At 38.5% G+C, this 58,938-nt stretch overlaps 4 protein-coding genes and 1 non-coding gene across 11 annotated transcripts in view; 2 read left to right on the forward strand and 3 right to left on the reverse strand.

Moving 5' to 3' along the window:
• Positions 1-807, forward strand: part of LOC127423324 (aconitate hydratase, mitochondrial-like) — an 11,206-nt gene extending 10,399 nt beyond the window's left edge. For both annotated transcript variants that reach the window (XM_051667522.1, XM_051667521.1), the window contains exon 17: positions 1-807. This exon is cut by the window's left edge and continues 610 nt beyond it. The gene's annotated coding sequence lies outside the window, so the exon portion shown is untranslated.
• Positions 808-1,792: 985 nt separating this feature from the next.
• LOC127423154 (cold shock domain-containing protein C2-like) lies at positions 1,793-5,506 on the forward strand. 2 transcript variants are annotated; one of them, XM_051667266.1, is made up of 4 exons: positions 1,793-1,998; positions 2,551-2,754; positions 2,970-3,092; positions 4,752-5,506. In XM_051667266.1, exons 2-4 carry the CDS (start codon positions 2,579-2,581, stop codon positions 4,912-4,914), a joined length of 462 nt encoding a protein of 153 aa, XP_051523226.1. In that variant the 5' UTR covers positions 1,793-1,998; positions 2,551-2,578; the 3' UTR covers positions 4,915-5,506. The 2 variants fall into 2 exon arrangements, with proteins under 2 accessions (XP_051523226.1, XP_051523227.1); XM_051667267.1 differs by having other exon boundaries at positions 2,565-2,754.
• Positions 5,507-28,593: 23,087 nt separating this feature from the next.
• On the reverse strand, positions 28,594-45,706 carry LOC127423149 (BTB/POZ domain-containing protein KCTD5-like). Of its 5 annotated transcripts, none has more exons than XM_051667255.1 (7): positions 45,224-45,706; positions 34,718-34,826; positions 34,515-34,606; positions 34,122-34,217; positions 32,221-32,346; positions 31,753-31,883; positions 28,594-29,430 (listed from the first exon to the last, which is right to left on the reverse strand). In XM_051667255.1, the coding sequence occupies exons 1-6, from the start codon at positions 45,590-45,592 to the stop codon at positions 31,785-31,787; spliced, it is 891 nt and encodes a 296-aa protein (XP_051523215.1). In that variant the 5' UTR covers positions 45,593-45,706; the 3' UTR covers positions 28,594-29,430; positions 31,753-31,784. The 5 variants fall into 5 exon arrangements, with proteins under 5 accessions (XP_051523215.1, XP_051523214.1, XP_051523213.1 ...); XM_051667254.1 differs by having other exon boundaries at positions 34,122-34,220; XM_051667253.1 differs by having other exon boundaries at positions 34,074-34,220.
• Positions 45,707-48,437: 2,731 nt separating this feature from the next.
• LOC127423201 (phospholipase B-like 1) lies at positions 48,438-53,271 on the reverse strand. The gene is made up of 11 exons (XM_051667344.1): positions 53,205-53,271; positions 52,828-53,050; positions 52,534-52,617; positions 51,361-51,502; positions 51,004-51,144; positions 50,719-50,863; positions 50,416-50,616; positions 50,067-50,207; positions 49,065-49,250; positions 48,858-48,964; positions 48,438-48,738 (listed from the first exon to the last, which is right to left on the reverse strand). The coding sequence occupies exons 1-11, from the start codon at positions 53,269-53,271 to the stop codon at positions 48,529-48,531; spliced, it is 1,647 nt and encodes a 548-aa protein (XP_051523304.1). The 3' UTR covers positions 48,438-48,528.
• A 300-nt stretch (positions 53,272-53,571) lies between these two features.
• trnar-ccu (transfer RNA arginine (anticodon CCU)) lies at positions 53,572-53,644 on the reverse strand. Its single transcript has one exon. It is a non-coding gene; the product is annotated as a tRNA-Arg (tRNA).
• Between the last annotated feature and the right edge of the window lie 5,294 nt (positions 53,645-58,938).

Raw genomic sequence — 58,938 nt, forward strand, 5'->3', positions numbered from 1 at the left:
GCTTTTCGAGTATTCATAACAATTGGTTTTGTTGTTCATGCAAGCTTGAAACTTAACCTGTTATTGTTCATGTAGCTATTTTTACTGTAAGTCAGAATGACTTTTCAGTGCTCCGTAATATCCAAACTTGCAATGCACACCACCACCCAAAACCATCGAATGTGTCAAATGTGTACAGAGTGCGCCACAGGTCAAGTCTTTAAATGTTTTAAACTGAACGATTTTATATATATAATATATATATATCAAATAATCTCATCTGCAAAACTGAGTTTTGACACAGTTATCAAGCAATGAATCGGAACTCCAAGCTTGTGAGCACTTTTTCCTGTATATTTTAGTGCCCTTTTTTGTAGGGTTGTATTCTATTTTTTTCCTCACAGAGCTGTACCCGTGTCAAAGCAGTGACATCAGTCATCTAGTCAACAGACTAGAGCACTTGTTTTCAGAATACCAAGAAAAATACTAAATTTCAACATGTTCATGGTTATAAGATTAACTTTTAACTGTTGTATGAATGCTAGTCAATGCAGCTGTAACAAGGAATACTGTGTTGCAACACTGCATGCCTGGGTGTGTTTGCAGCTCTGTAAAATGAATAATGGGTCCTATGCTGCTTGTAACACCATAAACATACCTCTCTTAATAACTCCACTATTTTTCTTTTTTCTTGTGTTATCTTTTTTTCTTGTGGAAAAGAGTGCTGATCAGTTGCAGTGGGTTATAAAATAAAAGTCATTTCAAATAGTTATTTGCATGGTTGCCTTCGAGTGTGTATGAGAATTATAACAGGTCTTGATAACTGAATCCAAAGTGTCCTTTGCCTTTTTTCACCAAAAATAAATTGTATGTACTCGTATATCAAATTCTCATGAAACCTGTCAAGGAATTGTCCTAGTCATATTTCAAAGTGCACTCATTCATTTTTCCTACTTAAAGTTTTACTCCTAAAGAAATGAATTGTATATTTGAAACATGTAAAAAAAAAATAATAATAATAATAATCATAACATCTCACTTGAGATGAAGGCTCCAGTCATATCAGTAACCTGCTGTTTTTTTTTTTTTTTGGTCCTACATGGAGAGGGTCCCCTCATGGGAGCAGCCATGTTAGAATCACATGACCAGTCGAATACTGACTGCCCTATTGTCAACTTTAACTCTTGGATTAAATTAATTATGGCGGCCTTGGAATAGTGAATTTTTACAAATTGTAAAGGTGTCACTGTAAATCCAAGATAACAAACAAAAAAGCTGCTGTGTACACCTTAACCTCAAATCAAATGAAAATGAAGCCTACATATAGTGCCATTAAGATTTCTGTGCATTGTGAGATTATTTTCAGGACACTTAAGCACATTATACCGCCCAGTTATTTTAGATGTAACGCGTTTTACTTCTACTATTCCCATTGTTTATAATGATGATTGTCATTACTATAACACAGTATTTTTTATTTTTTTTACTGTATTACATTTAAAAAGATGCAGTTGTACAATGATTTTTAAGTCAGATACAATGGAATACTACTATGATGAAGTATCAATACTTTACAATTTAAATAATATATAATTTTTGACCATCTCAGCAGGTAGGCCTCACTGCTAGCGCCGCATCAAAATAAAAACGCTACCATTTTAATCAATAATGGCATATTATATTTTTCTACAACAATGCGCTCAAATGTATGATTATAAAGTGGGGTCTGTTTGGTTGCTGGATGCCGACGTCATGATTCTATCGTTTGCCCTGTCGACGATATGTTGATTATATCGGGGGCGTTTTTGTTACGTCGCGTCGCACACTGTCAGTGTGTCCTTGCCTTTCTTCCCGTAGCATCCTTCATTGTGTGCTTCGCAGGGGTGCCTTTAATCCAATAAAGCAACCACGAAATACAGTGTTTGGGCATATCATATTGAATTTTAAGCTATGTAGATATTTTTCCGCAGCGATTGCGATATCACCGACAGCTTGGTATCCAATATATCGTGCAGTACGGTAAGATCTTGTTTCGACCCTATTTCATTGTTATCCTATTATAATTGCCCTTTATCCTTTTATGTCCGCATATATTACATTTGATGGAATATGCCTTGGCATGTTACGATGTCACATATTGTGTAATATAAAAGCTGAGAACAATTCCTCGACGTTTGTCATATAGGTTTACATTGCATTATTCAATGCAGGACAAAACATAATAACTAATTATAGAAATACACACAATCACAGTTTAGTCAAAGTCAAAAGGCTGATATGTAGTCTGTACAGCACCCAGATGTGTGGCCTTTCATAGATTATAGGGCAGAACTCCATGGTGCATTGGAAAAAAAAAAAACAATGAAAAGGGAGAAAAACACAGTCGGCCCAGTAATGAAATATACAATGGTCCTGATGCAGCTGTTGCATCCAGATTTGAGAGTGCGAAGAAGACAATATGCATCAAAATGTGTAAAAGCAGTTCAAATCAGACAGGATGGGTATTTCAAATGAACTGCTTAATATTTAAAATGGTTAAACATAATACCCAATGCATTTTAAACCACATAGGCCCTCTTCTCCAGTGAACCTCACGCTAATGGCTGATTCAGACACCACCTCTACATCTCATCCCCAGCTGCACTGCCCACATCCACCTGTCTCACTTTCACTACCTTTCCTGAGGGAGGGTAGTAAAGTCTTGGAGAGGAAACCGCCCCATACAGGGGAGCCTCTCAGTCCACTGCCAACCAAGCGCACACGCACCTATTCAGCGTGAGTACCTGTATTAATGTGCAGTGTAAGAGCAAACCATTTTTAAACAACCTGTGTAAATGAAATGCAAATAATCCCATCTTGTTAAGAAACAGTGTTACAGATATTGGTGTGTTACATTAAATAAAAGATAAAGAGATGTTTTGCCTTTTTTAATTACTGAAGTGTATCATGCTAGTTGATTTGAACACTTCTTTATCCTGGTCTTTTGTCAGATCGGTGAGAGCCAAATCTGGACCTGTCTTTAAAGGCATTTGCAAAAACTTCTCAAGGTCACAAGGTCATGGATTCATTCGCCCCTCCCATGGAGGAGAAGACATATTTGTTCACATCTCAGAGTAAGTGAGGACATTCTTTGCATAATTATAACAAAGGAAAATCATTTTTATTATGTTATGGATGGCATTCTTTATCAGCATCAAATAAAGTTAACTAACATCTTGTGTTGTATTATTTTGTTAAAGGAATATTCCAGGTTCAATACAAGATAAGCTCAAATGATACACTCAAACAATGAAGTCATTACCCTTACTTAATTTAATTTGGACAGTTTTACAAGTAATTTAATTTCATTCATTCAGATTAAGTCATTTTCATTGAGCCAACATAATTTAGTTAATTTAAATCAATATACTATAGTAGTTTTAACTCCACTAAGTTAGGTTTATTAGTTTATTGTAACATCACTTGAACATGGAAGTTCCTAAGCACAAGTGCCAATCTTCACCACAACGGTAACCCCCCCCACTCCATCTTAACAGACACTCTTTTTAAATACCAATATAACAGAACATTAAACTTTAACAAATCTCCTCCTTTTCTCATTTAGCTAAAAAATGCATAAAATAACACTTTATTTCAACATTTGTTCACCCCATCCCAGTGGCGGGTCTAGCTTGTATGGTGCCCTGGGCGAAACCCGCTTCAACACACCCCCAGATTTGTTGACGGGGTGGGGGTTTTATGGTGCCTTGGGCAAAACCCGCTTCACCACACCCCCAAAGTTGTTGAGGGTGTATCTGTGTGGGTGCCTCATGCCCGCCCCCCCAGCAAGATGCCACCCTGGGCAATGGCACATGTCGCCCATGCCTAAATCCGCTACTGCCCCATCCAGTCCCATGCAAATGCCTGGAAATGGAAGTCCCCAGCCCAGTTTCATCAGTGCTACAAAAAGTATTTTTGTAGTCCCAACTCAAAAGGATTAAGAAGTAAACTTAAATTTTATGAATTTAATTAGAGAGAACGTGATGAAATCAGTTTGTGGCAGAATGTTCTAAAATTGTGTTGCTTTAGTTCAGTTTAATTAAGTAAACTGAACAACCTACAAAAATCCTTTTTTTGAGTGCAGCATTTGTCGCATAATGTTGATTACCACAAAAATTAATTGGGACAAATGAGTGCCGAATATTCAGCACCTCTGGTAAAACTGATCGGAAATAAATTAATAAACACAGGACAAACATATAAAAACAGCAAAAGAACTGGAGAGCTCCACACCAAGATTCTGATTCTGATTACCACAAAAATGTATTTTGACTTGTCACTTCCTTTTCCTTAAAGAGAAAAAAAAAAGCTGCGTTACAGTGAGGAACTTACAATAGAAGTGAATGGGGCCAGTTAGTGTGATAAAATCTTACTGACCTTTTCTGTGTAAAGTTATTTCCAATTTTACAACTTCGTTGCCGTGACGACATAACGCTGTAAACCCAAAAACGACAATTTAAACAACAGCTTAAATACTACACATGTTTTAACAGCAGAATTAAAGTGCTTTTATAAAATTATAAGCTTCACATTTCTGCAAAATTGTCCCCATTCACTTCCATTGTAAGTGCCTCACTGTAACCTCAATTTTAGCTTTTTTAAAGAAAAGGAGGGATGAGTCAAAAGGAATTTTTGTGTAATCAACAGTATGCCACAAGTGCTATCGATTGAGCTTAACTTGAATTGAACCTGTAATATTGCTTTATATTATGACCACAATTCTCTTTTCATAGTATTGAGGGTGAATATGTGCCAATGGAGGGGGATGAGGTGACCTACAAAGTGTGTCCTGTTCCTCCCAAGAACATAAAATTCCAAGCCGTTGAGGTGGTCATCACCAACCTTAGTTCTGGAAGGAAGCATGAGACCTGGTCTGGGCAAGTTATCAGCTCCTAGCTCAGACTTTCACAAACCCAGCAGAAGAAGAAAAAAGCCAGAGAGGGAAGGAGACATGAAGGAATGGGTTATACAAAGCAAATTTGAAAGTTGCTTATGAAGGTGGATGTAGAAGCTTAAAATGCTGTTTTGTGTATAGGATAGGGATGGTATAGCAATAAGGTTTATGCAACTGTTAGCGTTTCTAGCCTGGCAAAGTTATGAAGTTGAAACATGGTTTTGGATCTGAGTCAACTGAGCTTTCATGTAGCATTGGCAGAATATGACATTACTGTGACAGAATGAAAACAACAGTGTTACCTTTGTTTGAAATTTTGACAATTTAAATATTTATTTTCACCTTATATGTAAAGAGACATTTAAGTTAATCGAGAAGTGTACTTTCAAGCAATTAAGTTTAAACTGATTTCAGATAGGACTGGTATTATTTTTCTTTAGGAAAGCTACAAATCCCAAAATTATGGTAGTGAATTTTGTTGTCAAAAACTATAGTTATGATGATTCTAATAAAACTTTGATTAGTAATGCAGTGTTATTTTCAAAATCTCTTTTTAAGGTATGACTGAAATAAATACCATTCATATTATGCAAATGAGTCCCATTAATTGGTTGTATTTCTGTGTGTGCTAAGGTGGATGCAGAAGTCATGAAGTCATTTTCCTAAGGCTTGTGTGACTTCTGTGCACACATAGGACCATTAGAGGGAGATTAACCAACAATCTCATTAGTAATTGTTTCATTAAAACATATTTCTCTCGATCCCTGACACAACCACATGACAATAACATTGAAAGTAAAACACTCTATAGCCCTCTATAAAGGTTCTGAGTGCAGAAAACAATAAATGAAATGCAATAAGAACCTACAAGCTAAAAGGATAATTAAATTTATTGACAAGTACACTTTTTATGACACATTTTAAATTGATCACACCCTCAGCTCATAAACCAGCAGATAAAGTTTGTGATGGAAAAATTCTACAAAGAAAACTACTGCATTTCTTTATTCTTTAATGTTATCATCATAATATACAGTCAATTTTAGGTAAAGAGAAAACAGCTGGAATCTTACATTAGATATTATTAATTGTGTCTGCTGAAATCTTATAAGGTCAAGATTTAAATTGGATTTATTTTCCTCAGATTTTCAACAGAGGTCATAATTGAAACTGTATCATAAATGTATTAATTGCCGGAGGATCTTTTGTTATGATAAATCATACTAAGAGAAAGTGACCAGGCAGCAGGTACATAAAGGTTTATTTACATAAAGGCTTTGGACACCAAATGACAACAGGTAGGCCTGCCACATTAAATTAAGCAGATTAAAGATGTAATTCTCAGTAATTCTTTCTTCATTAAAAACAATATTATCCAAAAGTAATGAACTTTTAAAAACATGCTTTAAATTATTACCACTTTAAATTTCAGTAACCTTGTCCACAGTTCCCTTACGACTTAGTACACTTTACATTGCATTTATTAACGCATATGGGGAGTGCCTTCTTACACGACCTAGTTGAAACCTCTCCACAATAATGCCAATATTCTAATATTGGCTATGGTGTTTGAGCCCCGCCAGTTTTGGCGCAAAGCTGTCCGCTATAAAAGCAGGTGCGCAAACACCATTTCCTCAGAATTTTTTCCTTCAAGACAGCGATCATCTCTTGTCTAGAAGCCCTCTACCTTCGCCGTCGATATACACGAGTCAGCGGGCGGAATCTTCACGGGAAGACTTTCCGCTCCCCTGCAGTGCTCCGGCGAACATCACTCCGCCTCGCCGCTTGACGCTTCGCTGGTGAATGGGCCTCAGCATCCTGATTCCCTGCAGCGCTTACGCAGGTGTTATGTATCCTTACAAAGCAATTGCATATTGTGTATTGTATATTATGTGAAATATAAATATATATTTATTTAGATATTTATATATATCTAAAAGAGTCGCTTACGTGTTCGCGTCTTTTTAAAGTTCCGTAAATGTTCCTTGTGCGAGAGGCACAACCTGCCATCAGATCAGCATGAGAGCTGCATTTACTGTCTGGGTCGCGCCCACGCAGAGTCAGCTCACATGGAGACTGTCCTCACTGCGAGGGCACAAGTCTCAAAACGCTTCGCTCGTGAATCGCCCTCATTCTGAGGGACGATTCAGTCTCACACGCCCTCCCACCAGCCTCTTCTGTGATACCAGAGGATTCACACAAGGAGGCATGGTGGGGCCGCGAAGTTGAGCAGGATGAATTTGAGGTGGTCCTCGTGCCGGCACACCCCAGCAAGACCCTTAATCTCCACGAGGTGCATCTTTGCCGATGTGCTATGTGCGAGACAAGCTTCGGCCCTCATCTCATTCAGCGGTTCTGACGCTGGGGATGATAATGACAATGTCATGTCTCTCGCTGCATCAGGCGAATGGTCAGTGGATGATGCTACCACCCCTCCCCCCAGCGAGGGCAAAGAGTGTGCATGCGCCACTGACAGGGAGATGGTCTGCGTCCTTACAAGGGCGGTTGAAGAGCTTTACCTCGAGTGGTCTTCCCCAGAGGAACCTGAACATTCTCCCCTCGAATGGTTCCTGCAGTCCGGATGCCATCAAGCGGCAGCATTCCACAAATCTGCCCTATTCTTCCCCGAAGTTCATAATGAACTGTCTATGTCCTGGCATGCACCTTTCTCAGTATGCTCGCACAGTGATGCCATCCTCTCTAATGTGGATCACGGGGAAGAGAACTATTATGCCCAACTACCTCCTGTGGAGGAGGCGGTAGTGACAACCCTCTGCCCAGCAAGTAACAGGGCATGGAAATCACGCCCCATACATACTTCCAAGCCGTGTCGACACTGGGTGGAGAAGCTTACTCAGCAACGGGCCAAGCTGTCTCAGCCCTCAACGCGATGATGGCGCTCCAGGTATTTCAAGCCAAGCTCCTCAAGCAAATGGACGAGCAAGGCTTCGATCCAAGGACATTCAAAAAGCTCTGCACCACTACAGACTTAGCGCTGCATGCCACGAAAATCCCTGCACAGGTCATCGGCAAGTCCATGGGCAACCTGGTAGTTCTGGATCGACATGTTTTGCTGACCCTCATAGAAATGAGTGATAAGGAAAAGCCACTTTGTTGGATGCTCTAGTGTCTCAAGCCGGCCTCTTTGGCGACTCTGTGAATAAGTTGCTGAGCGTTACGTTGCGACTCACAGGCTATGAAACACTTTATGCCAGCACAGAGTACATCACAGCCAGTTCGCCCTCGCCCTGTTTTCAGCCAGTGCTTGACTAAAAGCCCCATATCTGCTGCGTCAGCGCCGGAACCTGCCACCGCCAAGCCACCGGTGAGGCCACGCAAGCCATGGCCCAAACGGAAGCATCCGTATCAGTGCCCACCTCACTCCGGCAGAACAAACCCTCCCCATGCAGCAAAAGCACTCATGACGGGCACAGCCCTTTGAAGCGGAAAGCAGAGCTCACGGTTAACTCAGAGTCTGCTCCAAAGATGGCTCAATTGGAGAAACAAAACACTGTTCCCCATCTCCCCACTGCTGTTTGTCGGGAAAGGAATATTGTTGTTTACAATATTGTTCAATATGTTGTTTCTGTGTCTTACACTCAAATAAATGCAATAAAAAATGCAATAAATGCAACAAAAATATACAGCACTCGTTGCAGATGCATGAGATGCTTACACATTCTCAATAAAGAGCCCTTTTCCTCTTCAAAGCCCACACATTATGTGCAACCGCTTGCCTATGGTGAGCGACGCATTATATCATATGGTGAGCAAACCAAATTGCCCTCTGTCCTGTTACGTGAACACATGGTGAGCCCTAACGGGTATTTCAGAATGGGTGCAAAAAATGATTGGACATGGTTATATGATCTAATTTGCACACCGACCACCCCGTTTCAATGGCGTTCTGTCTTCCATGGTTTCATCCGAAGACAGTGTTATGAGCCGAAATACACAGTCTCCTCATGAAAAGTGTGATAGAGGTTTTGCCAAATTGTCACACCCAAAAGGCTTTTACAACTGTTATTTTCTTGTCCCAAAGAAAGACGGCGGGCTTTGGCCGATCCTGGATCTAACACATTTAAATCGTCCACTCACAAAGCGCCCACTAAAAATGATTACGATTGGTTTGCGTCGATAGATCTGAAGGATTCGTACTTTCAGGATATTTTTGAGATTTGCATTAGAGGGAACAGTGGATCAATTCAAAGTCCTGCCCTTCGGACTGTCTCTGGCTCCTCGCACGTTCACAAAGTGCATCGATGCAGTTCTCGCCCCTCTAAAACTGAGCGGTGTGCACATCTTGAACTACCTCGACGATTGGCTGTTACTGGCACAATCAGAGGCCCTGTTATGCCAGCACAGAGACTTACTGCTTCAACATCTAAACAACTTGGGCCTCAATGTGAATTGGGTGAAAAGCACGCTCCCCCCCAGCCATCAAATCTCCTTTTTGGGAGTCTGCCTCAACTCCATGAGCGGGCGTGCACACCTCACAAGCAAGCGCGTTCATGCCATTCTACAGTGTCTGTCTCAGTTCAAACTGGGGAGAACATTTCCACTGAAGCTGTTTCAAAAAGCATTGGGTTTTATGGTGGCGGCATCCACCGTCATTCCATTAGGTCTCTTACACATGAGACCTCTTCAGTGCTGGCTCAAACGCCATGTGCCACAACATGCTTGGCACCATGGCCGCATGCGCATCACTATATACTACTGCTGTAAAGCTGCTTTAGCACCTAGGACAGCTCCTGCCTTTTACAAGCAAGGTGTCGCGCTGGGGCAGATTGTCAGATGGAAAGTGGTGACTACGGATGCTTCCAACACAGGTTGGGGGGGGGCTGTGTGCGATGGACGCCCGACTTTCAGCACCTGAACAGGTGCAAAGAAAGTGTGGCACATCAACTGCCTAGAGCTATCGGCTGTATTCCTAGCCTTAAAGGCTTTTAGTCTGAAATAGCGAGGTCTCATGTCCTCTCATGTTCTCTCAGACAACATGACAGTTGTGGCATATATAAACCGCCAAGGCAAAATTCATTCACCGCCACTGTTGAGACTGACGTGTCACCTTGTCTTATGGAGTGAGCATCATCTCCTCTTCCTGAGAGCGACATATGTCACAGGCCACCTGAATTACGGCATGGCCCTAATGTCACGCCAAGGGGTGATTCCGGGCAAATGGAGACTTCATCCTCAAACTGTATTGAGGTTTTTGGAAATATTCGACAAAGCAGAAATCGAACTATTTGCCTCAGTGGGGAATACCCACTGTCCCCTCTGGTACTCAAAGTCCCAAGCCCCGCTGGGAGCGGATGCAATGGCCCACAAATGGCCGGCGAAAAGCAAATATGCTTTTTCCCCCGGTGTGCCTGGTTCACTCTGTCATATGCAAAGTCCGAAAGGACAAGGAAACGATTCTATTGGTTGCACCGAAATGGCCCAACCAGCCCTGGTTTCCGGAAATGATAGAAATGTTGTACAGCTCGCCATATGAAATACCATTGAGGAGGGATCTCCTCTCTCAGGCACAAGGCACAGTCTGGCATCCCCAGCCCAAGCTGTGGAATGTGCATGTGTGGCCCCTGAATGGAGCATGCTAAATGTGCCAGAACTGATACATTCAGTCATGAACACCATTTTACAGGCCAGAGTGCCGTCCACATGATGCCTCTACATGCTAAAATGGAATGTGTTCACTGATTGGTATCTCTCTGTAAGGGGGTTCAGTGGAAAGGAGGAGGCGAGAACCGGCTTAAGAATATAAATAATAGTTTAATAATAAACTTAACCAAAAACACACAACCATAAACACACAGTACAGCTGCCTGTAATTCTCTCTCTTTCGAACTGTCGTCCCCGGCTGCCTTTATCCCTCGCGCACCCCATCAGGCTGATTGGGGACCGGGCGTGCGTCATTCCAGTCCAGCCCCGCCCTCCTCGGCTCTACACTCTCACATGGCAAAGACCCAGTAAACTGCCCCATACATTAAATTCTTATATTTCTTCAAGAGTGATTAGACGCAGGACTCACTCCATCAACGCTTAAAGTGTATGTGGCGAGTATATCTGTGTATCACACACATGAAGCCGGCACCCTATAGGCAAGCATGATTTAATCATAAAGTTCCTTAAAGGAGCAAGACAATTAAACCCAACTCCGCCGGCTACAGTCCTGACTTGGGACTTAACTTTAGTCCTAAAAGCTCTCGCAGGGTCCCCCTTCAAGTCTTTGGACTCTGTTGATATGTGCATGCTCTCTGTTAAGACCACACTACTGCTGGCTCTGGCCTCAGTAAAACGGGTCCGTGACTTGCATGCATTATCAATCGACAATTCATGTCTGGAGTTTGGCCCTGTCAAACCCAGAAAAGGCTTTGTGCCTAAGGTCCTAACCACACCCTTCAGAGTGCAGGTGGTTCACCTTCAGGCCTTCTTCCCTCCTCCATTTTATTCAGACGAGGAACAATCACTGCATTTGTTATGCCCTGTGTGGGCACTACACACATACGTTGAGCGTACACGCCAGTTCAGGCTGTCTGATCAGCTCTTTGTATGCTATGAAGGATGTACGAAAGGAATGTCTGTCTCTAAGCAAAGACTTTCTCACTGGATTGTCGAAGCAATTGCCCTGGCATATGAGTCGCAGGGTATGACTTGCCCAATTGGCATTAAAGCACACTCAACTAGAAACATGGACTTCTCCTGGGCATGGACGAATGGTGTGTCCTTACAAGACATATGTTTTGCAGCAAGATGGTCTTCTCAAAACACCTTTGCAAGGTTTTACAACCTAGACGTAATGTCTCTCTCTTCACAAGTCCTCTCTGTTTAGAGCACTTGCTTTTTCATTGGCCAAATATATATACTTATGCTCCTCCCTTTAAGGATGAGGTCCCCATCTTTTTACACAACCACCTGCATTCAGGCCGTTGTAATTTACCATAAGTCACAAGCACTTACATTATAAATAAACTCCCTTCCCGACTGGGTTTGTGAAGGAGTTAATTCATACTGTATGACTATAGTTCATATATTAATTATGAGTTCTCCCCTCCTGGCCCAACACGAGGGTCACTCACTGTGGCATACTCATGTCGCATGTGATCCCACGAGACTGCGGCATCATGCTTCCTTTTTGGGAGGTTATGTCGTGTAGTGCGGCATGATGGGATTCTGTTCCCCATATGCATTAATAAACGCAATGTCAAGTGTACTGAGTCGGAAGGGAACGTCTTGGTTATTTACGTAACCTCGGTTCCCTGAGATGAAGGGAACGAGACATTGCGAACGCTAGCCGCATTACAAGACTCAGAGTTCTTGAGGCACGAGCGATGCGCTCCTTGTTCTCAGTCAGAATTTCTGAGGAAATGGTGTTTGTGCACATGTTATTATAGCTATTATAGCTTGTATTATTATAAACAAAACAGGCGGGGCTCAAACACCATAGCCAATATTAGAATATTGGTGTTACTGTAGAGTGGTTTCAACTAGGTCATGTAAGGAGGCACTCCCATATGCATTAATAAACACACTGTCTCGTTCCCTTTGTCACAGGGACCCTAGGTTACATACGTAACTGAAACGATTTCCATGTTTCAGGGGTTATGCTCAAAATGAAAGGCTTATAAGTCTACAAAAAAACTAAACAAAAAACAAAGAGTGTTTGGTATAATTTTAAAGAAAACTCTAAAAAAAAAATATGATTTAGATTATGGTAAATTATGGGACTCTCAGCCTAAGAAACTGCTAAAAAAAAACATTTTCCTTTCTTTTTTTTCTAATTTGATATTATGTATCTCACGGTGTAAATAAGGTGGCTCCCTTCTTTTTGTTTTGTTCCCAATCATGTCACCTGTAACTCTTACATTTTGTGTTGATATGACAAAGGAATCAAAAGATATTCCATTACAAAATAATTCATGCTAGTGTCCAAAAGCCTCTACAAACAAATAAAACAATAATTTGACACTAATTACACAACAATGTCTAAAGTTATGCTCACTCTCCAAAGCATGCAGGCATGAGTAACAAGATCTCATTCAGTTCCATTCTGTGTCATTGGAGCCATCATCGAATTGGTGTCATGTACTTGGCACCATCTCCTGGTGACCATATGTAAATAGAGTAAACATCCTCTCTGCCCATATTTGGATGACTTCCACCTCTGGTTGCAGCGATCTGAATCCTAATCCTAATGGTTTAGCGTTCCAACATACTACATATCCATGATCCAGGAAAGCTAAGGTGTTTTAGCCAGATAGCACATTATGTGCACATTGTGCTTTGTGTGGATTATCTAATGATCTATGCATCCAATTACATTGAATGATATTTTAAGTTCTGTTTATTTTTCGTGAAATTATAAGCAAAAACGCAGCTTATAAACAACACCTGTTTACATCTATGTCAAAGACATGTACTTAGCTATTACTCGCTGTATTTTTGTCTGTGAGTAAATACAAATAGGCTGGTTGTATTCTACTCTTTGAGAGCTTTCCAACAACATATGACACATGGGTATTTGATCAGTTTGATGTTTTTACCAAAACAATAATATTGTATGTACATTGAAAATTATTAATACATTATCAGAACAGAACACTTCTGATTTGTTTGCAAAATTCAAAGCACTTATTCAGTTTTGGTCATAATGCCTACATGCATTGTAAAGTATAGCTTCTAATATTCAAAAAGATAGCTATTCTGTGTTGATCAAGACTGTAGTTATTAATATTTTGATAATTAAGTTTTTCTTGGTGGGCCCACCGAGCTTAAATGGTTAAGCCTGTCTGAAACCTTAGGAGGTACCTTCATACAAAAACACTGCCTGTTAAGTCATTGACTGACTGGGCAGCGAGGCAGTTGTCTTAGGTTTTGGACATAGCCACTTTCACTGAATCAGTTTACAATAAAACCTGAGTAACTTCAACTTTGTGTTCTTCACTCTTACAGATATGATAGATAGGCCTAATGTCACTTTCTTTTCAGCTCTTGAAAATTGATTATTACGACCTGATTAAATTCTATGGGACAGTCAAGTTTGACAGTTAAGTTTTTGGAGTGTTTGAGTATGGAGAGAGGGGATCCCTCAGAGTGAGTATTATATTGAGCTGCAAATGATGAAATCCAAATGTGGTGTGTCTCAGTCTCAGATTCTTGTTATTAACAATTTTTATTGATTCCATACAATGAGCCAAACAGACATAACAGAAAATGTGGAATCACATTTTTTGAAACTAAAACCCTTCCCCCGAACATTCCTCCCCATGAAATTTGAGTGCCCAATACGTCACACATAAAACTCTGAACCCTCATCCAAAATTCTTGGATCTTAACACACCACCAAAAGACATTGTGTTCCCATCTTCTGATTGGCATCGCCAGCAGGTGGGTGCGTCTTTAAGACCAAGCCTATACAATCAAGAGGGGGTCCAGAAGAATCGATGTAACATCTTAAATTGCATAAGACACACTCTTGCATCTCTAGATGCAGACTTGATGTTTTTTAAATCCTAGCCCACACTCCCTCCTCCAATACCAAGTTTAAATCTTTCTCCCATAATCTCTTGAGAGAAGTTGAAGCTCCCTCCCCCAGACTCTGAATTAGCAGGGAGTAATACACTGATGCCTCATGACCTTTTCCAAAAGCAGTAATCACCACTCCCAGAGTCTCTGCCGCTTTAGGGGATGTGTATGCTACTCCCACAAATAGTACAGAGCAGGTGGCACAGCTGTAAATACCTAAAGAATTAAGACCTGGGAATCCCAAAATGTTGAACCACATTTTCAAAGGATCTCAACACTCCACTCTCATATAGGTCACCGAGCATATTAACCTCCCTCTCAATCCACTCTGACCAGCAGAAAGGGGACTTATTAAAACATAACTTTGGGTTCAGCCATATGCTCGAGGCTACATTTAAATAAATGTCTGAATTAAACACTCTGGACACTTTTGTCCATACCAAGTGCAAATGCGAGATAACGGGTTGTAACTTAACTTCTCAGATTAGTGTGATAGAAAGGCTTTGCAAAGGCGAAATAGGGGCAAGAACTTCCTGTTCAATACAAAACAAGGGAGGGGCTCCCTTAGGTGGAAGCGACCAATGAGCCAAATGTCTGAGACCGAATGCATAATAATAAAACTAAATCTTGGGTAGGCCTAGCTCACCTTTGTCAATCGGTCTATGCAATTTACTGAAATGTAATCTGGGATGTTTACCATTCCAAATGAAGGACTTCAAATTGCTTGAAATAAGAGAGGGGGGCATCTATAAGGAGAGATTGTTGCAGGTAGTTGAATTTTGGAATACAATTCATTTGAATAACATTAACCTTCCCAATCATAGATAAATGTAATGAGACCCACCTGCCCACATCGCTCAAAAACCTTTTTATTAAAGGGTCAAAATTAACTAACAAAATCACACAAATTTGCTGGGAATAAAATACCCAAATAATTAATGCCCTGTTTGGGCCACTGGAAGGCACCCAGCTGAAAAGCCGTTACCGGGCAGTACGCTGTCAAAGCCAAAGCTTAGGATTTAGACCAATTAACTCTGTATCCTGAGAATTTAGAAAAGGAATTAATAATTCTGTGGAGGCAAGGCATAGATCTAGTGGGGTTGGAGATGAATAATAAAATATCATCTGCGTAAAGCAAAAGCTTATGCGCCACACCTCCCACCATCACCCCTGGAAAATCATCCTCTTATTGTGGCTGCTAATGGTTCCAGGGCAAGACAGAACAATAATGGGGAAAAAGGGAAACCCTGCCGGGTGCCCCTATCCAGAGAAAAATAATCTGAAATTAACCCATTTGTTTGTACCACCGCTACCAGGTGTCTATAAAGTAAATTAATCCATCCAATAAAAGTATTCCCGAACAAGTACATTTCCAAAATCTTAAAAAGATAATCCCATTCTACCATAACAATTGCCTTTTCAGGACCAAGTGCAATGGCAGCGACCGGAGTCTGATCATTCGCCACTGTCCACGATATTGATGAAACGCCTAATGTTATCAGAAGAGCTATGGCCCCGAATAAACCCCACCTGATCTATATGTATTAGAGATATCATAACTTTACTTAATTGTTTAGCCAAAGTTTTAGACAATATTTTAACATCTAGCAGGATCAGGGAAATTGGACGGTAACTCTTACACTCGCTTGGATCTTTGTCCTTTTTAAGAATCAGACTGATCGGAAGTCGCGTGGCGCTATGCGAGGTTAGGACATGTGAACAGCGAGCTCTGTGCATGTTGCTGGTTTTAATGCTTTTTGTGTCATAAACCGGTGGGATTTGATATGCTCTGTTCCATAATTGTTCTATGAAGACAATATGTCAAAGAATTCAAAATCCTCGGGCTCTGGAGACATTAAAAGACACTTACATGCTCAAGCTGATACCCCTGACAAGGCCGCAGACCAATGACTCAATTTGGCCGGTGCGGTGGAAGAGATTCAGTGTCAACTGAACCGTTGCTGACTTGGAGGATCTCGCTGTAATACGTTGATTGATCACTGCCATGGAGATGAAATTCACTGAGTTGGTTACAAGAGTGTCGGATGTTGAGAAACGGATCGATTATCTGGAGTCATCAGAGAAGGAATTAGCTGCTAATCCGCTAGCGACCAAGACGGACTTGGAGCGCATTTGGGAAAAGTTGGAAGACCTTGAGAATCGTAACCGGTGAAACAACGTCCAAATTGTTAGAATTCCTGAAGACGAAGAAGGCCGAGATATGGTGAAATTCCTAGACGAGCTCTCTCCGAGTCTGCTCGACATAACAGGCCATAAGCTGGAAATTGAGCAAGCTCACAGAGTCCAGGCTCAGAGATCTGCAGAGGATGATAGGCCCTGATCAATTCTAGCCAAATTTCTGAGATCATCTGATAAAGATCTTGTGTTACACGAGGCGAAGAGTAAAGGAAGGCTTTCTTGGAAGAACCACAGCATTTTCTTGTTTCCAGACTTTGTGAATTAGACAAGAGAGAAACGTGATTGATTCAAGGAATGCAAGAAACTCTTACATCAACGGAAGTTCGCTTTTGCACTGATGTTTCCGGCCAAATTGAGAATAGATACTAAGGATGGCCGCAAAATATTTACATGCCCACAGCAAGCAATGTCCTTTATAAAGTCAATGGAATGAGTAAGTCATTGTGTGATGCTCTCGATTCAGCCGAGTGGACCTGACTCACTGAACATTAACTTGACTGTCCGAGGAAACTGAGCGCTTTATGTGTTTCTTTTTGTGTTGGTTCAGCCTAGCAGCTAGAGTTTGTTTTGTGGAATAACACTACTTCGGGACAGTTTGTGCATGGGTCTGCACGTTCTTTGTGATTATGCCTCCTACTGGATGGAGTATGTTTTGTGGAATATTTCTTGCAAACATTGGAGTGATTAGGGCATTTGCTCCACTCTTGTAACAGCTGAGTTGGCCTGACTCACTGAACATTTGCTTGACTGTCCAAGGAACTGAGTGCCTTCTTTGTTTCTTTTTGTGTTGGTTCTGCCTAGCAGCTGGAGTTTGTTTTGTGGAATAACACTCCTTTGGGACAGTTTATGGATGAATCTGCACGTTCTTTGTGTTTATACCTCCTCTTGGATGGAGTTTGTTTTGTGGAATATTTTTTTGCAAATCATTAGAGTGATTAGGGATTTGTTACACCCATGTAACAGCCGAATGGGCCGGCTCACTGAACATTTGTTCGACTGCCTGAGGAAACTGGTTCTGCTAATGGCTGGAGCTTGTTATGTGGAGGACCACACCTTCGGGACAATTATGTGTATGAATCTACACGTTCTTTGTGTTATTCCGCCTATTGGCTGAGGTTTGTTTTATAGATTATTTTCAGTTGTGTAATTCTGTCTCACAAAATTTGTATAGAAGCACCAGACTTGAGCAATCCATCGGCAAAGTTGTACACGGACTGTTTGAGTTTAGAGGGATGGACGCCGGTTGGCGTCATCGTGTGCAGGGTTAATGCGCACGTTTTTCTTTTTCCTGTTTATTTTGTTCTGGGGGATGTTCGGGGGTTGATTGTTGCACCAATGTTGGAATGTGGTCTTTATAATTGTATTTTTGACACACAATCTATTTTTTCCTAATATGTCAAATGTTGATATGAGTTGATTGACTCTCTCCACGTGGAATGTGAATGGGTTGGGGCACCCCATAAAAAGAAGGAAGGTTATTTCTTTTCTTAAACGTAAGAAATTTGATATAGTGTTTCTTTAAGAAATGCATCTTTCCCTGCAGGAAGCTTAAAAATCTGGGAAGATATGGGGTGGACATGTTTTCTTTAGTGCTGGCTCAAGTAAGAGCAGGGGAGTCATTACATTGATAAGTAAACATCTACAACTCAAATGATGAGATTAAAGATAAATTAGTCATTATTGTTTTAGCAGAAATTCAGGGGCAAAGGTTGATTTTGGCTAATATTTACACACCTAACGCTGATGATCAGGGCTTTTTTATTGATCTTGAAGGGATGTTGGAAGCTGTTCGCACCCCTCATGATATAATATTGGGAGGAGACTTTAATCTTTTGATGGACTCAGTCCTTGATCATAGTAAAGCAAAAGTGTGTAAGCCCCCTAGAGCAACACTGATGCTTCACAGGATGTGTAAAAATCTTGGTCTTACAGATATTTGGAGACTTTTGAACCCATCTGGTAGGGACTATACATTTTTTCATCAGTCCATAAGATTTATTCAATAATTTATTTTTATTTTTATATCTAAGTCCCTCATTTCATCTGTTGTGGATTGCTCAGTTGGAAACATCTTAGTCTCAGCTCACACCCTGGTGAGTTTAGAGGTGTTACCACATATGGAGAAAAAGAAATCATATAGTTGGCACTTTAATGTATCCCTTCTGCAAAATCCTGATTTCCAACAAATGTTAAAGGCTGAAATAAATGTTTATATGGAGACCAACTGGTCCTCTGTATCCTCTGTGGGCATGGCTTGGGAGGCACTTAAGGTGGTTCTTAAGGGTTGGATCATACAGTATGCCTCATTCATCAAAAAATCCAAAGCACGAGAACTCGTGGAGTTGGAAGGGAATATTAAAAGTGCAGAGGCAGAGCTGAAGCACCGAATGTCATCTGATGGCCTCAGAGAATTGACCTGATTGAAATACAGATATAATACTATTTTGTCGCGGAAGGTGGAGTTTTGGCTATTCAGGGCAAGACAGTCCTACTTTGAGTTGGGGGAAAAGGCAGGAAAACCTCTGGCTAGATATATAAATCAGAGAGAGTCTTTTTCTTCTATTCCCACAGTGAAATCTGCTGGTGGTGAAATATTTACCTAAGCCATTGTTATTAATAATGCTTTTAAAGAATTTTATCTTGATCTCTATAGTTCCACGTCTTCATCCACTGATGAGGATATTAGAAACTTTGTGGACCATTAGAACTTCCTAAACTGACGGCTGAGCAAAACAATTCTCTTGATTCTGAGATAAACTTGGAGGAGCTTGGCGAGGTAATTAAGGCCTTGCCTAAAGGCAAGTCTCCGGGGCCAGATGGCTTTGCCGCGGAATTTGTTTTTAGATCTTATGCTACGGAACTGGCTCCACTTTTGCTAGAAGTTTATACGGAATGATTAAATAATGGAAAGCTTCCGCCAACCATGACACAAGATCCATGATCCATGATCATTCTGATCCTTAAAAAGGACAAAGATCCAAGGAGAGTAAGAGTTACCGTCCAATTTCCCTGATCCAGCTAGACATTAAAATATTGTAAAAAATTTTGGTTAACCGGTTGAGTAAAGCTATGACATCTCTTATGCATATAGATCAGGTGGGGTTTATCCGGGGCTGCGGCTCTTCTGATAACATTAGGTGTTTCATCAATATCATGTGGTCAATGGCGAATTATCAGATTCCAGTCACTGCCATCACACTTGATGACGAAAAGGCTTTTGATATGGTAGAATGGGATTATCTTTTTAAGATTTTGGAAATATTTTAAAGTTACTTTATAGACATCCGGTAGTGGCAGTACAAACAAATGGATTAATTTCAGATTATTTTACTCTGGATAGGGGCACCCAGCAGGGTTGCCCTCTTTCCCCATTATTGTTCTGTCTTGCCCTGGAACCATTAGCAGCCGTGATAAGAAAGGAAGATGATTTTCCAGGGGTGGTGGCGGAAGGTATGGTGCATAAGCTTTTGCTTTACGCAGATGATATTTTGTTATTCATCTCTAACCCCATTAGATCTGTGCATTGCCTCCACAGAATTATTCATTCCTTTTCTAAGTTCTCAGGATACAGAGTCAATTGGTCTAAGTCCGAAGGTTTGGCTCTGACAGCGCACTGCCCAGTAACGGCTTTTCAGCTGGGCATCTTCCAGTGGCCCAAACAGGGCATTAAATATTTGGCCATTTTATTCCCAGAAAATTTGTCTGATTTAGTTATAATTAATATGGACCCTTTAATAAAAAGTTTTTTGAGTGATGTGGGCAGGTGGGCTTCATTACATTTACCTATGATTGGGAAGGACCTATGATTAAAATGAACTGTATTCCAAAATGTAACTACCTGCAACAATCTCTCCCTGTAGATGTCCCCCTCTCTTATTTCAAGTTGATAGCATAGCGAAGTCCTTCATTTGGAATGGTAAATGTTCCAGATTACATTTCTATAAGTTACATAGGCCGATTGACAATCGTGGGCTAGGCCTACCCAAGATTTAGTTTTATTATTATGCATTCAGTCTCAGACATTTGGCTCATTGGTCGCTCCACCTGAAAGAGCCCCTCCCTGGTTTTGTACTGAACATTAAGTTCTTGCCCCTATTTCGCCATTGCAAAGGCTTTCTATGAAACTAATCAGAGGAGTTAAGTTACACCACGTTATCTCGCATTTGCACTCAGTATGGACAAGAGTGTTTAATTCAGACATTTATTTAAATGTTGCCTTGAGCATATGGCAGAATCCAAAATTATGTATTAATAAATCCCCTTTTTGCTGGTCAGAGTGGATTGTAAGGGTGTTACTACACTCTGTGACGTATATGAGAGTGGAGTGTTGAGATCTTTTGAAAATTGGGTTCAACATTTTGGGATTCCCGGATCTCAGTTTTGTAGGTATTTACAGCTGCGCCACCTTGTCTGTACTATTTTGGGAGTAGCATACACCCCCCTAAAGCGGCAGATAATCTGGGAATGGTGATTACTGCTTTTGGAAAAGGTCATGAGGCATTAGTGTATTACTCCCTGCTAATTCAGAGTCTGGGGGACGGAGCTTGAACATCTATCATGAGATTATGGAAGAAAGATTTAAACTTGGTATTGGAGGAGGGAGTGTGGGCTAGGATTCTAAAAAAAACATCAAGTCTGCATCTAGAGATGCAAGGGTGTGCCTTATGCAATTCAAGATTTTACCTAGATTTTATTGGACCCCCTCTAGATTGTATAGGCTTGGTCTTAAAGACACACCCACCTGCTGGTGATGCCAATCGGAGGATGGAGACACGGCCCATGTTTTTTGGTGGTGTGTTGAGATCCAGGAGTTTTGGTTGAGGGTTCAGAGTTTTGTGTGTGACGTGTTGGGCAATCGGGTTTCATTTTGCCCCAGACTCTCTGTTTTGTGCAATGGGGCAGTCATCGATGTGGGGAATAGACACATAGAGAACTGGGTTCTGACCAGTGTGTTGATCGGCAGGCGGATTATTTTGAGGGGTTGGAGGTTGGCTGGGGCGCCCCCATTTCGGGAGTGGTGCACAGAGATGGGGAGGGTGGCGGCTTTGGAAGAGGTGTATATTAATATTTGGCTCTCGGGAGAGAGAGATGTAGGTATAAATGTGTGACTATTTTATTAATATATATATATATATATATATATATATATATATATATATATATATATATTATTGTTTGTGTGTTTGTTTGCTTTTTTTGTGTGTATATACTCATATGTGACCACAGGGATGTTTGTTGTGGGTCAGGGCGGGGTTGGGGAATGGGAGGGGTGGTTGTGGGGTTTAAATGTTGATTCCATGTATATATGTTTTGCTCTTCTTTAATGTAGGTATCAATAAAAAAATGTAATTAAAAAAAAAAAAAAAAAAAGAATCAGACTGTTCCAGGCTTGTGTCATGGTTGGCAGAAGCTTTTCATTCTTTAATGATTCCGTTTAAACTTCTAGCAAAAATGGAGCCAGTTCTGTAGCATAAGATCTAAAAAATTCAGTGGCAAAGCCATCTGGCCCCAGATTCTTGCTTGTAGGCAAGGCCTTAATTACCTCACTAAACTCCTCCAAGGTTATCTTATAATCAAGATAATTTTTTTGCTCAGATGTCAGTTGAAGAAGTTCTAATGGTTCCACAAAGTTTCTAATATACTCATCAGTAGACGAAGACATGGAACTATAAAGATCAAGATAGAATCCTTTAAAGACATTATTAATATCAATGGCCGAGGTAAATATTTCACCACCAGCAGATTTCACTGAGGGTATGGTAGAAAAAGACTCTCTCTGCTTTATATATCTAGCCAAAAGTTTTCCTGCTTTGTCCCCCGACTCAAAGTATGACTATCTTGCCCTGAATAACCAAAACTCCACCTTCCGTGACAAAATAGTATTATATCTAGATTTCAGTCGGGTCAATTCTCTGAGGCCAAAAAGTTTTACAATTCCAAATGAAGGACTTCGCTATGCTATCAAATTGTTTGAAATAAGAGAGGGGGACATCTACAGGGAGAGACTGTAGCAGGTAGTTGAATTTTGGAATACAATTCATTTTAATAACATTAACCTTCCCAATCATTGATAAGTGTAATGAAGCCCACCTGTCCAAATCATTTGAAAACCTTTTTATTAAGGGATCAAAATTAACTCTGACTAAATCAGACAAATTTGCTGATAATAAAATTCCCAAATACTTAATGCCCTGTTTGGGCCACTGGAAGGCACCCGGCTGGAAGGCCGTTATTGGACAGTACACTGTCAAAGCCAAAGCTTCGGATTTAGACCAATTGACTTTGTATCCTGAGAATTTGGAAAAGGAGTTAATAATGGAAATGGAGGCATGGAAACGAAAAATAAAATATCATCTGCATAAAGCAGAAGCTTATGCGCCACACCTCCCGCCGTCACCCCTGGAAAATCCTCCTCCTTTCTTATCACGGCTGCTAATGATTCCAGGGCAAGACAGAACAATAATGGGGAAAGAGGACAACCCTGCCGAGTGCCCCTATTCAGAGTAAAATAATCTGAAATTAATCCATTTGTTTGCACCGCTGCTACAGGGTGTCTATAAAGTAACTTAATCCAGCCAATAAATGTACTCCCGAACCCATACATTTCCAAAATCTTAAAAGATAATCCCATTCTACCATATCAAACGCCTTTTCGGCGTCAAGTGAGATGGCAGCGAGTCTGATCATTCACTACTGACCACATGATATTGATGAGACGCCTAATATTATCAGAAGAGCTACAGCCTCATATAAACCCCACCTGATCTATATGTATAAGAGATGTTATAACCTTACTTAATCGATTAGCCAGAATTTTTATTTTTATTTTTTTACATCTAACTGGATCAGGGAAATTGGGCGGTATCTTTTACACTCGCTTGGATCTTTGTCCTTTTTAAGAATCAGACTGATCCGGGCTTGTGTCAAGGTTGACTTTAATGATTCTGTATAAACTTCTAACAAAAGTGGAGCCAGTTCTGTAGCATAAGAAAAGGGACACATTAAGGTGCCAGCTATATGATTTCTTTTTCTCTGTATATATGTAACACCTCTAAACTCACCATGGCATGATCTGAGATTAAGATATTTCCAATTGAGCAGTCAACAACAGATGAAATGAGGGATTTGGATATCAAAAAAAAAAAATATATATATATATATATTCTAGAATAAATCTTATGGACTGATGAAAAAATGTACAGTCCCTACCAGATGGGTTCAAAAGTCTCCAAATATCCATAAGACCAAGATTTTTACACATCCTGTGAAGCGTCAATGTTGCTCTAGGGGGCTTACACACTTTTGCTTCACTATGATCAAGGACTGAGTCCATCAAAAGATTAAAGTCTCCTCCCAATAATATCATGAGGAGTGCCAGCAGCTTGCAGCATCCCTTCAAGATCTATAAAAAAGCCCTGATCATCAGCGTTAGGTGCGTAAATATTAGCCAAAATCAACCTTTACCCTTGAATTTCAGCTAAAACAATAATGACTCTCCCTAATTTATCTTTAGTCTGTTTGAGACATTTGAATTGTAGATGTTTATTAACCAATATAATGACTCCCTTGCTCTTAATTGAGCCAGCACTAAAAAAAACATGTCCACCCCATATCTTCCCAATTTTTTCAGCTTCCTGCAGGGAGAGATGTGTTTCTTGAAGAAACACTATATCATATTTCTTACGTTTAAGAAAAGTAATAACCTTCCTTCTTTTTATGGGGTACCCCAACCCATTTACATTCCATGTGGAAAGAGATAGTACACTCATATTAACATTTGTCATTTTGACATATAATAAAAAAATAGATCATATGTCAAAAAGATTATAAAGACCACATTCCAACATTGGTGTGACCATTAAAACCCGAACATCCCCCGGAACAAAACAAACAGAAAAAAGAAAAACGTGCGTATTAACCCCACGCATGACAGCGCCAACTGGCGTCCATCCCTCCAAACACAAACAGTCCATGTACGCCTGCGAGGACCCCCGTGACATCTTTGTCGTCGGATTGCTCAAGTCCAGTGTTTCTATACAAATTTTGTGAGACACAATTGCACAGCAAAAGATAATCTATAAAACAAACTCCAGCCAATAGGCAGAACAAACTCAAAGAGGTGTAGATTCATCCACAAAACTGTCCTGAAGGTGTGCCACTCTGCAAAATAAACTCCAGTCGCTAGGCAGAACCAGCACCAAAAAACGCTCCGTTTCCGAGTCAAGTGAATGATAAGTGAGCCGGTCCATTCAACTGCAACGTATCACAAAATGACTTACTCCATTGACTTTATGAAGGACATCGCTTGCTGTGGGCAAGTGAATGTTTTACGGCCCTCCTTAGCATCTATTCTCAATTTGGCCAGGAATATCAGTGCAAAAGCGACCTTCCGTTGATGTAAAAGTTTCTTGCATTCCCGTTTCTCTTTTGTCGAATTTGCGTAGTCTGGGAACAAGAAAATGCTGTGGTTTTTCCAAGAAAGCCTTCCTTTATTCTTCACCTTGTGTAACACAAGATCTTTATCGGATGATCTCAGAGATGTGGCCAGAATTCAACGGTGCCTGTCTCCCTCTGCGGATCTCCGCACAAGATCCCTGTGAACTCGCTCGATTTCCAGCTTATGGCCTGTTATGTCGAGCAGATTCGAAAGGAGCCCATCCAGGAATTTCACCATATCCCGACCCTCTTCGGCCTCAGGAATTCTGACAATACGGATGTTATTCCGCCGGCAACGGTTCTTCATGTCTTCCAACTTCTCCCAGACACTCTCCAAATCCACCTTTGTTGCTAGCGGATTAGTAGATAATCAATCTTTTTCTCGACATCCCCCACTCTTGTAACCATCTCAGAGAACTTCGCCTCTATGGCAGTGATCGATCGACATATCACAGCCAGATCCTTCAAGTCAGCATCGACCTTTGTCAGCATTGCCAACATGTCCAGCAACTCTCGGGGGTATCTGCTTGAGCACGTAAGTGTCTTTTAATGTCTCCAGAGCCCGAGGATTTTGAATTCTTTGACATATTCTCCTCCTAGATCAGTTATGAAACAAAGTGTATCAAATCTCACCAGTTTATATCATTAAAAGTGTTAAAACTAGCAAAGTGAGCAGAGCTGGCCGCTCACATGTCCAATCCTCGCATGACATCACATGACTCCCTTATTAAACATTGTTGTCTTTCATAATATTGCTGTTGCCGGCGTTTTATAAAAGCTACAAGCCACTCAAGTCCATACGTTTCAGTGATTTTAACATTGGTAAGGAGGGTTTAGACAATGCTGAATGTCTAAAGTGTTTGAGAGTTTAGGTTCAATATTTCAAAAAAAAGTTTGGTCATTTTTAAATTGAATGGACACAGCAATAAGCTAATACATAAAAGTGAAGTGTGTTTTTTCAATGTTAAAATACAAACACAGCAATTTATTAGGAACACTGTGGTCCTAATAAAGTTCCCAATGTGGTCTTTTGCTGTTGTAGCCCACCCGCCTCAAGGTTCAATGTGTTCTGCTCACTACAATTGTACAGAGTGGTTATCTGAGTTACCGTAGCCTTTCTGTCAGCTCGAACCCGTCTGGTCATTCCTTGTTGAACTCTTTCATAAACAAGGCGTTTCCGTCCACAGAACTGCCGCTCATTGGATGTTTTTGGCACCATTCTGAGTAAACTCTAGAGACTGTTGCATGTGAAAATCCCAAGAGATCAGCAAGCAGTTACAGAAATACTCAAACCAGCCCGCCTGGCACCAACAATCATGCCACGGTCGAAATCACTGAGATCACATTTTCCCCATTCTGAACTGAAGCTCCTGACCCGTATCTGAATAATGTTATGCACTGTACTGCTGCCACACAATTGGCTTATTAGATAATCACATTAATAAGTAGGTGTACAGATGTTCCTAATAAAGTGCTCAGTGAGTGTACATGCAGAGACAACTTGGAACCACTAGAACAGTAGTTTGATTTCCTTGAAAAGTGCAAACACTGTGGCTCTGTGGTGCTTTCAACAATGCTTTGTTTGTTTGTTTGTTTGAGCGAATCGACACAGAAACATTGTTTAAGGCGGGACTACCTGTTATTATTTTCCAAATTCTGTTACACACTTTGCATTACTTTTAACCATGTAGTTATATTATGCATTGTACTTGACTGGTACTCTAACCTACTTTTGAGTGACTGTTCACATTTCAATGTAAGTGTAATATGCAGAAGTTTAGTCATATAATAGTTAATAATATAATAAACATAATGAACACTTCACACACTGAACAAATTTGTTTTTTGAAAAAGAAACTCTTTATTTGAAACTTAATTTGAATTTTAATATCTATTTGCACAACAATGCTGCTTGTACACATAATTCAGCATTTTCCACATGATTGTTTTCTGTGCTGAAAATATTGAGCAAAATTTACTTGGCTGAGAAGACTAAGACATTAATCCAAATTTCTCTGGCATACATACACTACTAATGGTCGGTGCTTTAAACGTTAACCAACACTCAACACATACAGTGTTGTATAAACTTTGTTGTGAATGATGAAATATATATATAAATTAAAGTGTACAATTGATTATACATTACATCTAAAGCACATGTATAAGAATATAAACTAATATAAAGAAACAAGTAACAGTAAATATTCTATTTTACCTTTCAAACCATGACAAAATAAATAATCAACAAAAATAAAAAAATCCACAACACAGGCCATATTTAATAAATAAAAAAAGAATATGTGGAGTGCTCAGAATAGAAATGTATGGTATTCCAGAAACTTCTAAAATGTTATGAAGCTAAGTGTGGCCTTCCTAGCACTAATACACCAGTTATACAGTCATAACAAACTGTCTATACATATAAGAAATTGTTGTCAAAAACACAGAACAGGGAAAAACTTAAAATATAAAAAAGAAACACAATTACAGCCAAACAAAGCTGTATGACCACATTTTGATAATTTTAGGACATACAGTATGGACACTGTAATTCATCTTGGACAAGAAATCATCCAAATAGTGTTAGATTACAGACTAAAATTCAACATAAACCAAAACACCCTGTGCCACGACAAGAAACATGATATGACATTTATTAAGCTGAAATAAATAGGATCACTCTCAAAAGGTGGCACAGTATGTACAGTAGGATCACACTTAAAAAAAAAAAAAAAAAAACAAGGCCATAAAAATGTTGCAATTGACTGAATATAAATATTCAAAAGTAAAATCTATTTCTTTTTCTTGTTTAACACACCAGTCCCACTGTAAAGACATTACAATAGTGTACTGTGACAAACTGATAAAATTGTGTGTCACATCAAAACTTTACATCTTCTTCCACTTTGTTCCATATAGTTCACTGCGCTCTAGACACTAGGAGTGTAATTATGATAATATTTCCAGAACATGGTGGCATTGCAGCTGATATGGACAGAATAAGAATTGATTGACCCAGTAACGCACTGACCCACTGCAACAAAATGTGTTTGCAAAGGCCTCCTGCCACTTTATAAATACAGTAATGATAACAGATTGAGTGTTTACAATAAAACAATTTAAAGTCAATTTTGACTAATAACGATGTGCCTCCAAGCACTCTTATTTAGAATTAAATCTTACACCCATCCAGATACATCTATGCAAATTTGTGCAAAACTACAGCATGTCTAATAAATAAGCTTAGGCATGCAAATCAGCTAGCCGCACATAAAAAAATCCCAAAGAACACTCATTTGCTCTGCTCTAGACTAAAGGGAGCAGAAGGTGCTTAACTTAATCATTTGTTGAATTGAGGCATGTTGTTTTGAAAGATATTGATTGCCAGTTACAGAGACTTGTTCCTTTGAAAATAAAGATATATATATATATATATATACATATACACACACATATATATATATATATATATATATATATATATATATATACACACACATATATATATATATATATAGTAACCTTTTCACAAAACACATAAACGAACATGAGACAGTATCTTAATCCCCCCCAAACTTCCAGCACATCAGCTGAACGAACAAAATCCTCATTGTAGGTACACCACTAAGTGAATTGTGCACAGTAACTAGTGTTTAGTTCATATACAACATACACCAAACTACCAGAACCCTCCACAGGCCTTAAACATCCCAGTGACTTCTAATGACACCCTTAACATTCTAGCTGGCACCAGTGACTATCAAAATGTGTTCCTGCAGACTGAAAATGGTGGTAAAGTGCACTGCTGGTGGTCTGCCAGGGTGACACCATTGGCACTTTACCAGTAGCTGATCTGTGCATGTTTGCTAGATGGAACAGGGCATGATTGGTGTCTGCGTCACCATTCTTCTGCCACAGTACATGTGCAAAATCTAAACTCTATTTATAAGTCCACAATCTTAACATCATTGATGATGTTGTAAAATTACTGATTCTTCGTTCTCAGGTTTGTTCTGCCCTGTCAGTTTTAAGTCCGTCATATTTACTTAGGTATTCTATAACTAGGTTGCACTCTTTGGTAATAGGCCATTTACTAAGATATAACCGTGTATTTTCTTAAATGGTAATATCTCAAGTGCCATTTTCTTTCAGGAAAATTTAAATTCAGCACAATTACTTTTTTTTTTTGCTGCTGGTTGTTAAGTTGTCTTTTTCACAATTATACCTGTTGCTTAAGTCAACAAATCTACAAATTTATGACTATAAAAACAGCATCATGAGCACATGATAAAATGGATATCTAGAAAAATACAATTCTCTTTATCCTACATCCGGGATCCATGGATCTGGAAAAGCTGCGAAACAGTGGAAAAGATATTAGTCACACTCAAACGGGGATTTAGTTATGAGTAATTACTAATAATGTCAAAAGAAATATGTCCTCTATGTTTTATGTAATCATGACAAATACAAAGATACATTTTGCTGAAGATGTGGATATGGGTTGAGATGGCAGTGACTTAATGGCAATTTATGGAACAGACATGGTGCTAAATAATGAAGGCATTTGGTTGACTAAAGTGCAGTCACCATTTTAAAGTCTGTTGACTTGTGTAGAAAATCCCATTAAGAAGTTGGATTAAAATTTCTATGCAGGACTCCAATTAGCTTCCAGCTATGTCTGTCATGATTATCTCTATAGCTTGAGATTAATTGTCAAACAATAATTGCGATTATAACTATTAATTGTATCTTTTAGGGCTTTCACGATTAATTGTCATAAATTGTCATATTTCTTTAGGTGCATGTGTGCTACATACACCTTAAGAGTCATTTTTACATATTTAACTTTAAATATATAAAACAAATAATAAAATAGGGATATCTGATTTCCTTTTAAGGCTTTAGAAACTTAAGAATGGCAAACAATGTTTTAAATATCACAATATTTCGAAATATTTAAAATATGTCTCTCTTTTTGGTCAACTTTAGTTTTGGTAAATTTTACATTTACACTGTTGTTTTTGGAACTCAAAATATATTTAGTTTTTTATTAAAAAAATATAATACAAAATATACTGTATATATTTATTATATTTATATAATGTAATATTATATTATGCAATAGTTAAATATTTCAGTCCTAATTTCTTCACTTCCATACGGTATTTGAATGCTCTTTGATTACCCACGAGCCCTTATTTCTCATGAAGAGACCTTTTCTTCTATCACTCCACAGAAATAGAGTAGGGTGCCAGTTTGACAGAACCAGTTTGTTCCCTCTCTGTATACATCAGATAATTTGGGTCCGAACCATGGACCGATTGTGTCATCAACATGAGTACAAGCAGCAGCTGTTTACCACTGCAACTAGGTAACAACTCAAGAAGAGATCAGCGTCACTGTGTTAAAGTATTCATCTCTTTGGACTTACCACCAAAACTTTACATGCACGGAACGACAATTGCATTTGTCTCCCACGGATGCACTGAATGTGCAATGATGTGATGAATGTTAGTGTTTGTCTGCCGCGAGCCTGCGGATGCATTCCAAGATATGTGAAGAAGGTGAGCTGCTCTCTGAAGGGTATTTTTTTTTGGACAAGCAGGTATGAGAAATGCATTATTCCACAAAAATTGCGATCGGAAGCCTGCAAAGATGCAAATTATGCCAACACAAGCGGTTCGCTTCCACGATTTTGGTACGATTGAGTTCATATCAGCAGTGAACCATACTGGAGTTCACATGAGCCATACCCCTGACCACCTTTTCAAGCGGACCCGGGTGCGCACGAGCTCGAAAAACATCATTCACTTGGACATAATTCTGACCTGGTTGCACACCAAAAGTGCTAGTGTGAAAGCACCCTAAGCATGCGTCTCCTCCTCTGTCACTGTGTGTCATTAACACTGTGTGTATGAATCCCCTTTGACCAGGAACATTTGCCATTACACGTTCGTACAATTAAAGTGAAACCGGGGCGCTTTGCGTTCACTATCAAAGTTTATATTTGTTTGTTTATATTTTTGTGGGAGTTTGCCATGAGCCTCTGCTGACAGCATGGGCATCAGAGCGTTTGAGGAGCGCTTTACGAGCTCTTCCAGACAGGAGCTGCTTTGGTTGACATCCGCAGTGCGGCTCAGAGATGCTCGGAGTTCAACTGAATTACACACAAATGCACCGTTCATTGCATTTATATATTTGCTTAAAATTCCCTTATTTGGGCATTCAAATGTGATTGGAATTTGAACTGCACAATAATATCAGACGATTAAATAATCAGACGATTATTTAATAATCACGACAGGCCAACTTCCAGCTAATTTTTTCAACCTTTAAGTTGGAACTGTTGCATATTTGTGTTTACATATGCAGCAGTTACTTACAAGGGAAATTGACAGAAAGTCATGCTTGGGAGCTGCTAGTAGGTGAAGGCTATTGCATTTCATTGCACTATGCTTATAAAAGGCAAGTGAAAATAAAAGTCCTCCCATGCTGTAGATGCCACACAACATCATATCAGATAACTATTTTAACAGCCAAAGGATCTAATTTAGATTTTGCTTTTTGTGGTCAGCTTTACAGTATTTAGTGCATTGAAATGCAATTTACCCAAATCCTTTGACATCAAGAATTTTCGCTACCACTAACACAACCAACATGACGCCATTCCTCACCAATTCCATTGGGACACTGACACAAGTTTCAGCTAATCATTAATCCACTCATTGGGGGTGGCATTTCTCTCTTCCTCCTTCCCATCCTCCTCTTCCTCCCTTGCTTCATCCTCTTCCTGTGTGTCCGAGGTCTAGTTGTGTTATGAGCGGACAACAGCGTGAAAAGAAAACGGAGGGATCACAGAGTGACAAATGACAGCATAGCACAAAAAAAAAAAAAAAAGATTTATGAAATGTATGTAATTGTGAGTAGGTGTGCAGATGACTTTCAAGGGTATTAATGTGGAAAGATCATTCTAAAGCATGATAAAAAATGAGTGGAGGTGAAAAGAAGCAGTCTTTTATGACCATGTTTTTGAGGAATGTGTCACTGGAATTGTGCTTTAGAGTGTGTGTGAGATTGCACAATCAAAAATGGAGAACATAAAATGAGCCTTTTATTATGTCTGTGTTTGTGGGTGCACCAACCTTAGTCTTGTGACTCTGCTCTGTTCCCAAGCCTCCACCCGAGGTGTGTAGCTCTTTTGAAACAACACAGAGAAATTCAGCCTGGTCCTCAGTTCCGTAGCTGTATGATGAGCCAATGTTCACCATCTTCAAAACCAAGTAACAGCCAAGAAAGAGAGAGAGAGATAGAAAGAGGGTCCTTCAACATAAGTACTTAAGATTTAAGAAAAGGGATGAGGACTTTAAAGGAAAACATCAAGCTGGGTCAAATGCCCAGTCAGTTGCCCAAAAAACAATTATCTTGTTTCATGGCAATTCGGGATGTCAAAAATACTGGTATTAAGGTACCTAATAGATATTAAAATGTAAAAGATGTAACAATACTGGTCTATCTAGTACAGAGTACTGACATTTTAGTACTAGCAGAGAGTACCCACACTCTGTTTGACTGCTTTTGAAAGCATGAACGATCAAATGCACTTTTTGGTCAAAATGCCTGGCGTGGCACAATTGGTTGTCTAAATGTAATGTATATTTGTGTCAAAATATCAGGTCGGCGCATTAGGCCTTGCAGTGTTAATGCAGCCTAATTGACATGCCACTGTCGATAATTTTAATCAAAAACCAATATTGACAAGAAAGAGGAAAAGATGTGCACTGCTATTAATTAATTTCTTTGTATTTGTATTTTTTATTTTACTGTTTACTTGAATAACTACTTGAAAAACTTGAAGCTATGTTTACTTGAATAAATACTTAAAAGCTTTTTAATAGGGCGGGGTATTGATACAGATTTCCCGATTCGATTCACAAGCTCTCGATATCAATTCATATGAGTATATTTCAGTTATAATGTCCCTTTTGCTTACATATGAAAGAAATTCTCTCCTAGCTAATGCTGTTAATTATACAGGGGACCTTCTAGCTAGGTACATTACAAAAATATTAATTTTATTAATGATATTTTATTAGTCTTTTATCATTTTGGTCACATTTTGGCTTTTTAAAAATGAACAAATCCATGTACTAAATCAATAAATAAGATATTATATTTCATAAATTATTTTTTGTTAAATGTTTTTTGTTTAATTACATAATTAGTACTATTTACAAGTATTTACATTGATTTGTTGACCACGTGCTAAAACCGGTATTTCTGTAAAGAGCGACATTATTCAGTGACAAATGGGTCACGTGGATCTCTTCTTTGGACATGCAGTACACGGAACAACTTTTACTCTCAACACACAGTGAAAGGATCTGCTGAATACTTCACCAATAAAATACACAATTACTGGTGAGTGAAATCTAAACATTTACCAGCCGGTTGCCAAATATATACATTTTTAGTCAGTGCAAAATTTGATTGCAAATGTGAGTTATTTCCTCTCATTTTAGTAGGTTGGGATTTAAAAATATTATTATCTTGGGATTTAAAAATATTTTTACCCACCCCAACAGTTTAATTTAATTTGTTAATATTTCTATTAAAATATTACTTTTTATAAAAGTGTTTACAGTAGCATATTCGTTTTTTCTGTGGTATCAAAATTAGTACAGAAAATCATGAACAGGTATAGGTATCAACTGCTGAAATTTTATGTTGTGTCATGGTACCCTAATGGCAACGTGCATGTGTACAAAACCAGAATAATTTCATATAGTTTGACATTTAAATAAAAATGCATATTATTAAGACAGGTTTGGTGCAACTGACCTTGTACAGTCAAGTTGAGTAGCCAAGCCACTAAATGGCAAAAAATTTATTTCACACTTTAGCTATGTTACTGCACTCTGAATCTGAGGGGAGAATTGGACACTGGGAACATTGGGATCAGGGAAAGGGAAATCAACTCAGTGTCAGTCCAACCCACAGTCCAGAGCAGTCCGGGGCGGGGCTTTCGGCAGGCGCGCACGCTGACCTGCTCAAACTTCCAGCCGTCCGACATAGTGGACACCATCTGTGTCAGCTCCTCTTCCTGACACTGCAACACCCGATACACATGCTTTGGTGGTACCTGCTGTATGACCAAGAGAAAGAGAGAGAGAAGGGTAGGGACTGGTGAAGAGTAAAAAAAAAAAAGACATGTGGAGGATGATGCCAAAAGGCAAGTATGGAAAGAAAAGCGAGAGTGGGCGAGAGACTGGCGGCTGTTGCATAAGAACTCAAATATAGTCAAGAATGTACGGTAGAAAATACTATAGCATTAAGAAAGCAAAAGAGTTGTGAAAAATAGATACAAATGAAGGAATGCTGCAATATGTTTCCAGAAAATTAAGTCACATGAAGGTATGATAAAGGACTTGCACATTACCTGTGTGGCCTTGGAGTCTCGTTCAAGAATCCTTTCTTTGATTAATTTAATCAGCGGCGTGATGTTGTAGAATTCTGCCTCCTCCAAAACACCTACAGACACAGGTTTTTGTTATATATATATATATATTTGACACTGATTAAATAAAAATACATTATAATCTGACATGTGGCCAGAGATTTAACAATGGTAATGGCACAAACCTTCTTCTGCCAACTCTTTGTTATAAACCAGCTTCCCATGTCTCAGGTAGTTGAGTATGGGACCAAAATAGGTGGGGTCTCGGTCAATCACATAAGCACCAGTTTCATCCTACACACACAGATAACAGGACTGAATACCAGTTTGACTTTAAGTTGTTAAATAATTCATTAATGTTTAATCACGTTAATGCATGGAAATTTCACCAAACACTCTTTATATTCAGGTCTTTAGAGACCCTGCACATGAATCTACAAAATGCCCAAATAGTGTAAAATTTACTATTTATTTATTAAGACAATTTTAAAATAATATAACAAAATACGTTTGAGTTTTATTTTATATATCAATGAGAAAATACAACAAATCAGGACAAATCTAGAAAAGAATTAATTACATTTACCCTGAAATATCCTGAGAAGCAACTGACTGTCAAACACATACTGAGCTACACAACACATAATCTACACATAAGATACATATAAGCTACACATAAGTATTTTCTCAGGTACTGAGCAGATAAATAGATGCACAACTTACATAATTTCAGTAGTACACCCAAATGACAATAGTCATATCACACTGTTCATTGGTTGTACTTGCTATAGTTTACTTCTATGTTGTTTCTTCATCAAATAGCACTGTCAAATGTAAATCAAGTTAATCACTAACACATCAGCGCCACCTTGAGTAAGAAATAGCATGTATAATATGTATGCAGATACGCATGTGGGATACCGATAATTCAGCATTGTTGTTAATTCATTGTTGCACAGAAAATCAATGTGATATAGTATTTATTTGTATGAATATAGTACTCATTTCTCTTGTAATAAACAAAGAAATAGATATCCTGTGATAGTAAACTTATATAGATATGAAATAATCATAATAATAATAATAAAAAAAGACACTCTAAAAAATTCTAAATGGGTGTGTGCATAACTCCAAAAAATGGATGAGGTACAGGGGGTTGAATGAGGTCCCGGGTCTCTAAAGACCCAAGGTATGCGTTTAAGGGTTAATGTATAAATACCACATTATTATTACATTTGATTAAAATATTAAATAACACATTATTTAAAATAAATATAAAATGATGTGGTATTTAATATTTCAATAGTAAATATTGTTAGAATGTGATATGTCATAATGTGATAACTGTTATGGACTACTATGGTGCTGAAGCTGTTTAGCTGAAAGCTCATGTACAGAATGCAGTGAACAGTACAAGGCCCCAGGGAATAAAAATGTGACCTGGCACAAGAAAGGGAAAACATTAAAGGAAAGGGCATGTGGAAAGTGGCAGTGAGTGCAGGTCACATTAGCATGGCATCAGCCATTGTCCCAGAATGGTTGAGGGTCTTCTCTATGCAGTGGATAAACTTTGAGCTCAGCATAGCTATAGTGAGGCAGAACCTACTAGCAGTACATCATGTAGGCTACATGACACCCTAATACAACATGCCCAACAGAGAACATTACACAACAAAGCCCAGGGCAAGATCACTCTGAAAGAGACCAGCAATGGTACAAAAAAGAATTTTAAAGCGTGTATAGAAAGTTACCAGGGTGAAAGAACTGAGAATAAGAGATAATATAGAGAATGTTTAAAAAGAAAGAGGAAGATGGTGGTGTGACAGAATAGAGGCACTGCTATATTACAGAAGCACTATAAAACCAGAGTGATATGAAGAGATACATAGACATAACATATATATACAACAAGCTATTTATTAGGGCTAGGTATCGATACAGATTTCTTTATTTGATTCGATTCCAATTCACAAGCTCTCAGTTCGATTCGATATTGATTCATATTTCACATTTCAGTTATAATGTCCCTTTTGCTTAAATATGAAAACTTCTCAACCAGCTAATTCTGTTAATAACACAGGGGACCTTCTAACTGGGTACATTATGAAAATATTAATCTTACTAAAATTTTATTAGTTTTGCATCATTTTGGTCACATTTTAGCTTTTTTTTTTTTAATGGACAAATCTATTTAATCAATAAATATTATATTATATTGCATATATTATATTTTGTTACATTTTTGTTTAATTGCATAATTTTTACTATTTACAGGTATTGACATTGATTTGTTAAACAAAGAACCGGAGCGGTCTCTTTAAGGAAACAGCGTCTATAAATCAGCTTATCAATTGATCAACAACTGACTGTTGGGAACAGAAAGAGTATTAAAAGAGACATTATTCAATGGCAAATTGGTTGCGTGGATCTCGTCTTTGGACTCCTTTTACTCTCAACAAGCAGTGAAAGGATCACGCTGCTGAATACTTCACCAATATACTACACAATTACTGTGTACAGTGAAATCTAAACATTTAACAGCCGGTTGCCAAATATATACATTGTTAGTCGCACAGAAATTTGATTGCAAATGCGAGTGATTTCCTCTCATTGTAGTGGAGGGTTGCGCATCGAGTAAACGATCGATCCATGGCTATTGAGAATCAAAAAAATAATGGAAAATTCAACTTTTTTGCCCAGCCCTGCTATTTATCATGCACAGAACCTGAAAAGAAATGGAAGTGTCAGCAGTAGTTCTAGCAGGAAGACTCTGGATCAGTGGTAAAATACGTTGGTTACCACCCCTGGAGATCGCTAGCTCGCTAGTTCGAATCCCAGGGCATGCTGAGTGACTCCAGCCAGGTCTCCAATGCAACCAAATTGGCCTGGTTGCTAGGGAGGGTAGAGTCACATGGGGTAAACTCCTCGTGGTCACTATAATGTGGTTCGTTCTCAGTGGGGCGTGTGGTGAGTTGAACGTGGTTGCCGCGGTGGATGGCGTGAAGCCTCCACACGTACTATGTCTCCGTGGCAACACGCTCAACAAGCCATGTGATAAGATGCGTGGGTTGACGGTCTCAGATGCGGAGGTAACTGGGATTCATCCTCCGCCACCCAGACTGAGGCGAATCACTATGTGACCACTAGGACTTAAAAGCACATTGGGAATTGGGCATTCCAAATTGGGAGAAAAAGGGGAAAAAATCCACAAAAAAATAAAAAAGCCTACACACCAGTCTCTATTGTTCGCATACTTCTGTTGTTTTCTGTCATGCACATGTTAGTGAAACACACAATCATTACACGCGCTATGCCTTGCTTTTACAAGCAAAAGTCGCTTCAAATGTTGATCTGTTTATTCCGTGTTTGGATGCCAGTGTAGCCCTCATCGGGGAATCCATTCCAGATTCATTATTCATGCACGTCATCATGCATAAGTACTAATTTTATGGGGTCTGATCCATCCTTTAAGTTAAGATGATGCTTATCGCATTCTGCCAGTCTCCTATTGCATGTTAAATCACGTTAAATGTTTTCTTGACTTATATCTCCACATTCTCCTTGAAGGGGAAGTATCATCTGTTCTGAGTACCTACTGACACCTAGCAGTAAGCATTGCTCATTATTTCATTACATTTATATTTATTCATTTAGCAGATGCTTTTATCCAAAGTGACTTACAAATGAGGAGAACAATAGAAGCGATTCATCCAACAAAAGGGGCAACAATATAAGTGCTGCAATACAAGTCTCACATAGCTTAGAGCAGTACACATAGCAAGGATTATTTTTTTTTTTTTTAAAGAACATGAAGGTAGTGCATTAGTATGAATGGATTAGGCGTTCATGAAAAAGATGTGTCTTTAGCCTCTTTCATTAACAGCACAATGCATTTGGCTGCTCATCAAATAAACATATCAAATCGAGGGTACTCATTTTACGGGGTCTGATACTTCCATTAAGTTAACATGATGCGCATCACATTCTGCTGGTCTCTCCTATCGCATGTTAAATCACGAAGTGTTTTATTGAATTAATATGTCTATATCCGCATTTCCCTTAACAGAGAAGTATCATCAGTTCTGCGTGCCCACTGTCACCTAGAGGTAGGCATTGCTGATTACACCAGTATTTCATTAACCACACAATGCATTTGGCTGCTGTCATACAAATAATCATATCAAACCAAGGGTACACTTTTTTTTTGTTCACAGTTATGTTACATGTTTTGTTTTATTAGTCTTTTGGCATCATTACACTGTACAGTTTTTTTATCATGGGTTACTGTAAACTTTTAAATCTTTATTAGTTATAGGACTACAGTATGAAGCTTTCTAAACAATGGGCTTTATCAAAATGTTTGAAATTCCATGCTTCATCACTCAAGTTTTCACTTACAGTTCATTTTCTGCATCGTCAAAACGTAAGCTCCCCCATTAATGTGCTCTACGTAGTTTAACAACATTTCATTTATTTTAAGTTATCTATGCAATTTGGTTATTTTCCCCCTTTTCCCCCACTGTATATGTGCTCGTCCCGATGCAGTAACATTTAGTAGGGTTTTGTATTACTTTACGGGGATTACAACAGTGCTGGATTAGCACTTATTTCGAAGCAGATACCGAATATTCAGTCGACTGAAGCTTCACACATAATGGACCATGCATGTGTTGTTGGTTTGGCATGGGCTTCATCAAAGCTTCTGCATCAAACATCATATCATTATTCACATTTACATGTTTTTTCTTGCTGCATTCACAGTCCCTTGCCCTTCAGTCAGTAAGATTTCAAATAGTTATATAGCCATTTAGGATTTTAAATCCTAAACTTTCTTTAACAATTGATGTCCATGCTCTCTGCAGCCGAAAGGAGTGCTGACTTTGCAACTGCAATTCTCCCTGTCCTTCAACAACTCATACTTCCTGGCACTCACTGCTCTATTCTCTCCCAGGCAGTGTTTGTGACGCTGCAACCACAGTGCTCCTGCTAGTGATTCAATTCATGTCCTGAGCAGCGCAAAGGTTTATAAAAAAAGCATTCATTTCCCTTCACATGGCAAAGCTTAGTTTATCTTTGCAGGGGTTTGCACAAACAATGGTCACCCCCATTGTAGGGCTCAAACTCAAAATGTTGTTAAAACGCAAAATGTGTTTCATTTTGCAAGGGTACTGCACAAACAACGTCGCCCTCATCTGGGCTCAAAAGCAAACTTCTTTTGTCCTCCTGCAGGGGTGTTGCACAAACCACATCGCCCCTATCGTGGGGCTCAAATGCAAACAGCGTTTGTCCTTTTGCAGGAGTATTGCACAGCAGACATCGCTCTTATCAAGGGCTTAAACGCAAAACGTTGTTTTGTACTTTTGCAGGGTGTGACGAGGTGGAGGGTGGGGCCGGGCTGTGAGTGCACATGCCCGGCTCCCGATCGGGCTAATCAGCCGAGGAGAGGGATAAAGACGATGCCGGATCCGGCAGTTCGGGAGAGAGAGAGCCACACACAGCTGCCGTGTGTGTGTGTGTTTATGTTTATGTCTTTTTGTTTAAGTTTTCATTAAATATTATTTTGATGGTTCGTCCGGTTCCCGCCTCCTCCTTTCCCATTTTAACCCCCCTGTTACACAGGGGTACTGCACAACTATGTACACCTTTTTGCAAGGGCTCAATGACAAACGAGGGCTCAATCGCAAGCATTGTTTACCCCTCTGCAAAGATACTGCACAACATGGCACACCCATTCGCAGGGGTTCTACAATTCTAATAAGATTGCCTACCCTTCTGCAGGGTCTGGCACAATAGTAGCATGTCGCACAGTCATACAGGCTTATGTTTGCATCATTCACTGATTTTTCCTCTTCTTTCAGATTTGTACCTCACCTTCTGAAGACCTGGGCATTGTCCTGAGTTGAATTATTTGTTTTTATATTTTATTTTGGGGGCATAGGTTAAATTAGGTTCTTATTACTTTTGGGGTAAGCTCTGCTCCCCTGCCGTCATCGCCTCTGGCAGGATCTGACGGTTCAAGAAAGTATCTGAGCGCTGAACCGTAAGATGGGGCTTACACCAAATATTATAAGTTTCTCTACATTCAAAATTCCAATCATCCAGAGTCTTTTCTGCTAGAAATGTAATGAGATGTTAGGCTCAATCACCATGCACTTTCACTGCATCTTTTTCATACAATGAACATGAATTGTGACTGAGGTTAACCTTCTGCCTAACATCTCCTTTTGTGTTTCACTGAAGAAATAATGTGGATTTGGGACAACATGAGTGTGAGTAAAAGATGACAGAATTTAAATTTTTGGGTTAACTATCCCTTTAATTCGCAACACACCATCTCGAGACATTAGTAGTAGAAACATAATTCACACATGAGCAAACACGCATGCTGTACACACACAAAGAAAAAAATATTTGCATTTTCAAAATAGCAAGAACAGCAGACAGCTCCACACCGTAGACATGATTAAACTTGACAGCAGGCATGACAACACCTGCACATGACTTCTCCAATGTTTTAGTGAGTCAGCGGGGACAAGCTGTCCCCCTCTGCTTATGATTTCAGATCACAAGAAATCCACAGGAGATTTTACCTATAATAACTGTATATGATTTAAACAAGCAGAATTTAAAATCAGACAAGAGTGCTATAATCTTATATTAATCGTGTATATTTAACTCTGCAGTTTCACAAGGAAGTACAAAAACCAAGTCCCTATAGGGAACTAGCTGCATCCCATGGGAAATACCTGGTAGGCAAACAAAGAGCTTATTAATTTCAAAACAGAGCTACAGAGCTGCATAATAACCCTTCCCATGGAAAGCGATATTTGCTTCACAGCATGCAAGATAACATCTAAACAATTTAAACATCAGTGAACACGGAGGAATCATTTCTTATGTTTTGTGTTATTCACTTTTGAGATTAAGTCTCAACAGGTGTTTTAAAGCAACTTTTAAGATGTTGAGCGGATGGGTAATAATATTCACTGCACTGCCTTAAAGGGATATTCTGTGTTCAATACAAGTTAAGCTCAATCAACAGCATTTGTGGCATAATGTTGATTACCACAAAAATTTATTTTGACTTGCCCCTCATTTTCTTTAAAAAAAAAAAAAAAAAGCAAAAATTGAGGTTACAGTGAGGCACTTACAATGGAAGTGAATGGGACCAATTTTTAGAGGGTTTAAAGACAGAAATGTGAAGCTTATAATTTTATAAAAGCACTTAATTTTATAATAATAAAATAATTATAATATAAATCATAATTTTTACGGTTGTTTTAGGGTTTACGGTGTAACATCGTCATAGCAATGAAGTTGTAAAATTAGATACGTTTACACAGAAAAGGTTAGTACCGTAAGTGATTAAATCACACTAAAATCATGTTAACACGCATATTGTTTGTCTTATGGCTATACTTTTGAAACCGTGAGTATTTTACTGTTAACGGATTGGCCCCATTAACTTCCAATGTAAATGTCTCACTTGAACCCAAATTTTTGCCTTTTTTAAAGAAAAGTCCAAATTAATTTTTGTGGTACTCAACATTATGCCACAAATGCTGTCGATTGAGCTTAACTTGTGTTGAACCCGGAATATTATTTTAAACCGATAGTAAACATCCTGTCATTTACTCACCCTTTTGTTGTTGCATCCCATATGACTTTCTTCTGCGGAACACAAAAGGAGATATTTGGCCGAATGTTAGCCTCAGTCATCATTCTCTTTTATTGCATCTTTTTTTTCTAACAATGAAAGTGAAAGGTGAATTTTGGGTGAATTATCCCTTTAACCTCTTATTTGAATAAATATTGCACATTAAAAGTCACACTGCTCTTTCAGTGTACATTGACAATGAACACAGGGAGGTTTTCATTAATCAATAATATCCTGTCCAGGGGCCGGATTCACAAATTCTTCTTAAGAAAAAAAAAAAACATTAAGAAAGTTCTTGGAATAAATTGCAAGAATGTTTATACTTAACAAGGACATTGAATGTTCTTTAGAAGTCTTTTATGGTATATAAAATATTTATTACTTTTTCTTAAGTAAGAAAATAAGAGGAAAATAGTAGGTAAGGTTTTTATTCTTAAGAATATTTTGTGAATCTGGCCCCAGATTCTTGGCATCCTTCTCTTTGTTGCAATACAAGTTCTTCATTTTAAAACAAGCAAGCATTTGAAAGCGCAACAACAGAACAACTAAAATCACTTGCTTGATTTCAGTATTTGTTTTAAATTCTAAACATGTAACAAAATGTTATGGCTTATATTAAAACTATTTAACACTACACACTTACACTCTTTAAAAGATACAAGCTTATACATTTGCAATGAAGAAGAGTCAAGGCCAAGAATAGAACATAGAAGCCTCCATAGATATTTCTGTGCAGAGGGCTGGGAGTCTTCAAGGTGCCATGACTCCAATCTCATTAGAAGAGTGACATGACCAGTGAGAGAGCACACAACACTGCAGTGAGGCCTGTAATAACTGAGCTTTAATGGGTGATGAGGAGGCACAGATGAGCTCAGCTAGACTTCTGTGCTTCATCACTTGCGGTGGGGAAGGAGTTATAATCGTGGAAAATAAGAGGACAGAGCAGGAGGGGGTGGTCACTGTAAAGGGCTGCTTAAAGGCAGGTGTACCATCTGTTTATAAAATACTTCAGAGACAACGCTTGGTCAACAGACACCGTAAATGGGAACTAAACAAATAACATTTAAGTAACATGCATGCACTCACTGACCACTTTAGGAACACTATGGTCCTAATAAAGTGTCCAACGTGGTCTTCTGCTGTTGTAGCCCATCTGCCTCAAGGTTTGGCATGTTGTGCATTCTGAGATGCTATTCTGCTCACTACAATTGTGCAGAGGGGTTATCTTAGTTACCTTAGCCTTTCTGTCAGCTCAAACAGTCTGGCCATTCTCCGTTGACCTCTTTTATCAACAAGGCGTTTCCGTCCGCAGAACTGCCGCTCACTGTATGTTTTTTGTTTTTGGCACCATTCTGAGTAAATTCTAGAGACTGTTGTGAAAATCCCAGGAGATCAGCAGTTACAGAAATACTCAAACCAGCCCGTCTGGCACCAACAATCATGCCACAGTCAAAATCACGGAGATCACATTCTTTCCCCATTCTGATGGTTAATGTGAACATTAACTGAAGCTCCTGACCCATATCTGCATGATATTATGCACTGCAGCCAAACGACTGGCTGACTAAATAATCGTACGATTAAGTAGGTGCACAAGTGTACCTAATAAAGTGCTAAGTGAGTGTACATTTATTATAACTAGGGTTGCACCGATGTATCGGCTGCCAATATTTATTGGCCAATTTCTGACCAAATTAAATCAGCATATCGGTAATAAGCATGAAAACGCTGATATGAAAAACCAGTGGTTTATTTATAATGAATTAGTAACACAATTTGTAAAACTCTGTGAATCTAAATGCACAATCCAGAAATAATAAATATACACAATATGTAGAAAGGTTGTCACTCCTAAAAACATGTAATATTTAATTTTTATTCTGTCTCGTTCTCACACTAATATGGAAAAAACATAATAAATGGACGTGGCCGTTGTGAAAGCGGATCTTACCTAAAGGCTACATGATGAGGGAAACCATCCAAAACAGTTTGAAACCAGCAGACTTTGACTTCTGAGAAATCGGTATGATATCCATTAATGCTGCATGATTGATTGAATTAAGATTTAAATCACAATATGGCTTTGTGCGATTACTAAACCTTAAAAAGCTGCATTTTAAACTGCAAAAACATAAGTGCAAAAATGTTTTAGAAGTAAAAAATAACCTTTTTTTCCATATCAATCATCATTTTATCATATTTACTCATTTTTATCTTGAATGTGTCTTTCACTGTGGCTCTCTTTAAAATGTTGGCCTATCATGTGTTCAACAGATTCAATGTTAAATGGAAATTATTTATTGTTAGAACAGTAAAAAAGCTTTGGTACCTCTTTGCACATTTTTAAGCATTCCTAAGTAAAACAGTGATTTGATGACAAAATAAGGTAAATTGCAAAATATCAGTATCGGCCTACAGGTTTTTTTTTTCTTTTTCGTATCGGTCAAAAAAAAACATTCATATCAGTGCATTATTATAACATACATGCATTAATCTCACGAAATGTCTCAAGAACATGCCCAGGTCATATTTCAGTACGAAAAGAAAAAAAAAAGGAATAAGAAATTATATTTTGTATCAAGAAAATCCAGAATAGCCATGCAGATTATTTTTCACTTTGACATGGTCAAATAAGCACATTTCCATCAAAAGATTTTTCTCTATACAAAATATAATTTCCTTTTTTTTTTTTTTTTTTTTTTAGGAGAAATTCTGACCTGGATATGTTTTCATGAGATTCACCCCTATATATTTAGGAGGCATCGTTGTCATCTGGTGTTTACTCTCACAAAACATGTGTAAGGCTGGATAAATGTTCTGATAAAGGTATCATGGAGTGAAATGAGGATGTTGGTTGACTAATGGATGTGATGCTGCTCTAATGCACAAGCACTGAGGGGTCCGCATTAAGCAGCCTAGCACATGTTCGTCCATCTAAATCAAGACCCCCAGCTTCATCACTAAATGTCAGCATAAGCGCTCTGCATCTGAAGGGAAAACACGGTTCAGTCAAATATCATTCACATCCTCTTACCGTGTCAGAATGCAAGTCTTGCTGCTGGCACAGTGGGTACAGAAATGAAGTCTGTTCCTTCAGCAGCGTCTGTCGTGTCGTTAGAAACACCGTCCCCCCAACGTTGAGACGGACCCATTTGCCGTTATTGCCTCCGGTGACATTAACAGTAGAACCGTTTATATTTTCAGCCCCACTAGATTCAACATCAGCTGCAGATGTGGCCGTTGTGGCTCCTTCGCTTCCCTCGCTGTCTTTGTTGTTATTGTTGTTGTTATTGTTGTTGTTGTTGTTGTTACTGTTAAGATTGCTGTATGGTGTTGTTGAAAGGGATCCGGTTTCCGGTAAAGCCTGAGGCGCCACCGTTTTTCCTTTGTCCCCCGTTGCCATTAGTCTACTAAACTGCGACTGATGCGTTGTGTGTATGCAGACTGGCTCGGATGCGGTTCTATCTCGCGCGGCGCAGCGTGCTGATATTTGTCGTATCAGAAATGGAACAAGCGCGTCAGATGATTGGCTCGTTTGCTGCGAGCCGTCTGCTCCGCCCCTTAAGGCGTTTCTCTCTCACAAACCTGCGCAGATACTAGGATGCTGAAAGTGTACAGATTTGCAGTTTTAAATTGAATTTAAGTGCTTCACTGCGTTTTAAGCTAAATCTGCTAACATTTACCGTATGTATAAATGTTTAAATCTCATATGGATCCTAGTGAGGACCTACGAGCAGAGCAGCACAGCCCAGGAGTTGCATGATCAAAGTTAAAATAACTGCAATACCAGGAGTCAAGCAAGTGAGAGACTGTAATATAGTAATGTATAGTGATTATTTTATTAGTAAATCAGGAACAGTTTTTAGCATCCTATTTTAAGGAAAGCATATTAGCTATATTTTAATATAATATTAAAATGAATGATTTTATCTGTTAAAGGGATATTCCGGGTGCAATACAGGTTAAACTCAATCAACAGCATTTGTGGCATAATACTGATTACCACTAAAAAATTATTTTGACTCATGCCTCCTTTTCTTTAAAAGAAAAAGCAAAAATTGAGGTTACAGTGAGTCACTTACAATGGAAGTGAATGGGGCCAATTTCTGGAGAGTTTAAAGGCAGAAATGTGCAATTTATAATTTTATAAAAGCACTTACATTAATTCTTGTGTTAAAACTCATGTATTATTTGAGCTGTAAAATTGTTTAAATCGTAATTTGTACATTTGTTTTAGGGTTTGTTGACATTACATCGTCATGGTAACAAAGTTGTAAAATTGGCTATAACTTTACACAGAAAAGGTTAGAAAGCGATTTAATCACACTAAAATCATGTTAACATGCATATTGTTTACATTTTGTGGCTATACTTATAAAACGGTGAATATTTTAAAGTTTACGTATTGGCCGCATTCACTTCCATTGTAAGTGCCTCAGTGTAACCTTGATTAAAGAAAAGGAGGGGCAAGTCAAAATAATTTTTATGGTACTCAATATTATGCCACAATGCTGTAGACTGAACTTAACTTGTATTGAACCTGGAATGTTCCTTTAATTTCCAGTACAAAGTAAATAAATTAAACTGATATAAATCTTATGTACATTAGAGTAGGTCTCTCTCTCTCTCTCTCTCTCTATCTTTTATATACATATACATACATATATATATATACATGTGTGTGTATGTATGTATATATATATATATATATATATATATATATATATATATATATATATATATATATATATATAATATATATATATATATTAAGCTGATATAAACAAATAAAAACATACTTTAATCATTTATATTTTAATAATGATTGAGACAACATGTATTGTAACTTTCTAGAGGAAAAAATGAGTAGAAAGGAAACAGCAGTGAAGAGAAAAAAAATGACTGTGTAGAGGATGGAAAAGGGAAGGTCAATAAGGCTGTGGCAGCAAATGTGTTCTTCTTTCAGTACTTTTAAAGAAATAATGTAAATTCTCACTAGGAGCTAAATGATGGTTGCCTTTATTGATTGCTCCAAATTAAAAAAGGCCAATCTAAAAAGGAATAGTTCACACAAAATTGAAAATTTTACCGTCTCAAACTTGTATGGCTTTCTTTCTTCTGCTGAAGACAAACGTAGATGTATGGTGTGTTTTTGTCCATACAATGCATGTCAGTGGGGTCCAAAACTTTCAAGCTTCAAAAAAGACATAAAGGCAGCATGAAAGTAATCCATACTTGAGTGGTTTAATCCATGTCTTCTAAAGCGATACGATCGGTTTGGAATGTCCTTATATAAGTCCTTATTCACTATAAATCTTGGCATCCACAGTCTCCCTGGCATGTTCATATGTGAAGTGCGTTCACACACTTCCTCACGCTTGACTCATGCGAAGAGCACTGAGCACGAACCAGACATTGCAAGGTTTGCGGTTGTCACACTCAGTTGGGCTATTTTGAAAAGGCAGACAGGAGTTACAATGATAGTCGTGGATTTTGATTTTTTGTGATACTTTTAAAATGTACCACAATTACCAAATGTTTATGGTAGGTTACACACTGGAAAATCAAACTGCAACATCTCAATGTACATTGATACCAGGATTAAGTAACTAGAAATCACGTGGTCAAAAGCGGAACTGTCTTAAAGCCTGCACTGTTTCAGTTGGGCTGGATGTCAAGATTTAGAGTGAGTAAGGTCTAAAAATTGTATCTCTTTCTTTCCCAAAGCAACTGTATCACTTCAGAAAACTTGGATTAAACCACTAGAGTCAAATGGATTATTTTAAGATGTTTTAATGTCCTTTTTGGTGCTTGAAAGTTTTGGACCCCTTTGACTTGCATTGTACAGACAAAACACCTCATACATCCTTCAGAATATCTTCGTTTGTGTTCCGCAGAAGAAGGAAAGTCAAGAGTAAATGATGAGAGAATTTAAAATTTTGGGTGAATTATTCCTTTGCTATGTTGTAAACCATAAACATTTAGCAAAAATAACTATATACAACATTGTATAGACATGCTGTGCATAGTGGTGTGAACTGGTTTCTTTGGTTCTGGGCGGTTCCAGTAGGGGTTAACCACAAATGTCCACTTTTAGATGGAGAGACATCAAATCAGGGAACGTTCATTTACGTAGTGCAAAAAGACTTTAGCCTTTAATGGATTAAACATATCAAGCACTCTGATTGGAAGCATTATGCATTCATCTCACAAAAGTTATTGTGGGGCAAGTAAAGCTATTATTACAAACTGCCTATAAATATCCGAAACAAAGTCCATTGAGTCCTTTCCAAGTCTGTATCCATTAAACTGTTGTCCATACACTGCACTAGACTACTATTAGCAGTCCTGGCTAGATCTCTTGGCTTGCTCTATATAAGAAGAGAGTAGGGGCTGCATGGTGATGAACGTGAAGTTGTAGGTCTGAGGGAGCCCTTGGTGAGCTGTCCGATTGAAATGACTCCAAGAGAAAGGTGGAAGAGCATTCTGAGTAGTAGGTCCGTTCACAGCTTCGACTGTAAACATTTGGGCCATGTGATGATCTGTAACCTAATGTGTAGAGAACAAATATCATGTAGACAATATCAATAGTCATGTAGATTCCATTACAATAACACTATTTGTGTGATTTATTTCTGTAATAACACTTACATAACCTAATTCTGTACCTTAGTATCATAACAGCCTCCTGGATGAGGTCGCCGGAGTCTCAAATCATTACGACAACAGATGGATTTACATGGGTGCTTCTTCGAATATGGGTCTTTTCTGTAATCTAATATGACAAACTACTACTGTTCATCAAAGAAATTAGATTAACAAGAGCACAAATTAGTTAAAAAAAAAAAAAACTCAGGGTAGAGGAAAGCACTCACCATTGTACCTCATGATATTTTTCAAGGTGTCCAGGTTAGTTATTTTAGCCTGGTCCCTGCGAAAAATCTTAGCACGTGGACAGAGGTCATAGGAGAAGTCTTCCCCATACTTTTTCCACATCACAGCATAACCACTCTTTCTGTAAATGTCTGAGTGAAAAGGGATGTTGTAGGATGCCCAGTAACCTATTGAGAAAATTTGTAAAGCATATGAGGCATATATATAACCTTCACAATACAGGAAGTAACATCAGTATTTTTATATTCTTAACTTATGCACAGCAAAGTTTATATTGGCATCTGACCTATAATATGTCCATGAATCATGATTTGAAGGTATAAGTCTATACACACACTGAGCACTTTATTAGGAACACTATGGCCCTAGAAAAGTGCCCGATGTGGTCTTCTGCTGTTGTAGCCCAATCGTCTCATGGTTCGACGTGTTGTGCATTCTGAGATGCTATTCTGCTCACTACAATTGTACAGAGCGGTTATCTGAGTTACAATAGCATTTCTGTCAGCTCGAACCAGTCTGGCCATTCTTTTTTGACCTCTCTCATCAACAAGACGTTTCCGTCCACAAAACTGCCGCTGACTGGATGTTTTTGGCTCCATTCTGAGTTCCTAATAAAGTGCTCAGTGAGTGTATAAAATAAAATGTATATGTATCAGGTTTTTGCCTTTACTAGCTTGTTTTAAATAGTCCTGTGGTGTGACAAATAAATTTTTAAAATTACAAATATTCCATGTTGTCTAATATGATTACATAAATATGGCCATAAAAACATATAGCTAATCAATTTAAGAATTTGCAAAATGCTGTTTAAAATTGTTTTAGATAAAGGTATAGCATGTCACACTCCAGGACATCCCAAACATAATTAATGTCAACTACCCATATTTTGTGTTTCCAACCTAAGTTTCTTAAATCTTCTCAGATACATTTTCATTTGTCTGATCAGACTGTTTCCCTGACTTTGATTTAAAATTATTCCTCACCATGACGCAGCGCTTGTGACTGATCCGAGTACACCACCAAACCAGGAATCTGCTCCACAATAGTCAGACTCCAATTGTCAATTTTCTTGCCAAGTGAAACCCTCTTGAGGTCTACCACCATATACTGGTTATTGTAGGTCCCTGAGAGGTAGATTAAAATTCATTGTGAAAATAATTTTAATTTCTGAAAATAAATGACAGTGCCATATTATTGAATAACTTTGTGATCCATGTCAAAAAGACAGTGTATTGATTCTACTTTCCTACCAGAAAGACAACACCACAGAATACTGCAAATAAGGACCACAGTATTTGCATGTAATATTTGCAGTGTGCATCTCTGTCTCACCCGAGTTGTGCTTGGAAAATATTTGGGCCCACTGCTTTCCTGTGCGGGCTAGCGCATGTGCTACACGCACCCTCTGCCATGCAAACAAAGCCTCTGGGGTCACCAGGGAAAACAGAGAGGAGTTGAACACATTGTTTGTGGTCTGAGTTACAAACAACCCAGTTCCCAGCAAATAAAAGTCATCCAGAGATGACAAGATCCCTGAAAATGATGTGAGAAACAGTGTTGCTCTATGTTTTATAGTTATAATTTTTAAAATAGCTATTTCAATAATAAAAAAAGCAAACATCTTCCTTCAAATACCAGGGTAGCTGCTAAAGGACAGTCTGCTGGAGGCATTATGTTTATTTTTCAGGCTGAAGTCCCAGTGCTTGTAGATTCTCATGCTGGCTGCATAGGTATACCAGCTGGAGTGACCAAGCAGTAGATTCTCATAGCCAGGTAACATCTAAGGATGAAGGGAGAACAGAAAAAGGTTTATGCTCTGGTGCTGAGTTTTAGGACAAATAAAACCGTAAATATCAGGAAAAAAGAAGGTGCACTAACTGTGTACTGGAGGGAGGCTGAATGGGGAATTTTACCTCTAACCTTAATGAGAGCAGAGCAGTGACCCATGCCTGGCATTCTGAAGGAGTCAGAAGAAGAGTTGGAACGTCTTTTGAGAACAGGGATTAAGTCTAACAAATCCCCAATACCATTGAGGAACTGAACCGCAAACATGGACAGAGGCTAGAAGTTAAAATTCAAGCAAAAGTTTTCAATCTGTTAAAATGTACAGCGTAAACACACCAAATGAAAAACATAAAAGGCATTTTACAATGAATGAAGAAAACAGGTTAACAAGAGAAACTGGAATATGAGGATGAGTGTTAGCAAACTCTCATGTTTAAAAGCATTAGATGAAGAACAATTAAAAAGATGCATGCACAGTTCAGGTCTCCTGACCTCCTCCTGTCTACTTTTGGCCCAGTATGCCACCCCGGCATGCAGTCCATCCAATTGTGCCACTAGAAGACCCACATGATGCCACGAGGTATCACTCTTCCCATATAATTTCACTTGCGCCCTTGTCCATGAGTCCTGTTCACTATAACAAAGAGGCAGTTAATTTAGTAGATGAGGTATGCACTAAATTATTCTCATTAAAATATCTTAGAAAATCTGAAAGAACACATTTAAAAGCCTCCAAACCCTCCCTCATCGGATGTAATGGTTCACAAGTTCATATTATGAAAACTTAAAGGGATAGTTCACCCAAAAATGAAAAATCTCTCATCATTTACATGCCATCCCAGATGTGTATGATTTTCTTTCTTCTGCAGAACACAAAGATTTTTAGAAAAAATATCTCAGCTCTGTAGATTCCAAATATTGAAGCTCCAAAAAGCACATAAAGGCAGTATAAATCATGATCGTGCTTAGAGATCACAATGGCAAAATGTACAATGAAAAAGGAGCTATATTTTGGCCTGTTCTCAACCAAAATCAATTAGATCACTTCAGAAGATATGGATTAATATAGATACCATTGTACGGATTACTTTTATGCTGGCTTTATGTGCTTTTTGGAGCATCAAAGTTTTGGTCTCCATTCACTTGCAATGTGTGGACCAACAGAGCTGAGATTAAAAAAAATATATATTTGTTTGTGTTCAGCAGAAGAAAGAAAGTCATACACATCTGGGATGGCATGAGAGAGTAAATGATGAGAGAATATTCATTTTGTGGTGAACTATTCCACACACAGTTATACACACGCACACACAGTATATACAGTATATTGAAAAGTGGATGGGAACTCCACAATAAAGTTCCATTTGTTAACATTAGATAACATGAACTAACAATTAACAATACTTTTACAGCATTTAGTAAGTTAATGTTAATTTCAATATGTACTAATATATTTAACGTCGAAAGTTGTGTTTATTAATAGTTAATACAATGAACAATTGTATTGTTATTAAATAACATTAACAAAGATGAATAAAAGCTGTAAACAATTGTTCATTGTTTGTTAATAATACCTAATTTATTAACTTATGTTAACGAAAGGAACCTTATTGTAAAGTGTTACTGAGTGGATTTCAATCAATTAAGTGAATAAATGTCACTTACCTCATGAAGCGTTTCAAAGGTTTCATAATGCTATGATTTCTTATCAGCTGAGGGTACATATTAAAGTAATGGTTTATCATCTGTCTGTAAATGAAAAGTTATTGGGCTATTAAATACTGAAATGTAGTTGATTTGGGTGTAATTGCAAAATGATTCCAAACATAGCAATAACTTAAAACGTTCAGTGCAATGCATCTTAGCATGCGGCGTTCAACTGTTAATGTGCTATTAGTTACACTTAGGCCTGTTGTTACTGTATAATGTGCTTGTTTGCTCTGAGGAGAGAACACTTACGAGGCTGTAAGGAATCCTTCGAGGTATCCGGCCAAAAAGTATGAAATTTCATCGTTCTCCTGCAATTTTCCATAACCAGCCCGCAGCTCCAGCACTCCCCACCCAGAAACAGTTAAACTATCATTGAAATAACCGAATGCATCTCCTCCCTCTTCCATCACATTCTCTTTCAGCACCACAGACCTCTGAACAGCATCCCAAAACACGGTGGCTCTCTGGATCTCTGGCACACCAACATGAGAAAACAGATCAAAGATCAATAAGCGCTGCCGTCTTAAATTTAACTTATAGGCTACATGTTGGTTTTCAGATATTATGCAAACAAATGAGCCTGCAGAAAAGTCCTGTGCGATGAAAACATGAAAAGAGACACTTACGCTGAGCCTTTACGAAGGTCGCAGGGAGGAGGAGAAACAAAATTAATCCCTGTGTAAATCGATACATGTCTCACAGTTTAGGCTACTTTTCTCTGATATGAATCGGAATCTGGTTTAGACTACCGTAGCCTATTTGCTTAGACTAGTATTTAAACCAAACAGAGACAAAATGGCCTAAGTTAAATGTTACATCCGAGGAGCTACTAGGTTTTTCGGATTAAGGTAACGATTTGAAATTAACTAGCGATTGTCCTTACACCCGTCCGAGTTAGAAGACTGACTTGTTTCCCATTTGAACAGTCTTTATTCTTTACACATACATCTGTATTTCGCTTGCTGAATCGGTAAGAATCTGCTAAAACGAAATCACCCCAGATGGGACTCGAACCCACAATCCCTGGCTTAGGAGGCCAGTGCCTTATCCATTAGGCCACTGGGGCTTACGTCCAGCGAGCTGAAACTCGTGATCTATTAACATGTAATACACAATTTAAACGTTTTTTTTTTAATTTTTTTTATTTCGGTCTATATTTTCGAATACATTGAATCATATAATGTTGTTATCATTACCCATATATTAATGTCTCTGATGTAGCCTATACTATTCATTTATTATCGTTTCTTGAGTTTTTATTTCTTTTCTTTTAAACATATGTACGTATTTTGGCTGAGTTTCAATCAAGCGGCAACAATTTACTACTTTGATATTAAAATTATTCATATATTACACGGCATAATAAATGATAAATACAGTACGGAACCTATGGATACTAATGTCAGTTAAAGGAATATTCCGGGTTCAATACAAGTTAAGCTCAATCGACAGCATTTGTTGCATTTAATTAATTAATTAATTAATTAATTAATTAATTAATTAATTAATTAATTAATTAATTAATAATAATAATAATAATAATAATAATAATAATAATAATAATAATAATTTTGACTTGCCCCTTGATTGGGTTCCAGTGAGGCACTTACAATGGAAGTCAATGGGGCCAATCCGTAAACGTTAAAACTCACTGTTTTAAGAGTATCTTTGTTAAAGATGTTAACAATATGTGTGTTAGCATGACTTTGGTGTGATAACATCTCTTTCTAACCTTCTCTGTGTAAAGTAATCGTCAATTTTACAAATTCATTGCCATAATGATTTCAACAACCCCTTAAACCCTAAAATTACTGTAAAAATTATTTAAACAAGTTTACAGCTCCAATAATACATGAGTTTTAACGGAAGAACTAATGTAAGTAATTAAATAAAAAAGTAAACTTCACGGTTCTGCTTTTAGACCCTCCAAAATTTGGCCCCATTCACTTCCATTATAAGTGCCTCACTGTAACCAGATATTACCTGCTTGTGAGACAGGGGAAATTCACTTCCAGCACCTGTACAATCAGCACTGGTGCCCCCCAGGGATGTGTGCTCTCCCCACTACTCTTCTCCCTCTACACCAATGACTGCATCGCCAAGGACCCCTCTGTCAAGCTCCTGAAGTTTGCAGATGACACCACTGTCATCGGCCTCATCCGAGATGACGATGAGTCTGCATACAGAAGGGAGGCTGAACAGCTGGCTGTCTGGTGCAGTCAAAACAACCTTGAGCTGAAGCTGGACTTTAGGAGGAACACCCCAACACTGACCCCCTCACCATTTTAAACAGCACTGTGGCAGCAGTGGAGTCATTCAGGTTCCTGGGCACTACCATCTCATAGGACCTGAAGTGGGAGACCCACATTGACTCCATTGCGAAAAAGGCCCAGCAGAGGTTGTACTTCCTTCACCAGCTGAGGAAGTTCAACCTGCCACAGGCGCTGCTGATACAGTTCTACACAGGAGTCTGTCCTCTGCACTTCAATAACTGTCTGGTTTGGTTCAGCTACAAAATCAGACATCAGAAGACTACAAAGGACAGTTTGGACTACTGAGAGGATTACTGGTTGCCCCCCCCCCCCCTTCAAGAACTATACCCTTCCAGAGTGAGGAAAAAGGCTGGAAAAATCACTCTGGACCCCACTCACCCCGCCCATTACCTTTTTGAACTGTTGCCTTCTGGCCGACGCTTCAGAGCTCTGAGCACCAGAACCGTCAGACACAGGAACAGTTTTTTCCCCCAGGCTATCCATCTCATGAACAGTTAAAACTGCCCCTTTGAGCAATAATGAATGTGCAATACACAGCTTACTCTTTTTATATTATCCAACACATCCTACCTTTTCTGCAATTTCATTCCCTTGCACTACGTATGTGTATGTGTGTATGTATGTATGTATGTATGTATATATATGTATATATATTCATATATATGTATATGTGTATATATGTGTATATGTATGTATATATATATATATACACATATATACATATATGTACATATATATATATATATATGTATGTGTGTATGTATGTATATGTATGTATGTGTGTATGTATGTATAGTATATGTGTATATATATGTATAAACTTAAACTACTTCAGTCTGTGTGCATTGAATTTAATACACAAGTTTCACAATTTGAGTTGAATTACTGAAATAAATGAACTTTTTTGAGATGCACCTGTATGTATGTGTATGTATGTGTGTGTGCGTATATATATACACACTATATTGCCAAAATTATTCGCTCACCCATCCAAATTATTGAATTCAGGTGTTCCAATCACTTTCATGGCCGCAGGTGTATAAAATGAAGCACCTAGGCATGCAGACTGCTTCTACAAACATTTGTGAAAGAATGGGCCGCTCTCAGGAGCTCAGTGAATTCCAGTGTGGTACTGTGATAGGATGCCACCTGTGCAACAAGTCCAGTCGTGAAATTTCCTCGCTACTAAATATTCCACAGTCAACTGTCAGTGGTATTATAACAAAGTGGAAGCGATTGGGAATGACAGCAACTCAGCCACGAAGTGGTAGGCCACGTAAAATGACAGAGCGGGGTCAGCGGATGCTGAGGCGCATAGTGCGCAGAGGTCGCCAACTTTCTGAAGAGTCAATCACTACAGACCTCCAAAGTTCAGATTAGCTCAAGAACAGTGCGTAGAGAGCTTCATGGAATGGGTTTCCATGGCCGAGCAGCTGCATCCAAGCCATACATCACCAAGTGCTATGATGCAGTGGTGTAAAGCATGCCGCCACTGGACTCTAGAGCAGTGGAGACACGTTCTCTGGAGTGACGAATCACGCTTCTCCATCTGGCAATCTGATGGACGAGTCTGGGTTTGGCGGTTGCCAGGAGAACGGTACTTGTCTGACTGCATTGTGCCAACTGTGAAGTTTGGTGGAGGGGGGATTATGGTGTGGGGTTGTTTTTCAGGAGCTGGGCTTGGCCCCTTAGTCTCAGTGAAAGGAACTCTGAATGCTTCAGCATACCAAGAGATTTTGGACAATTCCATGCTCCCAACTTTGTGGGAACAGTTTGGGGATGGCCCCTTCCTGTTCCAACATGACTGCGGACCAGTGCACAAAACAAGGTCCATAAAGACATGGATGAGCGAGTTTGGTGTGGAAGAACTTGACTGGCCTGCACAGAGTCCTGACCTCAACCCGATAGAGCACCTTTGGGATGAATTAGAGCGAAGACTGCGAGCCAGGCCTTCTCGTCCACATCAGTGTCTGACCTCACAAATGCGCTTCTGGAAGAATGGTCAAAAATTCCCATAAACACACTCCTAAACCTTGTGTAAAGCCTTCCCAGAAGAGTTGAAGCTGTTATAGCTGCAAAGGGTGGGCCGACGTCATATTAAACCCTATGGATTAAGAATGGGATGTCACTTAAGTTCATATGCGTCTAAAGGCAGATGAGCGAATACTTTTGGCAATATAGTGTATATATATACAATATATATATTGTCTATTGTGTATTCTATATATACTTTTTTCTTTTCAATATTTATCTTTTTTATTTTTTATTTTTTTTATTTTAATTATTTTTCAAAAGTCTTGTTGCTGTTTTTGTATTGTTTTTGTATTGTTGTGTACTGGAAGCTCCTGTCACCAAGACAAATTCCTTGTATGTGTAAGCATACTTGGCAATAAAGCTGATTCTGATTCGGGCCACTTCTATTTAAATGAATGGGAGAAACTGGAATTCTCAACCAAGAAGCTCTGTGCGCCCAACGGTCAACCGATGAAGTAAGGAAGTCCCGCCTTACAAGTAAAAGAGCCAATCACCTTTTAGATACAGATATAACCTGTCAATCAACTCTAGAACGCGCATGCGCATTAGCTATACAAACCGGGACGATTGCGTTTTTTAGTAATATGAGGTAAAGAATCACAATTTATGATACCAATATTGTCAGATATTATTGCTGATTTGAAATATGTTCTTTGATCGTAATCTTGACCAACCGTGTTTGAGATTTTGGTCTTTCTCCATTCAAGTAGATTGGAGCTGCACTGGCATGACTGGAAATAGCCTCCCGAGAGCAAAAATATCGATATTCACACAAAAATATCGATTAAAAAAAATTTTAAAAAATTACATTAAACTAGGGATATTATTATTTGGTTAGCATGAACATGAACATTAATCATAAGCTTCAAAGTGAAATAAAAAGGATTAGGCTATATTAGCAAATACTTGCTAGGATGGGAACTATTTCTTATTCCGCTCATTTTAACATGCATGCTGAAAAACACAAGCAGACAAGCAGTTGTGCCGTCACAAGGCTCGTTCAAACAAGAGGGTTCAGTGTCTTGTAGAGGCAATGATAGAAAATCAGTGTAAATTCACACTAAAATAACAACATATCTAAAGGTGACATTTCTTAAAATGAGTTTGTGTGTAATTGCTGTTAATAAGTCATTAAAAATAGTTAATCATGGTTTTACTAAAGTAATATTGTAGTAACCATGTTTTTATATTTTGGGCTGAAACTATGGTTTTACTACAGTAATATTGTAGTAGTAACCATGGTTAATTGTGTGGTAACTATAGTTTAACTAAATACTATAATTAAACTATAGTTACTGTAGTGAAACCATGGTTAATATGTGTAAGGGCAAAGAAAACAGAAGTCTAATAATTTTCTGTTTAGGCTCACAAATGTAAAAAAAAAAAAAAAAAAAAAAGAAAGAAAGAAAGAACACGACTTTAGTTATGACTGAAAATCATTTTAAATTACCCATTTTATCCCAAGAAATCGCAAAAAAAAAAAAAAAAAAAAAAAAAAAAAAAAAAGAAGAACACGACTTGAATTATGACTGAAAATAATATTTTTAATTACCCATTTTATCCCAAGAAATCGCAAAAAAAAAAAAAAATCTATTAGAAGTATCGGTATCGACGATATTGGACTTGAACTTATTGGTATCGGATCGAAAAGAAAATAAGTGGTATCGCCCGTCCCTATATGGAAGGACGTGTTTAGGCGAGACGTATATATCTGCAGAACAAAAATGGGCTTTTCTCAATCAGTGGGCGTTTTCAAACTATTGAGATTCCCTACTTTCATTAGTTACTTTAGAAACGCCCATCCCGGTTTGAAACCCCCCACAGATTTGAAAACACCCATTACTGTTCTGCAGAGACCTATCCTTTGTTTAGGCCGGCACTTTCAAAGAACTGTTACGATCACTGCACAGGCTGTATTGCCGCCACCACGTGCCTGTTGTTGTGGTGATTTACTCTCTAGTCAAGCTAGTTCTGTGTGCTGCTAATAACAAAATTACTAAATAACTGATCTTTTTATGTGGCGCGGTGTAAGATAAATTCTCTCATATATAAA

Source organism: Myxocyprinus asiaticus, chromosome 32, assembly GCF_019703515.2.
Source record: "Myxocyprinus asiaticus isolate MX2 ecotype Aquarium Trade chromosome 32, UBuf_Myxa_2, whole genome shotgun sequence".
Classification (NCBI taxonomy): Eukaryota; Metazoa; Chordata; class Actinopteri; order Cypriniformes; family Catostomidae; genus Myxocyprinus; species Myxocyprinus asiaticus.

What these genes read in the sequence shown, in the direction of transcription:
- LOC127423154 (XM_051667266.1), top strand. Translation starts at nt 2,579, where the DNA reads ATGGCTGATTCAGACACCACCTCTACATCTCATCCCCAGCTGCACTGC. An exon ending in CGCACACGCACCTATTCAGC is followed by an intron (nt 2,755 to 2,969) that starts GTGAGTACCTGT and finishes GTCTTTTGTCAG; the next exon opens with ATCGGTGAGAGCCAAATCTG. An exon ending in ATATTTGTTCACATCTCAGA is followed by an intron (nt 3,093 to 4,751) that starts GTAAGTGAGGAC and finishes CTCTTTTCATAG; the next exon opens with TATTGAGGGTGAATATGTGC.
- LOC127423149 (XM_051667253.1), bottom strand. Translation starts at nt 45,592, where the DNA reads ATGGCAACGGGGGACAAAGGAAAAACGGTGGCGCCTCAGGCTTTACCG. An exon ending in GCCCCGGACTGCTCTGGACT is followed by an intron (nt 32,347 to 34,073) that starts GTGGGTTGGACT and finishes TTGGTTTTGAAG; the next exon opens with ATGGTGAACATTGGCTCATC. An exon ending in AGCAGAGTCACAAGACTAAG is followed by an intron (nt 31,884 to 32,220) that starts GTTGGTGCACCC and finishes TAACACAACTAG; the next exon opens with ACCTCGGACACACAGGAAGA.
- LOC127423201 (XM_051667344.1), bottom strand. Translation starts at nt 53,271, where the DNA reads ATGTATCGATTTACACAGGGATTAATTTTGTTTCTCCTCCTCCCTGCG. An exon ending in CCTTTGAAACGCTTCATGAG is followed by an intron (nt 51,503 to 52,533) that starts GTAAGTGACATT and finishes TCTTTGTTATAG; the next exon opens with TGAACAGGACTCATGGACAA. An exon ending in ACTGCTCTGCTCTCATTAAG is followed by an intron (nt 50,864 to 51,003) that starts GTTAGAGGTAAA and finishes CTTCATCCTTAG; the next exon opens with ATGTTACCTGGCTATGAGAA.